The 63,779-nt window shown below is 36.2% G+C and overlaps 7 protein-coding genes and 1 pseudogene across 14 annotated transcripts; 5 read left to right on the top strand and 3 right to left on the bottom strand.

Annotated features, from left to right (window-relative positions):
• Window positions 1-8,939: 8,939 nt before the first annotated feature.
• On the top strand, window positions 8,940-13,419 carry LOC113736195 (transcription factor GTE6-like). 2 transcript variants are annotated; one of them, XM_027263046.2, is made up of 9 exons: window positions 8,940-9,120; window positions 9,611-9,749; window positions 10,198-10,419; window positions 11,229-11,306; window positions 11,636-11,860; window positions 12,049-12,147; window positions 12,268-12,344; window positions 12,618-12,768; window positions 12,867-13,419. In XM_027263046.2, the coding sequence occupies exons 2-9, from the start codon at window positions 9,624-9,626 to the stop codon at window positions 13,065-13,067; spliced, it is 1,179 nt and encodes a 392-aa protein (XP_027118847.2). In that variant the 5' UTR covers window positions 8,940-9,120; window positions 9,611-9,623; the 3' UTR covers window positions 13,068-13,419. The 2 variants fall into 2 exon arrangements, with proteins under 2 accessions (XP_027118847.2, XP_027118848.2); XM_027263047.2 differs by having other exon boundaries at window positions 8,948-9,120; window positions 12,286-12,344.
• A 146-nt stretch (window positions 13,420-13,565) lies between these two features.
• On the top strand, window positions 13,566-19,122 carry LOC113737232 (putative disease resistance protein At1g50180). The gene is made up of 3 exons (XM_027264491.2): window positions 13,566-13,851; window positions 15,232-16,267; window positions 17,113-19,122. The coding sequence occupies exons 1-3, from the start codon at window positions 13,846-13,848 to the stop codon at window positions 18,954-18,956; spliced, it is 2,886 nt and encodes a 961-aa protein (XP_027120292.2). The 5' UTR covers window positions 13,566-13,845; the 3' UTR covers window positions 18,957-19,122.
• A 2,963-nt stretch (window positions 19,123-22,085) lies between these two features.
• Window positions 22,086-22,514, bottom strand: LOC113737931 (uncharacterized). Its single transcript, XM_027265068.2, has one exon. It carries the CDS (start codon window positions 22,512-22,514, stop codon window positions 22,086-22,088), a length of 429 nt encoding a protein of 142 aa, XP_027120869.2.
• Window positions 22,515-22,872: 358 nt separating this feature from the next.
• Window positions 22,873-31,644, top strand: LOC113737932 (uncharacterized). The gene is made up of 2 exons (XM_072084056.1): window positions 22,873-22,959; window positions 30,198-31,644. Exons 1-2 carry the CDS (start codon window positions 22,873-22,875, stop codon window positions 31,482-31,484), a joined length of 1,374 nt encoding a protein of 457 aa, XP_071940157.1. The 3' UTR covers window positions 31,485-31,644.
• Window positions 31,645-33,143: 1,499 nt separating this feature from the next.
• On the top strand, window positions 33,144-38,620 carry LOC113736230 (protein NPGR2). Of its 4 annotated transcripts, none has more exons than XM_072084534.1 (6): window positions 33,144-33,280; window positions 34,188-34,462; window positions 35,136-35,388; window positions 35,770-36,986; window positions 37,420-37,573; window positions 37,986-38,620. In XM_072084534.1, exons 2-6 carry the CDS (start codon window positions 34,208-34,210, stop codon window positions 38,300-38,302), a joined length of 2,196 nt encoding a protein of 731 aa, XP_071940635.1. In that variant the 5' UTR covers window positions 33,144-33,280; window positions 34,188-34,207; the 3' UTR covers window positions 38,303-38,620. The 4 variants fall into 4 exon arrangements, with proteins under 4 accessions (XP_071940635.1, XP_027118908.1, XP_027118909.1 ...); XM_027263107.2 differs by lacking the exon at window positions 33,144-33,280 and adding an exon at window positions 33,313-33,549; XM_027263108.2 differs by lacking the exon at window positions 33,144-33,280 and adding an exon at window positions 33,596-33,878.
• A 107-nt stretch (window positions 38,621-38,727) lies between these two features.
• On the top strand, window positions 38,728-44,296 carry LOC113737933 (uncharacterized; annotated as a pseudogene).
• A 455-nt stretch (window positions 44,297-44,751) lies between these two features.
• Window positions 44,752-47,370, bottom strand: LOC113736534 (large ribosomal subunit protein bL28c). Its single transcript, XM_027263558.2, has 2 exons — window positions 46,976-47,370; window positions 44,752-45,088 (listed from the first exon to the last, which is right to left on the bottom strand). Exons 1-2 carry the CDS (start codon window positions 47,202-47,204, stop codon window positions 44,856-44,858), a joined length of 462 nt encoding a protein of 153 aa, XP_027119359.2. The 5' UTR covers window positions 47,205-47,370; the 3' UTR covers window positions 44,752-44,855.
• Window positions 47,371-48,501: 1,131 nt separating this feature from the next.
• On the bottom strand, window positions 48,502-58,860 carry LOC113736199 (uncharacterized). Of its 4 annotated transcripts, none has more exons than XM_027263050.2 (10): window positions 58,724-58,860; window positions 55,919-57,510; window positions 55,684-55,821; window positions 51,615-51,686; window positions 50,922-50,963; window positions 50,758-50,847; window positions 50,226-50,333; window positions 50,049-50,141; window positions 49,869-49,948; window positions 48,502-49,745 (listed from the first exon to the last, which is right to left on the bottom strand). In XM_027263050.2, the coding sequence occupies exons 2-10, from the start codon at window positions 57,449-57,451 to the stop codon at window positions 48,932-48,934; spliced, it is 2,970 nt and encodes a 989-aa protein (XP_027118851.2). In that variant the 5' UTR covers window positions 57,452-57,510; window positions 58,724-58,860; the 3' UTR covers window positions 48,502-48,931. The 4 variants fall into 4 exon arrangements, with proteins under 4 accessions (XP_027118851.2, XP_071940637.1, XP_027118852.2 ...); XM_072084536.1 differs by having other exon boundaries at window positions 55,919-57,500; window positions 58,724-58,852; XM_027263051.2 differs by having other exon boundaries at window positions 58,689-58,836.
• Between the last annotated feature and the right edge of the window lie 4,919 nt (window positions 58,861-63,779).

Here is a 63,779-nt window from a genome sequence, read left to right on the forward strand (position 1 = left end):
GTGTCACTTAATTAATTTAGATATTCTAGTTTGGGTTATCATAGTTTGGGTTATCAAACGCATCTAAACATATTAAAATTTGAATCAATTAAGTTTAAGTACTGAATTAGATTATCAAATGAGGCATTAAATTACATCTAACTTATAATTTTTGTATACGTAATCACAATTATTGCACCTCTATTTTTAGACACTTTTCCAAATTAATTAAACTTTTTTCAAAAAAAAAAAACTAACATATGATGGTCTAAGACTCCTATTAATGAGTGCCGATTGACCACCGGTTAGCCGAGCCATTAATTTAAACCTATTACTTACCTAAATTAAAATACTTGTAGAAACTTCTTTCTCATACTGTAAGGCTACTGGCTACCGATACTGTTAGAGCAGAAATTTTCGTAACAAATCTGCTAAAAATCCCAAAATACCCTCCACTAGTTAATGGTTAAAAGTCTCACTAAATTTCAAACCATTTATACCCATTTAAATAAATGTGTATAAATGGGCACCCATTTATATCCATTTAATAAATGGGTATGGGTATACCCAATTATCCATTATGAATCATTTAAAATGTCACTTATTTTTTTGAATATTTTTTGATAAGAAATAATGGTATTTTATTATTATTAGATTAGTAAGAAATTCAAATTTATTTGCTTAACACTTACTAAAAGTTGAATTTAAATGTATAATTATTTTTAAATTGGTATAAATGGGTGAGTCGAATCAACTCACTACCCACCAATTAAATGGGTTTAATTAACCAACAGCCTTTGGATTATTGGCCACCACCATAGCCTTAAAGGCTTGGTGGGGTGGGAGGTCAAGGATTCTAATCTTGCCTTCCACCATTTGCCACTATATGTGGCTTACCACTTTAAGTGGTTTAAATCCATACAGGTGCGTAGTGCACTCATCTGATCCGATGGTAGTTCAGTCCCCATCAATTCTCCAATAGGTCCAGTTGATGGTGGTATAATTGGGTACCTGTTTAAACCTATTCAAAATTGATAGGTAGGTTTTGATCAATGGGTTATTGATGGGCGGGTATGGATAGGTCAAGATAATTGAGTTGTGATTGACACATTTAATATACTCTAAGCAGAGTGTGGATTTTGGATTTAGGGAAAAAACACACAAGAAAATCCCAAAATAGCGTGTTTGGATAAAATATTATTTGAAATAATTACCGTAACACTTTTTGTGATATAAAGTATGTGAGATAAAAAGGTGGTTGAAAATATAAAAAGATGGGTTGGAAAATGTATTTATGATACAAGTGAAATATTATTTGAAAAAATGTAGCTATCCAAACACAATTTCTAGAATCTCTTCCAGCAATTTTGGTCTTCAAGCAACAAAATATCCAGTTTTTTAAGATTGGATCATAAGATTGGTTCGAAAATTGTCAAATTGATTGTGAGTATGAAGACGGAAATCTAAGAACGATCCTGTCAGTTAAGTTGTGATTGCGAAAATCACAAGGTGATGAGTTATCAATAAATTGACCTCAAATTGTGTGACGAAAATAGTCTATCCAAGTGTGTAAATTATTGCAACGAGAAAAGTATTTGACAATGAAAAATTAGTTCAGATTGATACTGGCAGAATTTGCAAGGGAGATGATTGATCATGATTGTTTGATCTGATCCAAGAAAGAGATTGATTTAAAGGAGGCAATACTGGCATATTAAATCAAAGCTCAAAAATAGAAATTTTCATATTGTTATTTAGTAGTGGTTTAGTCAAGTCAAATTTTTAGTAGTTTTATTGGATTTAAATTATGCTAGTTTTATTGTTTAGGAATTAACATCTTGTTAGGAAATTTCTTGTGGTCATAAAACTTGTTTATCGAGTCATATAGTCTTATATAAATAGGAAGTCTTATTATTGTATTAGTTGAAAAGAGTGAAATTTAATGGGCTTGTTATTTTAGTGTGTGATTAATATATTATTACACATATATTTGTATATGTGTAAATTGCCTCCCCATATATATTAGTTCCATTAAATTTTATCTTCTATAACTTTTTGGTGAAATTTTTTGAGTTCTACAGGAAAGAGGGAGGAGGAGTGGGAGGGGAAGAGGGAGAAAGATACAAAAAGTGGAATAAAGAGGCGGCAAAGATGGGGGTGCTGACCAATGGTGGTTGGAGTAGTAGTGATGGTAAGAAGAAGACAAGGAGAGGAATGAAAGAAAAAAATGGAAGAAAAAGAAAAGGAAAATAAAAATAAATTTTTTTTAAATTTCTCCACAAAATTTTTCTACAAATTTTACTATAAGTTACAGTAAAATTTTATACAAATATACGAAAAACACACCTTCCAAACGGACCCAATATTTTAAAGTTGTGTCAATAAAATCATAGAAAAAAAATTCTACAACTGTTAATAGTTAATTACGAGTAATTATTGCTCATGTGAATCAATTTAAATACATCTCAATCTTTTCTAAGTTTATACTTTATCGTCAAACAATGAAAACTTCATCAAATTAAACTCCGTAAATTTGCAAAAAAGGTCAAAGAAAAGAATTATTTTTGTCGAAAAAATACACTACTACATAGCATTTGATATAAATTGTGTTAGAGAAGGTAAAGACAGAAATGAATATATTCACAGAGGATAGAAAGAAATGGTGAAATGAAGTACTTAAATTTGTGTATATTAGTTAAGGAGACGAAGCATTCCTTGCCAAGGTGAAAAGTTAAACGTGGTCTTTAATTCATTGGAGTGAAGTGACCAAATTTTGTTCACGATTGCATTTGGATAATTTAACAGCCAATTCATTAGAACCCATCAAGATTTAATGGGATGACCATTGAACCGTCAGACTCTTCCATTTCTACATGAATGAAATGGTTTTTAGTCCCCCAACGAGCTTGGAAACTTAACCGGACCGGTTACTAGTTTAATCAACATGTCTAATCGGTCCAGTCCGAGTTAAAACTTTGGTCGTTAACTTAGTATTCCAAACCCTGCAAAGCTATTGTTTCACTTTTACTACAGTAGTTGTATTTAGGCCTGTCAATTAGGCTTTATAAGTTGAAATCTATTAAGCTCAAACTGATCAACTTGCATAAGGTATAATTCTTTTGAACCCAAATTTGAGTCCCTATTAGGTTTACAAATATGATAGCTCATACTCAAACTCATTAAAAAATTTAGGAATCAATCCTAGTTCAGGCGGGTCCAAACTCACTATTTTGAAAATGAACGTAATTACATGATATATAATTAGTCAACCCAAAAAATTCCATAATAGTTAGAGTAAGGTGCAAGAGCAACAAAAATTGAAGTTTCATGATCACGAAGAATAATACAACTTCTTACTAACAATGTTTGTAAAGATAAACAACTAATGCTAGAGCAAAGACAATTTGCAAAGAATTAACCATCGAAAAACATAACAATTGCTTCAATCTAGGTAAATAACTCTTAGCATCTATGGACAAAATACAAGAAAAGAGTAATTTTAGACACCAAAAGAAAAAAAGACAAGACACTGGAAGGTCCGGAAAAAGTAATAGCATATAGTTTCCTATAAATCACCCAACGTACGATTGGTATCTTAAGAAAGTTGGAGTTAAATCTTATGATCTTCTATGACTACTGATGCGACTGCCGAGAGCACGATCCGAGCTGAGCAGCAACGGGCTGAGCGAACTGAAGAGGAGCGAACTAGTGTGCAAGCGAGGTGAGCGAGCTGACCTGCAAAGGGATGAACAGCGGGGCTAGCTCTCCGTTGTGACTCCGATGGTCAAGTTAGTGACAGCTAGAGTAAAGTAACAGTAAAATGATTACTGTAGATGGCGTACCTTACTTTGTCTTATGGTGATGTATTTATAAGCTCCGGGGTAGTAGTTTTCTTATAGGATTAGGAGTCCTACTAGAGAGGGATTCCTCTTAGGGCTCCGTAGGTTGGCTCTGCAAGGTTCGGGAGCCGCGGTCCACCAGGCCCATCCAGTGGGGAGGCGGCGGCCACGCACGAACTGGCGCCCATTGTGCCCGAACTGGTCTGTCCGAACTGACAGGCGACTATGTTCGAACTAACACGTGGCTCCGGTGGATTGGCCCCACTACAACTACATTTTTGGAAGTTTCATGTTGATCACAGTAGTAAGAGAATCAAACACAAGCCAACAAAGTTAGCTTCAATTTCTTCTTCAAAATCACTTTCCTTTGGAAGGCCTCCAGGCCAAGCTTTAAGTTAACTGAATTAGTGCAGTCAGAGCTAGCTTAATCCTGTATGTAGGCTCAAACTTGGTTCAGTTCAAATTTAATGAGATTCAACCAGTGTATTTAGGGCCAAGCAGGTTGAGCTCCAGTTAATTAGGCCAATCTGTCTGGCCCTATTAACAATCCTAATATTGTTAGTTGACACAAATCAACCAAAGATTATAAGCGTCAGAGGCGGTAAACCCTCTTAATGTTTGGAATTGAGACTTGCCAAACGGGCCCAAATAATTCTTGAAAGTGATGCTATTAACGTTGTTCAGAAAATGAATTCTGATGAAGTGAATTTTTCTCATTTCTGACAAGTCTATGAGTTTTATGGTCGGAAGAAGATGTAGTGAAGGGATCAGAATGATCATCGCTATCATGAACTTCACTTTTGGAGGAATAGTTAATGATCCTCAAAAAACTCTCCTCTTCTGCCTTGCGCAAACACAAGTCCCGCTTCGGGTCATGAAGACGGCACGATTCAAATTTTCTGACAGTAAGCATCTCAGCTGTTTTAAGTAACCTTAACCATACCCCGTTCAGCTAATGCGCGCAAGTAACGCTCTGCCAAGTCCATCATGGATTCTTCCCCCAATCGATCCTCCATCAGTAACATGCCTTCAGCAATCCACATTTGGTACAAGGTTTCTGCCTTAATGTCAGTATCTTCTGAAAAGTAGCTCAAATATAGAAAACATGGTTTCAACTGGTATGGCAATTCATTGCAGCTCAAAGCTGGGATTTTTTGTACTTCTCCTTGATGTTGTCCAATGCTTTCACCTTTTCCTAAAATTGCTTTAATGTTCTGGTGCACGGCCTTCCACTCGCTTAGAGCATGCTTGGTTGCGAGAATTCCCCCCAGAACAACCACAGCTTATAATGGCAGATCCCCACATTGTTCAACCATTTTCTTCCCTAATTGTTCCATTTGATTTATGTCCTCATGCTCTATCAGAAATAGAAAAGAATTAGTTGCATCCATCTTACCTCCATGCTATTTCAATTGTGTATTATACCATATAAATTGAGTAAACAAAGGAAAACAAAAAGAAAAATATAAGACAGGTAGAATGAGTTTGGGAATTTCAAGAAGTTGGCAGGAAGAAAAAGATCAGTAAAAATCTTGATTTGAGGGTTAAACATTATGTGCAAATATAGAATGTGGTATGTTGCGCATTAAAAGCTGAATCAGTAAGGATTTCCAATTTAGAGAAGGAAGAAACAGTATTACATAAGATAATGCTTCTACAGTAGTTCTCAAAATGAAAAGGACTTGGGAATGCTAGAAATGAATATCAATCATTTCCTGAGGCATTTTTAATGAAGGATCAAATTATGATGGATAGAAGTCTTGTTCTCACCATCATGATGTAACACTGTATCGTGGATCTCAAATTATCAGAATTCTTGCTTTGGCTTCATGGTTAGTAGATTTTTCAATGGTTAACAGGAAATCCGCAAACAATGATCAAAAAGTTCTATCTTAAAAACTGTAAAAATTCCGGAAAGAATATGGTGAAGACAGAACCAAGCATTTTAAGAGCGAACGGAGTTGCCATTTATTCTTTTAGCCTAAGACCATTTCAAAAGTGTGTTATGATATTAATTGGTTTTCCAAACTAATTGCTTCTTATGAAAACTTGAAACACTTCCAATTTTTGAAGCAACTTTTTTCAATGAGCTTTCAATTTTAGCAACTCTGACCATCATTCTCGAAACAGAACAAACACTATATGCACATTGCATGTAATTCAAGAGCACTGTAATTTATTCTAAAAGCCAGTGAAATCAGACACAAGACCTGGACCAAATCCAGTTCTTATGTAGTTTACTGCTTCAATTCATTAGAATAAGTAGAGAAAATTAAGAACAATTTGAGAAAATTTCATACCTTCAATACGTCTTTCTCTTAGAGCTTTTCTCTGAAGCAACACCCAACTTTCATTCTCATTCAAAAGTCGGGGTTGATGGTGGAAGCCATTAGGACCAGTATGCAATGCCACTTCTCTATTGCGAATTGTAAGCAATATTTTGCTGCCTTTCTGTCTAGTCGGGAAGCCTTGTTTTATGCATTCCCATGCATCTGTCCCCCAAATGTCATCAAGAGCTATCAAGCATTCCTTTGTTGCTGGACGTTGTAAAGTTCCTTCACTAGCTCATCTTGTCTCCACTTCTCGATCTCTTCTCTTCTCTGAGGGACAAGTTTAATCAGCATCCTTACCAAAAGATCCTTTGTTTGCCATTGTTGGATACGCATATCCAAGCAAAGCCATCGAAATGGTGCTTTACATTTGGGTGGTTATAAACCTTGCCAGCAATAGTAGTCTTGCCCAACCCCCCCCCCCCCTTCCTGAAATCATGCTTACCAACATCAGTCGATTCCAATATGACTCGGCTGAATCGTAATCGGAACGGAGGGATCGGTATCGAATTGCGGATAATACCACATCCACGGCGACTCACTCTGACTTGGATGATATTAACCAATTCGAATCCATGATGCATGGTATTGGTCGATATATTCAAGTCCACTCGGATATTTTTTAAAATTGTGCATTTCTTGATATTTTCTAATTTTAGTAATTTTTTCAGATTTTTTGAAAATTTTTATGTTTTATAATGTGTGTATCATCCGATATTCAACCGATATGCCGCGATGGATGTGGAACAACCACGACCGCGATGCAACCACGACCTGCGACCGCGAACCATGCCTGAAATGGAATCAACTCTGTAATAGCCATGCTCATCATCTTCATTCACCAAGTGTTGCACGAGCATATCAACATCGCTCTCCAATCCAACAAAATCCTCCTCACCAATGAAGGAATATGTCTGCCTCAACTCTTGTTGCTTAGAACTTGAGCCTTCCTCCTCCATTATATCTCGGATCCCATACTCCAGCTGAATTTCTTTTGAGATTCAGGATCTTACTGTTAAGAGACTCTATTTCTGATCCAACTTGGTGATGAGATAGCAATCATTCAAGATACAAACACGTCGGTTGAGGACCTTCATCAAACCTCCTCCTCTCCATAATCCAACTCTGAAAGCGTAGCTCTCAAGGAGGTCTCCTGCTTGATAAGCAATGTCTTTAACTTCTGATACCCATTCTCGAATCCTCTCCTTGTCATCCTGTCTTGCATCTGCATCTCTTAAGAATCATTTCATCCGCCTTAGCTCTGACTGAAGTTGCTCCGCTTGGTCCGTGACACCAACAAGGAATTTTGCTTCTTCAATTAACAAACCAGCAATTGTTTCAATGGCAAAAGAAACAACTGCCTCTGCCATTTGGGAATCAGCTTGAACAATAGACTCTTAATCAGGATAACAATCTCGAATGTTGCATGTCTTTTTTGATGTTAAAGAATGAATACTAGGACATTTGATTTATATTGTCTTGGTCTTGTCTTTACTAGATAGCTCAAGCATTATACTTGGCGTACGACCTTGAAGTACTCGATTGCAAGGTTCTTTCTGCCTTATTATCAAAAAAAAAAAAAAAGGTTCTTTCTGCCTTGTCTCGTATAACAAATCTTCCAAGAATTGAAAAAGTAGTCCAGCCCTCTTAAGTTACCTAATTTTTGAATCAAATTATATTCCTTGGTTTTAAATGATCGATCTTGGCATCTTCAATGTCCTCAAATTGGTGCCATTTCCACCCCAGCTATCTGCCTTTGGTATGGTTTCTTTCCTTCTATATAGGGTAAGGAACTTCATTTCTATCACCTTTGACCTTCCAATTGGTTGTTAGCTTTTTGTTACTTTTCTTCCTCAATGAAAAGGATAAATACATATATAGGAAAAAGAGAGAAATCTTGTGCCTCGTTAACTTGCTGTCATCCCATGCGAATTTTGATCCCAAGGTTTCTAGTGAAATGCAAGAACATGCTTTTTTTTTTTTTTTTTTTTTTGTGATTTTGCTTCATTTTGATGAACGCTCATTTCACTAGAACTGCAGATTATCTCGAGACAAATACATGCAGCAAATTGCTAGTTTAAAAACTTAACACAAGAGGAAATATTAATTATATTATTTTTTATTTGTATATATTTTTTGAAAGATATCCCCCAGTTATTTTATCTTCTATATATATATATATATATATATATCCCTTAATTATGTTATTTTTATTTATATGTTTTTTAAAGCTATCTTATTAACTGAGGTGCGCTTCTAATTTAATGTAACAAGAGTTTATTTTGTGTTAATTGTTGTTATTGACCAAGCTACTCGACTTAAACTCGTGAGTAGTTCAGTCAAAAGTTTGACTCAAACCCGCTATTGACAGAGTTCGACTTGCTTGATAAGCTAATTGAGAAAAGTTCAAGTGAAAAAAAAACTCGAGTATTTATTGGATCTTATCGAATAATGTATTTATAATATTATTATTTATTATAAATTATGAAACTTACCAAAAAAAAGGAAGTGATCTCAATTATATTGGATTGAGCTTGATTTGGTTGATTTCGAGCTCGAACTCTAATAAGGTAAGATAAGCTCAAATTCAACTTTAGAATTTGATGGATTCGAACTCGATTCAACGATTTCTACTTAAGTAGAGCTCATCTTTTTTTTTTTTTTTTTTTTTGTGTCAAAAAAGTAGAGCTCATCTAGTGCGCTATTTAATTCAACTTTGATTCGAGTCGATAGCAGCCTTAAAATAATTATGGCGTCGTTAAATTGCCAACAAGGTATTAGTAGTAAACAATTAGTGGAAAGTTTTGCACTATTTGGCTTGGACAATTCTCCATAAAACGAGTATACGTCGTCGTTTTCCACCGGGTTGTGGAAACTAAGAAACCTCGTGCCTAAACCCCTTGTCAATCGTGGGCTTCAGTTTCTGAGAATTGCCTCCGGCCGGCAGCTTCTTCTTTAACTCTCCAACTAAGGTAACCAAAATCAAGAACCCAATCTCCTAATTTTCTTCCTTTAGCAGAATGCACTCATCTGATTCTCGTTAATCCATAAAATCTGTAAAATTCAGTGCTCGTATCCATTACGAAGATGAAAAAATTGTTGAACTTATCTGTTACCCTTTCTTTCTGCCTTTCCTTTTTCTTTTAAATTCTCTCTTGAACTAACTCCTTCTCGGTTATTCTCAAAATCCCTGCTTTGATCCTTCCATGTTTAAAAATCCAAACTTGCTATTCTCTTTGTAAATTTTTTGTAGACTAATTTAAGAAAGAAAAACCACGGCGTAAAAGCTTCAATTTTTATTTTGGGAATAATTCACCTTATCTTTGGTTGCGGATAATTACAACCCTGGTGCAAAGTAAACATTTTGGTGGCATTATGAATATTATTTTTTTAGGGGTTGCAATATTTATGGTTCATGTAGTTAAAGTAATTTTTTTTTCTATTTTTTTGGGATGATTAAAGGTGGGGACAACTGATGGAAATACCACGTAGCTTGGCCCCTGATGTCCAAATTCCAGAGCCTATAGAATACAAAGACGATGCTTCTGAAGTGGAGAACCTAAAAAATCAAGTTGATGAAATCTTTGTGAAGGTTGATCAGGTAAAGTAAGGCGGTAATTGGGATATTAATGTTGTTTGATTTAAGAAACTTCTATCCTGTTTGTGATGTTGGCTTGCTTGCATTTGTAAAACGAGACTGATGATTTTAACTATCTACTTATTTTTTGTCTTTTTTATGAACAATTTTAAACTTCATTTGTGTATACAAAGCTTGTCTTGATGTATACGCAGGAATCTTCTGTAGCTTATTTCAGAGCAGAGTCATTCTATTGAAGTTCTAGAAAAAGACAGGAATGTGATGCCAAATATTGTGTTTGTGATTCATCTGTTCTTTTGTTGTATCAGTCATCCTTCCAAGTGATAATTTAGGAGAATTGTAATAAGCGCTTATGACTGTTGGTGTTGTTGATGGATGATAACGTTCCTTTGGCATGTAATGAATATGATTTCAGCTTGAAGTTTTTGAGTTTTTTGATTTAATTTTGCAGCTTGAGCAAAGATTGAATGAAGTTGAGCAGTTCTATACAATTGCAAGTAGAAAGCAACGAAGTGCGAGTACCCCAAAAAGTTTGTCAGCTCTGAAGGATAAAGACAAGGAGAAGCAAGTTGCTAGCTTTAAGAAACGACAGCAAGATGCAGCACGTAGGGAAGCAGCTGCTGCCAAAAGAATGCAGGAACTTATGCGCCAATTCCACACAATATTACGTCAGGTGATAAAAGGTTTATTTGCATGTGTTCCTGTTGTTGGACAATATATTGGATCCGGCTTCATTCTGTGCTTATTGTTGTTGCCCCCCCCCCCCCCCCTTCTTCTCTCTTTTATTGAAATTTTCATGAAAAGTATGATGTACTTCCTTTTGCTTTTTGAAAGTTTTTCATATTATTTTTTCTTGACAAAGATTTTTACTCGGTCTTGGTAACACACAACTGAAGTGATACTGCAGCAAATAATTTAGAATGAATTGGTGGAGAGATTTTCTAACAGGCATTTCAAGGTTGTAGGAATATACTATGGTGTCCAGTTGTGATTTTTCATCTTCTTTTCTAATTTATGAATGATATTATTGCTGAGCTGAAAAATATTCTCTTAACTATTCACAAAGATGTTTGCAAAAGCTGCAAATAATTATTTCTCGTCAGTCGGATATTGCGCCTTCAAATGTTGGAGAAGATAAGGTGTTACTGAACATGGAATGCATTATGGTTTCAAATTTGTAGAGTTTTCTGTTTGAATTGGCCTTACTTAAATAAAGAAAAGAAATCTTATTTTTTTTTTCTAATATTGGTATCTATAGAACCTAAATTTTAATAAGATTAATATATATGCTTCAATCTTAATTTGAAAGAAACTATTGTTTCTTTTGTCATTTTTAGTTGTTAAGATTATTAAGAAGTTAGCTAAAAAACATGACATGAGCACACGAGCACCATTGTATTTGTTCTTACATGCTGCATATCATATTGTTGACTTTTGCAGGTTACAGTAAAGTATCACTAAGTTGATTTGTTGGCTTGTCAGATCACCCAGCACAAGTGGGCAGGACCTTTCATGCAGCCAGTGGATGTTGAAGGTCTTGGATTGCATGACTATTTTGATGTAATGGTTTTGATCTTTCTACATTTTACCATGATGTTATAAATGCAGCCTAGCCAACTCAATCTCTCTCTCAGCATTGTGTACAAATGCATGTGTGCAAATATGCGTACAGTCAGGCTCACTCCCATGCAGAAGAGACCCTTGATTTGAAACTTGTTTACCCTTTTTATTTCTGGGAGAAATAGTAGAAAAGGTGTTTTCTTTTGAAGTTTGGTCATCTGTTTCCCTTTGGATTAACTTGTTACAAATGCAATGGTTTCTTTAGTCCTTTGTGTTTATGTTGTAATTCAGTTATTTTGCTTCATTTTTTTGTCTTTCCAACATTCCAGGTAATTGAGAAGCCCATGGACTTCAGCACAGTTAAAAGTAAAATGGAGGCCAAGGATGGTAATGGATATAAAAATGTGCGGGAGATATGTGCTGACGTTCGATTAATATTTAAGAATGCAATGAAATATAATGAAGAAAGGGTTGATGAGCATGTAATGGCCAAAACTTTGTTGGGAAAATTTGAGGAGAAATGGCTGCAATTGTTGCCTAAAGTTCATGAAGAGGTATGAAACAAATCGAAAATTTAATTGCCTTACTCTATTAATCAGAAAAGTGTTTAGTGCTACAAAAGTCAAATACTTGTGGTTAACTTTTTGGGGTTATTGAATATCACATAATCAAGTTTCCACAGCAAACAATCATATCTCAATTTTGAGGCCTCAGGTCAATTTTCAAAATTGCAACCTTGTAGGAGAAGAGGCAGAAAGAGGAGGAAGCAGAGGCTCAATTCGATATACAGCTTGCTCAGGAGGCTGCACATGCCAAAATGGCTAAGGATTTGAGTATTGAGGTAAGTAGCATTCTATTGGGAAGCGTTCTAAGAAAGACTACTGAGTACTGCCTCAGTTTGATCTCAATTTTCTATTTTGCATTCTAATTAATTTGGAAAAGTACTGGAAATTTTTGACAGTTGTATTTTGATGTCCAGCTTGACGATGTGGATGCGCATCTTGAAGAACTCAGGGAACTTGTACTTCAGAATTGCAGGTTTGTTATTTATAACGCAGCTCTTTCAACAAAGCTTTTAACTTTCTTTCTTCTTTTTATAATAATAATAATAATAAAAACCTGCTTTTCGTGGCTTCTGTTTTGGTCTGCTTGTGATACATGGCATGATTTTTTAATAAAGGAGTTCATGAATGTTTGACCCAGCAATTTGTTATAGATTTGCAGGGTACTGACGTACTGTGCATATATTACTATTTTGAAATTCAATAACTTTGGGATATTTTGTTACTAAACTTTGGATGGCATTTCCAGAAAGATGACAACTGAAGAGAAGAGAAGACTGGGGGCTGCACTCACCCAATTATCTCCTGAAGATCTCAACAAAGCCTTGTTGATAGTTGCTCAAAATGATCCGAATTTTCAAGCAGCAGCTGACGAAGTGTTTCTTGACATGGATGCTCAGGTATTAAGTTCTGCTTTACTATTTTTGTCTGCTTTCATCTTTTTGTATCCCTGACAGTAGTTCTTCTAAGGTAACTTGGGTTTTGGCTTCTTTTGCAGAGTGAATCAACATTGTGGAAGCTGAAGTTATTTGTGAAAGATACTTTGCAGGTAGGAAAAAGTCCAGCATGTGTGGGAGGAACAACCAACAATATGAACAATACTAGCAACTACCAAAACAACAATAACAAACGTAAGAGAGAGATTTGTGTTGCCCTGGCTAAAACTTCCCATAAAAAGACCAAAAAACTCTCTATTTAGTGCAGGATAATGGTACAGATAGTTATACCCTAGGACTGGCTCCTTTTTTGCCTTTTTTTTTTCTAGTGTAAGTGGGAGGTCTCTACCCCGAGACCTCTCACTCACAGTCCCTCCCCCAGCTGGCTCTATTTAGTTGCAAGTCTTTATGAATATGGTTCTACTGTAGAGAGAGAATTATTTCCATTTGAAGTGACTGGTTTGTCTTCTCCAAGTAGACACGAAATTCAATTCTACTGTATAGTTTAGTTCTTTCGCAGAGATCATTGAGCAAGATTCTGCTAGACAACATGGTTTCACCAAATGCATCCATGTATTATATTTCATATGCTGATAATGACTATTGTGCTCTCAATTATGTCTTCTTCTACATTTCTCCTTGATTTTCCTTGAGATAAAGAACAGTGGTGCTTTTTAAACTAGAGTTATATTGTCAGTTCAATATTTAGTGGGTATGTGATATATAGCTTTTAGCAAAATAATTTGTGCACCTGATAGTAATATTTCCCTTTTCCAACAATGATGGAAAATGCCCTCATCGGCAGATTCCTGCTGCTGTGGAACTAACGACAATGAAGAGCCTTTAAGTTGTAACTACTACACTCTTTTGATGCTACATCCTGCATCCATCTTCTTGGCCTTAATTTCTTGATTTATGAGAATAACGAAGAATCTTGTAGCTGCTTTGCTGCAGGGTTTGCTCTGTTTACTGGTTTCTAGAATTTTTTTCTTGAAATGAAGTGGGTGGGAGCTTGAGGAAGAGTTTGAAAGAGAATATTGAATGCCGGTGATGATCTTGGATTCTTGATTCTTTATTTTAAAATGTTAAAGAAAGGAGGTACCAGAAACCGTTTGGTCCAGTTGCTAATCATAGAGGGAAATATAATGTGTACTAATATCGCATTCTTTGTAGTTTGTAGCTCCCTAGCTTTATCCCTCAAACAGGAGCAGTTAGTGAAAGACTGGCAAAACTTTGTCTCAAGAGTAATACTTGTAATCGTAGAGAGAAGGGTGGGCAAAGAGATAAACATGATACATTTTTAACCGTGCAGGAGTAATCATTATAAATAAACTTGAAGATCCAATTTCCACTAAAATTTTGGGGATGGAACCTTGCCTCTTAACGTACGGCAACACCTATTCAGCAAGTTAACACAATTATAAAATGTACTCTCTAATTTGTAATTAGGGCCGCAAACGAGCCGAGTCGAGTCGAGTTTTACTGTTTTGGCCTTATCGAGTCGAACCTTGACTTAATTTCATCGAGCTCGAGCTCGACGAGCTGGTAATTTTCAAGCTCGAGCTCGAGCTCAAAAAAAATAAAAAATAAAAATTTTATTTTTAAAAAAATAAAAAAATAATATTTTTTCTTAATAAATAATAAAATATTAAGGATATTTATGTAATTTTACTATTAAAAATAAAAATAAAAATAAATAAATATATATATATATATACTCGAGCTCGCGAGCCTGACGAACTTAATGTTTTGAACTCGAGCTCGAACTCGACTCTGGCTCGACCAGATCGAGTTCGGGTCGACTCCTATTTGTAATCTATATACAATCACTTTCCCATAATATTCTTCCATTTTCTGTTTTCATTCTTTTTTTTCTGTGGTTTAAACTGTTTTTTCCCCTCAAGAAGTACCAGAACCCTAGAGATTGGAAAGTGGTAGTCCTAGTAGAAACCTTCAAAATAAATTTGTGTTTGGATGGAAGATTATTTGAAATATTGTTTGGGATAATTATTATGACACTTCTATGATTTAATGTATGCGAGATAAAAAGATAGTTGTAACATAAAAAAAAAATTTGATTGAAAAGCGTGTTTCTGATGCAAGCAAATAATTTATTTTTGCAAATAATGCCCATCCAAGAGCAGAGAGCAGAGCAATATAAATATGCTCTTGGAGGAAGTTATGCACAACTGATAATGAACAAGAAAGATTAGATTCTGGACTTAATGCATGAGTTGAAGAAATACGAAAGGAATAAAGTTGATAGGAATTGGGATTGCTTAAACTCAAAGCAAAGGCTTAGAATCACGATTAACTTAATTAATTTTATAATCTATGTACCGAATGTCTATAGCCTATAAAGCTGTAGAGATGTATTTTTGCTGATCATGCCTAAACCTCTTTGAGCCTTAATTTCGACAATCACAGATGGCCGAGCCCATTGTATCATTTCTTTTGGAAACGATCGGGCATTTGTTGATTGAAGAGGGAAAGTTCTTAAGTGGGGTGACTGAAGAGGCTAAGCAGCTTCATTCAGAGCTAAAGATGATGCGGGCACTATTAAAAGATGCTGACGAAAAGCGACATGAGGCTGAAGTTGTTAAAGAGTGGGTTTCACAGAGCAAAGATCTAGCTTATGAAGCTGAAAACATGCTTGAAACTCACGCTTTCAGGCTTGCATCAAGACAGATGGCAAGAGGTACTAGGAATGTCATTCGTAGATACACTTGTATCGTGAATGAATGTTATATTCGTCATAAAGTTGGATTAGAGATTCAAAATCTCAATGCCAGAGTCTCTAATCAGAGAAGATCTTTTCAAGAATATGGAATAAGGGCTGCAACAGAAAGAGAAGAATCAAGCTCTCGGCAGCAACAATTGAGGATGACATATTCCTATGTTGCTGATGATGAAGATTTTGTTGGATTGGAACACGACATCGAGAAGCTAATGCAGGTCCTGGTGAATGAAGCTGAGTTCTCTGGCTCCTGTGGAGTTGTTTCCATTTGTGGCATGGGAGGTTCAGGAAAGACAACTCTTGCACGAAAGCTATACAACCATTCTAATGCAAAGCATCATTTTGATAGTTTTGCGTGGGTTTGTATATCCCAACAATGGCAAACAAGAGAGATCTTGCAAGGAATCTTGGTTAGCTTCTTCCCAGAAAGAAGAAGGGAGATTGAGAAGTGGAGAGATGATGAGATGGTTGGGGAACTTCTTCGATTCCAGCAGAACAGAAAATGCCTCGTAGTTCTTGATGACATCTGGTCGACTGATGCATGGGAATGCATCAAAGTTGCATTTCCAATCAGAAATAAGGGCAAGATATTGCTCACAAGTCGTAACAAAGATGTAGCAATGCGCATTGGTCCAAATGGTTTCCACCACGAATCAAGACTGTTAACCGATGCTGAAAGCTGGGAGCTGCTCCAAAGAAAGGCATTGAGAGACAGACCTATCCAAGGTTTGTTATATCCTGTTACTCCAACTATAAACTGTAAAGTTTGTTTACAATCCTGCATCATGCCATTAGGAGCATAAATTTCCTGACCTGTCTACACCACCATGTCCAGATAAAGGGATTCAGTGAAAATTATCATAATTTGGAAATAGTAGCCATACGGTTCATATTATTGAACAATGTATAATTGGTCAAACTTTGTGTGAACAACATAAGTATTCAATACGGTTCATGTTATTCAACAATCATGGACCAATTGACTGAAATGAATATCTACAACATTCATCTAATTCATGTTGCTGACCTTTAAGATCGAATATTGATCGCGTACATAGATTTACATATTGGAAGCACATTGAATCTTAACTTTGTTTTAAAATTCAGATGACAAGCAATTCCTTGAGTTTGCTTTTCCCTCTAGATTATTACCAGTTTTTGACCTTGCTGGTTTTCATCTCTGTATTACAGAGACCTTAGGTTCTCTGAAGTGTACAGTTTTGTTATGTCCCCATCAAATAGAAGTTCGGTTTAGGCAAAAATGAAAAAAAGAAATGCTATAGAAAATATCAATTAAGTTGTCCTTAAACCACAAAGCCCTTTTTAAATACATCCACTTATTAGAGAAATTATGTTTTCCCTGCCACTTCTTGAGCTGAAAAATATGAAGAGTGATAAAATCTAGTACATGGTCATAAGGACAAAAACATAGACAGGTTTCCATAATCTTTTAGAAAAATAGAATTGATTGCTCTATTTAATTGGCTAGATGAAATCTGGTTGAACGTTCCGAGGTATGCCTTCGAAAATGTAATCCATGACTAATTTACACTACAACCAATGCTTTACAGGAGATGGAGATGTTCACGACTTTGAAGTGTTAGGCCAACAAATGGTTAAATTTTGCGGAGGTCTTCCTTTAGCTGTGGTCGTTCTAGGAGGAATTCTTGCAACAAAACACAGCTTCAATGAGTGGAATGTAGTTTACAGAAATATCAAGTCCTTCCTAGCAAAAGGAGAAAGCATCGAACATCAAGGAAAAGTGCACAAGATTTTGGGTCTAAGTTACGATAACTTGCCATACAAATTAAAGCCTTGTTTCCTTTACTTAAGTGCATTCTATGAAGATGAAGAAGTGCCCATAGAGAGGTTATATCAGTTGTGGATGGCTGAAGGGATGGTCTCTGCAGAAGACCAAATGGGGGAGGAATCAATGATGGACATTGCTGAAAGCTACTTGGGAGAGTTGGCCAAACGATGTATAGTCCAGGTTCAACAGGTGACGGTAGCAGATGGGGAGACACTGCGAAGCCCTAGAAAGTTTTGGTCATGTCACCTTCATGACCTCATGAGAGACTTCTGCATAGCAAAGGCAAGAGAAGAAAATTTTTTGAAGGTCTTTGGTTATCAACATGGGAATGAAGTCGAGTTGGCCGGCTCCACTTCATCATCAACCGGTAACATTCACAGACACGTGATTTATTTGGGTGACCAGGATGCTTCCAAGTATGCTCAGGAAGGGGAAACAACGAAGCATCTTCGAACGCTTCTGTTTTGTGCCACGAAACATGGAAGTATGACAGCACAATTGGCAGAGTCCCAAATGAATATGTTCAAGATGCTAAGATCTTTGACAATTCAAGGCGTCAACAGTCCAGGCCTAGAAAACAGTAAAAATAGTCCCAAGTTACCGATAGGTCATCTCATTCACTTGAGATACCTGAGTTTGAGAAGTTCCAAATTTGTCATGTCGCCCTCGTCCATAAGCCGCCTGGAACACTTGGAAACTCTTGATTTATCTAATGCCAAAATAGTATGGACGAGAAATGTGCCATTAAGGATGCTGCGACTGAGGTACCTATATCTTCCTCATGATATCTCTGTGCAAATATATGCCTCAAGTAACCTTGAAATCTTAGAAGGCGCCAACCTTGGAAAAGTTGTAATAAATTTCTCTGAGTCTATTAATCTTCAGGAGCTACAAGAATATAGGGGAGAATTGGAAGGTATAGAAGAAATCATCAACTGCGTATCACATTCACACAAGCTAAATCATGCAAGTATCTGGACTCCAGTTATTCCTAAATTTTTCGGCCTAGAAAAGGGATTAGCACTTCTGAGGCAATTGTTCCGCAGCAATCTCCAATGTCTACGGCTAGAAGGACCTTTAGGAAAGTTACCTGAGTATGAATCCAACTTCTTCGGAAACCTATTGGAACTGCAGTTAAGAGAATCCAGGCTTGAAGAAGATCCCATGGCGATACTGGAGAAACTCCCAAACTTAAAAACACTCAAGTTCTGCAACCATTCCTTTAATGGAAAAGAAATGACTTGCCATTCGAGGGGATTTCCTCAGCTCAGGTTTCTTCTGCTCCATCATTTGCATCAGTTAGAGAAGTGGACGGTGGAGGAAGGAGGCATGGCTAATCTTTCTTGTCTCTATATTTGCGACTGTGAACGCTTACCAATGATTCCAGAGGGATTGAGGTTTATTAAACCACTCAAAGAATTGGTGATTCAAGGAATGCCTGGTGAATTTCTGAACAGGGTTCGATTGGTGGATGGTCAGAAAGGAGAGGATTTTGACAAAATTTGCCACATTCCTTCAATAAGGATCGATGAGCCTCCACTTCTTGAAGCAACATTCCTCGTTCTCCCGGTCGTAATGCTGTTTGCCTTTCATTCTGTGATGTAATATTTTTGCGTGCTCTTCTAGCTTTGATTGTTCTCATTTATCTCTATTTCAGCTTATTTTAAGGCTAGTACCAGGGCCTTCTACTGAGGGGACAGTGTTCTGCTTAATTATGTATTGCTGCATAGATTTAATTATATAATACGGGGGATATGATATTTGGTTGTTTTATTCCTCTAATCTTTGGACATTGGAGTTTGATATCTAATTTTTAAGCTCAATCTTTAACACAGTGTTAAATTGTCAACCTAATTTGATTCGAACGTGATTTGGTTCAAAATATTATGATAAATACATCAAGAAGACCTGGAACTAGTGAATTTAATAATTGAAACTGGGAAAAGGAATGAAAGCTAGAAAAAAAAGGTAAAATCTGTGATATTCATGTATTAAACAAAAAAGAAGGAAAATTTGTCAATTAGGTCCCTCACATTCTCAAAAAAAAAAAAAAATTAGTTTTTCACATTCAAAATCAGCTAAAATAATCCCTCAGGTATTAAAAAAAAATCAGCCAAATTTTCCTTTGAAAAGATTTTAACCACAAAGCCCTGGTTAATTTATTGACCTTTTTAGACGGATTAATGCTGTTCCTAGAACTTCCTAAACTGAAAAGTACGAATAGCCCAAGTCATAGTACTACAACCCGGGGCATAATGACAACAGTCTCGAAAGGCTTCCATATAGAGTCTTTCAGAAAAATGAAGAAGATAATAATAAGGTTTGTTTGAATTGTAAGTTATTTGGGATATTTCTATTTTAGCACTTTTTGTGATGTGATGTATGTGAGATAAAAAGGTGTATTGGAAATTGTAATGATGATGTAAGCAAATAAAATCGGGGAAATAATGCTCAATCCAAACAAACCTGAACCCATCTGGGATTTGATGATCTTTCTAGGTATGCCTTCTCAAATGTGAGCCATGAGTAATTATAGCAACTTTAACTATCCTTTTCTTCACAGGAAGGGAAGATATGCATTAACTGGAAATGTTAGGCAAAGAAATGACTGAATTTTGTAGAGGTCTTCCATTAGCTGTTGTCGTTCTTGGAGGAATTCTCGCAACTAAAGACAGCTTCAAAGAGTGGAATGTGGTGCACAGAAATATCAAGTCTTACTGACCAGCATCAAGGAGAAGTGCAAAAGATTTTGGCTTTAAGTTACAATGACTTCCCCTATAAACTGAAGCCATGTTTTCGTTACTTGGGTGGATTCTCTGAAGATGAAGATATAAAAGCAGCGATACTGCATCATTTGGAGATAGCCGAAGGAATGATTTTTGCTGAAGATCGAAATGGGGACGAATCGCTGATGGATGTTTGGATAACATCCACGTGAAGATAACATACAGTGAGTATCAATCCAAGGGAAAGTTTGGATCATGTCACCTTCACGACCTCATGAGAGACTTGTGTCTGGCGAAGGCAAGTGAAGAAAATTTCTTACAGGTCATAGATTATCACCATCGGAATGAAATTGCTGATTAATTTGCTAGGTTCCAGTTCTTCGTCAATAGCTAAAATTCATCGACGACTCTTTATTTATTTCGGTGATCAGGGTGCCCAAAAGTATGCTCCCCCTGCAAGGGAAGTAACTGAGCATCTACGAACACTTTCAATTCGTGCTATAGATACGGTATGGTCATTTGAGGACACAATTGGCAGAGTTCCAAATGGAAAGGTTCAAGATGCTTAGATCTTTTGACAATCCAAGGCCTGGAAAACATCAAAGTCAACAGTAGCATCCCGTATGATGTTTTTAAGTTACCAATAGGTAAGCTTATTCACATGAGATATATACCTGAGTTTGAGAGTTTCTAAATTGGTCATTGAGGATGCTGCGATTGATCTATCTATATCTTCCTTCCAGTGGCAAATCTATGCCTCAACAAATCTTGAGATATTAGAGGGTAGTGGCCCTGGAAAATTTGTTAGAGACATTTCTGAGTTAGTTAACTAATCTTGAGGAGGTGCATGCATGGATGGAAGACGTAAAAGCTGTAGAAGAAATGATCAACTGGCATATCACATTCCAACAAGCTAAATCATGTAGCTCCTGATGTTGAGATTCCCAAATTCTTCGGCCTAGGAAAGGGAACAGCACTTCTAAGTTCTAACTTGAGGCAATTATTCGACAGCAATCTCCAATGAGTATGATTCCCACTTCGTCAGAAACCTTTTGGACCTGAAAGGTTCTAACAATACTAGAGAAGCTTCCAAACTTACAAGGGCTCAGGTTTAAATGGGACAGTGTTTTCGTGGGAAAAGAAATGAAATGGTTTGCCATTCAACTGGTTTTCCATGGCTCAGCGATTTGCCTCTGTCCCGAGGGATTGAGGTTCATTGAACCACTCAAAAAAGTGTTGGCAATCCGCGGAATGCCTGAAGAAATTCAGAACAGGGTTCGAGGAGAGGATTTCGACAAAATCTGCCACAATATTCCTTCAGTAAGGATCCTTCCACCTCTAAATCGTATTTTGATGCAGATACGTCTTGAAGAAAAGCTTAAATTCTGGAAGCCTTTCATTCAGTGATGTAATTTTTCTCCGTCTTCTTCTCTATTTCCCATTTTATTCTTGTTTAACTCCATTTTTTAGCTTCATTTCAGAATAAATAGTGAGTACTAACTTTTTTATCATTTTCCTGCTCCTTCCTTCCTACTCGAATCCACAAAACCAAAATGTACTACGAAACGATCGCAGCATTCCTGTGATGAATGGTTGTTCTAGGTTGATTATTTTACTTGATTATAAATTATGATTTCCAATAATTAGTTTTTATGATATTCTCGAATTTCACGTGTTGGCAACGTATCCTGGGCTGTGACAAGAATTTTGGTCTATAATTGTGAATCCCTTCTTCAATACAGCCTTACTAGTATATTGTTGTGAATATCACAAACTTGAGCCAAAGGAGTAACATCACAGAAACTGCAATACAACTATGAAAACATTATTAATTCTACCGAGTTTAAAATTACAAACAAAAAATAATACTACATAAAAACTACAAAAGAAGAAAAAAAAAAAAAACAAAGAACATCCATAAAATCAATTCGTCTAGCCACCCAAAAAAAAAAAAAAAACAAAACTGAGAAAGGATAGCAGCTTAAATGAGATGGCATTATTAAACAATTCAGAGTTGAAACCATCGAGCCAGCTCCGTAGGATTGACTACACCAGGAATGTGGTTCCCATCACTCTTCAACAAGCTCGCCACCTCAGCGTAACTCTGGCTACGCAGCTTATTCGGCTCGGCTTCAGGTTTATTTCTCCAGCTCCTCTCCACCTTCCTCGAGTGAGAGCCAGCTGACTGAACAGGCGCGGCCTGGGCTCTAGCCGGGTCAAACTTCTGACCCAACAGAGTCCCTTCCGTTAGATACTCGTAAGCCATGTAACCAGCTAGAAGCCGATTATTATGCAAAGCTGATGATTCCGAACCTCCTAACGACGTCGTTGGATTTAAATTATTAACAGCCGTCGCTTCAGCTGACGATTTTCTGGTTGATGGGAAAGGGCTAGGATGCTCCCCCCTCTCTTTACGCTTTCGGTCGCTCAAACTCATCTCAGCCGTCCGGATTAATCAGAACACCAAAACAATTAGTCGGAGGACTATAAAAAGGCCACGTCAGCAAAAGATCCAAAAAATGGTGGTAATGGGATGGAACGAACAATTCAAAAAACCGGCAAGCAAGAACTGAGGAGTGTAAAATAGAATCGGACAGTTTAAAAAGCTATAAAAGGTAAATTTAGGAAATGAGGGTGAAATGGTAATTTCATATTAAACTCCTTTTTCTTTTTCTTTTTTTTTTTGGTAAAATGGATAATGAAGAAAGATTGGGAAATGTCAATAGGGCAGAACTTTGGACATAGAATAGAAGATGGGTTCTGATAAGGTGTGTGTGAGGTGACTTAAGATCGAGATGGAGGGTCACCGGAAACTGATAACTAAGATGAAGATTTGGGGGTATGGTGGCGGGTCACGGGGTGGCTCCGCCTGGGGAGATGGAGTAAGATGGGGTTGATCAAGGAAGGAGAAATTGGAGCTGAGAAGAGAGCTTTAGGAAGAAGAGAACGTAGAGACCTTTGGTCTTAAATCTATCTAGGAAGGTTATAATTACAGCCCTTGATTTAAGAAGCTATTTGCTAAATTGCCATTGCAATTTGTTGTCAAATCAGGTGAAGGGATGGCTGGCTCAATAGCTAATGGAAATTTTATGTGCAGATGGAGGAAAAAAATGCTGAAAATCATTAAAAAAAATTTGGGGTAATTAAGGGGCATATCTCTATTAATTTTAGAATCATCAATATGATGGCACTAATGCTTATTATGAGGTTGATGTGGATACTTTTAGGATGTCACTAGGAACATTCCGAGCGTATTTTAAATTCATATGGGACGAGTTAGAAGCTGTTCGTTGGATTAACTCTCTTAATTCCGTTGCTAAGTATTCATTTTTTTTCTCCCCTTCTTCATAATTGGTGTTGAACATAAGAGGTAAAATAAAGGTATTTAAATTGAAAATGAAAATTGATAATTAACACTTGCACGTACTCGCTAAGTATTAGTTTAGGACCAAAAGATGATCATAAGAGGTAAAATAAAGGTTTATATTGAAAATGGAAGTTCAATATTAACATTGCACATACTCGTTAAGTATTATTAGATATGCCCAATACTAATTCTACCATCAACTTATTGCTAATATTAGAAAAAATGAAAACAAATACTAATGTATGATTGATATATATATACATACTTGTGAATGATTAATTAGATATATGCAATAACCATATAAAATTTTTAAACATCATTATGCATTACTTATCATTACAATTCTAATATCATACACATTTTACAAGTGGACCGTTCAAACCTATCTTCTTAAAACGGTATCATTGTAATCTCAATTGTTTCAGTTATGATATTTTGAAACCCAAAATTGTAATTGGCAATATCTTTTTTTCCTTTTATTTGGGTTCAATCTTTGCACTCAATTCAACTAATTTATTGCGCTCAAAAGGAAATCTTATCTCTTGGCAACCAGATAAAAGAATATATTCCAGATACAGCTGCAAAATGCTCTGTGCAAGTTATATCTATATTAAATTCATATTTTAAAATATCACACAAAATCAAAATTATAGATACAAAAATCACATCCATGTGTTTAGCAAAAAATGTATGAAGAGTTCAACGGTTTAAACAAATAAAATTAGTTTCACTGCAAACCGACAGTCTCTTGCGTTAGCCACAGCAGCTCTTATCAAGATTTAGACCTACAAATAGAAGCTTTCCTTTTTGCAGGTTACTTTAGATTTATGATGGCAATGCAAGAAGAGATGACCAAATTACGAATTATCAGAATATGGTAGATGTCAATTGTCACTCTGGTTTGGTTCAATGAGGGATAATTTTAGAAACCTCCAAAGATTTGTAATTAATAATATCACTTAGTATTTGAAAAATAATATTTGTCTCCTCTATTTTTAATTTTTTAGCATTGTCAACATATTTCATAATATATTATTAAAAAAACTTGACTGATGTGGTTTTTAAACTAAGAACTACAAGACATTAACAAAGTTGGAAGACCGTTTAATAGTTTTCGCTTCATGAGTCTACACAAGAATGATAACAAATTTTACATTATTTTAAAAACTCATAAAAGTCACCTGAAATATTTTAGATGAAGAAAATAACATTTTGCACTTTAAAAACAACTCAAACAAGATTTTAAATTTATAGTTAAGAAATTTATCTTTTACTAAGTTTTCAAGCCATTGAATTGGACAAAAAAATTTAGAAATTCAAAAAACTTGTCAACAATTTATAAATCCTTAATTCATCCGTAAACATTTATTCGATAAAAATTAAATTTTTCATATTTTGAAAACACCATAAATGGGTTTGTAAACGTAATTTAAACATTTTGTCTTTTTCTATTTTTCAAGCCATCACAATCTAGACAAAAATTTAAAAATTTTCAAAATTTCTAAAAATTTTCAAAATTCTTAAATTGACCCAAAAAAACTGAATAATCTTTTCTGGCTTGAAAACACCTAAAATATACTCTTAAAAATAAATTATTTGTGCCATAAAACATATACTATTGTATTGTTTCCTATCGAATTTACACATTCACACAATTTGTCTATATTTTAAAGCTTTTATTAATATATTTTTAATTATAAAAGTAGGACAACAAAGGGCACTTTTGGAATGAAAACATCTTCTGTATCAAAAAATAAGTTATTTACTAATATAATTTGAAATAAGTTGATAACGTTATAAAAACTTAAAAGTAGAGGCAAACAATTTATGGACTCTAAATGATACACTGTAAGAAGACTCAAGGAATGTTTCTGAAATTATCCCTTTGCTTTTAAGGTAAATAAAATAAAACCCTCTTAGTGAGTGAACTTGGTTAGGCAATCACCATCAGCTGGCAGCAGCAGTAATGAAGAATCTGGACATCTACAATTCCTATTTGATTGATGCTTAAAGTGCCGATCCGACCCCATTGTTTAGACCTAAATGTGCCGACCTAGTCATCTTGCATTGAATCGACCCCGCTTTTAGTTTGTCATACTTGTCAATTTTATGGCAAGATTTCTGATACGTACTCGATCATTTTCACATGAAACTGGAAACCAATATTAATTTTGAGGCATCTTGAATGCCAAAGGGAGAAAAAGAATTAAAAAAAAAACTCGAAATGTATAAAAGGATTATTCAAGTAGAAAAGATAATCTAAAATTTGAGGGATCGGTTTCTATAACTTTTCATGCATACACTGAATGACCATACAAGAAAGTAAGTTGAGAAAAAGAGCAGTTCTGCTAGTTCAGTTTTCTTGAAATTGTTGTTTTTGATACTGTTTTCCCTTTCATTCCTTCTAGAAGTGGAAATGATGAAACGGCATAAATAGAGCCCATCATAGAGAAGTAAATACCCATCAAAATGGTATGTTTGCATTTCAAAACTCGGATGGGGAAAAACAAGATGAAAATAACTAGTGAACCCCTTGATTTTCATTATCAACTGGAAATACCTCTGTGTTATCATATGATTAATGCAGTTTAATCCGGTTAATTAGTTAAGCAATCAAATATGTCATAAGAACAAAAGAAAAACAGCTCAGTAATTAGTAGAGCTGTTAAACGAACCGAACTGTTCGGTAGCTCGGTTCGTTTCGACACATTCGTGTTCGTGAAAGACTCGTTCGAAACCTTAAACAAATCGAGTTCGAACGAATTTTTTTGTTCGACTAATAATCGAGCGAACACGAGCATGTTCACGAGTTTTAACGAACGTTCGCCAACATGGACATAATTATCATTTGACAAATTTCAGGGTTAATTTTATGGCTAGACTTTGATATTTGGAGGGTTTTATTTGTTATTTTTGTGTTAATGTTAGTTATATAGTTAATGAATAATAAAATTTAGTTACTTAGTGCTTTAATTATTTTTTAGAATGATTAATGATTTGTATGGTATATTTAAGGCTTAAAATAATTTGGATTCGAGCATGTTCGCGAACGGCTCGTTTATGTTAAACGAGTCGAATACGAACTCGAATTCAAACATGAACTTTGCTTAATGAACCGAACACGAATACAGGGTTGGAGTTCGAAAATTAACGAACGAACACGAACATTGTTCGAATCGTTTAACGAACAGAGCTCAAACATGAGTTACTCGACCCGATTCGACTCGTTTACAACTCTAGTAATTAGTTGTAATTGTTAATGAATTTTCAATAACAAACCAAATCAATTTTGCATTTATAACCCAAAACAAAGTCAATTTACATATGAATGCAGAAAATGGATTCTGCTGGAGAACCTGTCAAGTTGAGGCCTCGCACGTAAATCAAGGAAAATGGTTACTCTTTGCATGTTGATTCACTAACCCGCTATCGACATGTATTCAAGTCAACCTAATTAGCACGATTTCAAGAAATTTGCTTCTGTAATTAGCCAGTGTGAAATTCCTTTCCTTAGCGACGGAAAAAAATAATGTCACGTTCTTATGTTAACTTTCGAATTAACGTTAACCCCTTTCGATGAAAACATCCATAACCATTACAATAGTTCAGAAAGAGAGAAAACAGTTGAAAATGACTCTCCCTGAGTTTGCTGTTCAAGAAGCTTAATATATGATGGCTAAGCGCATCTGTTTCCATACGTTCAATCACACTCATTTGCGAGTTTAGACAAACACATAAATGGAAGTCATTTTCGCTCGCCGCCTATTATCAAGTAAGTTTGTCTGTCATCTTTGTAGATGCATTTAGTTTTCGTCAGATACCAAACAATTCTGATCAACCACAATGGCTAGTAAAACTAGTTGTGTCTAGAAGAAAAGCAATGTTGCCAAGAACTTGTAGCAGGAGTACCAAATTTGGAAAATTTGATAACTTTGTTTGTATTTTATCACTTTTTTGAGGGTTTAAAATTTGGCATGAAATCCATGTCGGTGAATAGTTCTGTCTTACATTGACCCTCATACAAGTTTCCAAGGAATAAGTATATAACATCTGAATGTAAATTGAGGATGGAACCCATGTAGTTGTAGTACCAAAACAAAAGTAGTTCGTGTTCTGAGAAAACGTGGAAGTTGTGCAGTTTTAGGGGAACTAAATTGTAAATTGAGGAAACATTGAAGCATTGATGTTTAATGCAGAAGGGAACAAACAAAAATGCGATTGGCTGAGATGATAAAATTCCACCACAGCATTGAACCGACGAATGGCATACTATTTCATGACCAGAACAAAACCATCCAGCCAGATCCAAGAAGGATATGATAAATGATACCAGCACTGGAATTAGATGGAAGTTGAAAATACTACTACTAGTATAAACAAAATTTCAACCAAGCATTAATTTCTTTGGTTTCTTCCATTTTCAATTGCATGTGCGTGCGTACCATATTGCTTAGGAAGGTCCCAATGTATTTCCTTTACAAAACTTTGGACTTTTGTGTCATATCTCTTTAAGTTTCCCATGGTAATTAGGTGCTAGCTGTTTTCTTTTCACGATGTTCCTGGAAAAAAAAAAAAAAAAAAGAAGCCCCAGTGTGTGATTACCAAATTCTAGGTAAGATGACATTTATGATGCCACAGGGCTCATTCTCAACCAACCTGTTTCATTAGAGATAATTTTGTTTTCACAGCACAGATATTGAAAGTGGTGCACAGTTTTGTATTTGTGGATAACATAAATGGTGGTATAGTAAAGAAATTGCTGTTAAATGTGCCCAACCCAGTCCAAGAAGGCTCCATTTCATTCTTATGCATCAGTTGCTTTATAACCTAAGGCTAAGATACCTCTATCAATCATCAAACAATAGTGAATGGAGAGTAATAGTGGTTTGCCATAGATTTGGGCTTGGAGATCCATAGAACAAATCTATTTGTGGCTAAGATAAGGATCATCTACCATGTGATATACCACATTTGTGGTATCTCATGATTTTTTTTCTTTTCTTTTCTTTTTTTAATCACACTTTTGTTTGTATAATGTGATTTATCATAATGCGATATGGCACATTGTAGAATTTCCCCCATAACAAATACGAATACATAGTCAAAAGGCAAAAAATGTATGTGATTGACATTGGATTACTTCAAAAGAATTTGTGTGAAATCTTGAATAAAGCCTCACAGTCAATAGTAAATTTCTGGTAGAATTCATGGTAGCTATGCTGTCACTTCCGTTTGGATTAGCTGTTTTTGGAGATATTTTTGAAAAATTTTACTATAGCAGTGTATATGAAAAATTTTTACTATAAATATTTTTTGAAAATTTTGATATACTGTATGGATAAGATGTTTTTTGAGTTATTGTGTATTAATGTAACATTATATTTGAAAAACTTATTTTTGAAAAAAGGTCAATCCAAACGCTATAGAATACCCGCAGGAAAATATAAGGGACTTATTAGTCGATACTGGCATACATCAGAATCATTCATGTTTCTGCATTTCCACTTGGTCTGGATGCACATACATGCATGCAACTCTCGAAGGGTATAGGCCAAATTTCAACTCTATGCATGCAGCTGATATCTGCCATCTGCATCGTCAAAACAGCCAACCAAAAGTTAAAGCATATGGTTGACTAAGAACATAGAGCATTTTTTTTCATTAAGCTTTTACTCAGAATCGACCTGCAAACCGGAACACCATTGCAACTGAGTCATTCGTGCATTTATTATGCTATGTTACGACATTTTGATCATCAGCACTTGGGTTGCAGTGGTCAGAATGGCCCGACGAATGTGCAGAGGAGAGAATACTATCTACTTATCTCGAGAGTACTACAGAACAAAGAATTTGGTTATACTCTCGAACAACAAAGAATAATGCAGTAACTAAATTCACTTGTAGTCGGTAAAAAGTTGTAATACAGACAAAGTTTGGCCCCAAAAAAAAAAAAAAAGAATTGCATTTTCTTTTTGGCAAAACCACCCCATGCAACAAATGAAATTTACCAAAAAGCTCGTCAAGAATTTTGATAGAGCACGTTAGTTTTTCTTTTTTTTTTTTCAATTAAAGGTTATAATTATGGACAACGGTCCTTAATCCTTATCAATCCTATTCACTCTCTCAATTTGGTAAAATACGGCCTTATACTTGAAGATTTTATAATATGGTCCAATATAGTATCAAATCTTGAACTTTCGGTTAATTACGAAAGACAAACCATGTATACTTCTGCAGAAATAGTAAAGAACAGAGGAAAATTTATGGTCCTTCAACGCTATTCCATATAAGTCAGTGAATAATTTAATGAATTAACTATCCAGCAAGAAGTTACTTCTGACTTTCTGTACATTTCAGCCTCAGAATTCAAAAAACACTACTGATTCCTGTAACCTGTTTTTCCAATGACGCGTATTCCTATATATGAACCAGATGCTACAATCCAACAAAAACTACAGCTATGTAACCATGTAACAGCAAAATTTTGTGTCAGCTCGTCCCAAGATGACCAGGGAAATTTTCTTTACTTGGAAGATTTAAGAAAATCATTAATGATGCTTTTACCAAACACCCTTTTTGTAAATGTAGACATTGAATTTCAAATTTCTGGCAAACAGTTAGTTGTTGGGCTTTCAATTAATGCATAGGAAGACTGAGAGCATGGGAGTGTTTGGAGAACAAGTATAAATAAATCCTCGGTCGGCTTACTGAGTGAAGTGTAAGTTCAGTGATAGAGCACTAATATCTAAGTAGATTCTTCTGATAAAAATGATGAGTGGGGCAATGAGAGTTGCGGTTCTATTGCTTTTTTGTTTTCATTTTTTTGTAGTTAGTCGGGTTGTAGGGAGAGATGTGAATTTTGTTAAGGATGAGAAGTTTTTGACTGGTGTTGGTAAGGGAGGTGGGTTTGGATTTGGAGCTGGGGGTGGTTTTGGGACTGGTGCAGCAGGAGGAGGATGGGGAGGTGGAGGTGGAGGTGGGGGTGGAATAGGAGGCGGCGGCATTGGAGGAGGTGCAGGTGGGGGATTTGGTGGCGGTGGTGGATTTGGAAAAGCTGGTGGTATAGGAGGAGGCGCCGGTGGTGGCTTTGGAGGAGGTGGAGGCGGAGGAGCTGGTGGAGTAGGCGGTGGTGCCGGAGGTGGCGTTGGAGGAGGTGCCGGTGGAGGAGCAGGTGGTGGTGGTGCTGCTGGAGGTGGCATTGGAGGAGGTGCTGGTGGAGGAGCCGGTGGTGGTGCTGGAGTTGGAGGAGGTGCAGGTAGTGGTGGTGGTGCTGGTGGTGGCGTTGGAGGAGGTGCTGGTGGAGGAGCAGGTGGTGGTGCTGGAATTGGAGGAGGTGCAGGTGGTGGTGGTGGTGCTGGAGGCGGCGCTGGTGGAGGAGCTGGAGTTGGAGGAGGTGCAGGGGGTGGTGGTGCTGGAATTGGAGGGGGTGCAGGTGGTGGTGGTGGTGCTGGAGGTGGCGTTGGAGGAGGTGCCGGTGGAGGAGCTGGAGTTGGAGGAGGTGCAGGGGGTGGTGGTGCTGCTGGAGGTGGCGTTGGAGGAGGCGCTGGAGGAGGTGCGGGTGGTGGTGCTGGTGCTGGAGGTGGCGTTGGAGGAGGTGCCGGTGGAGGAGCAGGTGGTGGTGGTGGAGTTGGAGGCGGTGCAGGGGGTGGTGCTGGTACTGGAGGTGGCATTGGAGGAGGTGCAGGGGGTGGAGCTGGTGGAGGAGTAGGTGGTGGTGCAGGAGGTGGGGCTGGTGGTGGAGGTGGGGCTGGAGCAGGCGGGGGAGTAGGAGGAGGGGCTGGTGGAGGCATCGGTGGTGGTGCCGGAGGTGGAGCAGGTGGAGGCGTAGGAGGAGGGGCTGGAGGAGGCCTTGGCGGAGGTGGCGGAGTAGGGGGTGGAGCAGGTGGTGGCTTTGGGAAAGGTGGAGGTATAGGAGGTGGTGCAGGTGGTGGTTTTGGGGCTGGAGGAGGCTTTGGTGGAGGGCATGGGGGATTTGGTAAGGGTGGAGGAGTTGGTTTTGGAGGCGGGACTGGTCCTGGAATTGGACGTCGCAAAATGTGATCTCACTGACGCGGTTGGAAACAAAGCAAAACTGGGAAATTTTTAAGCAAGGTTATAGAAATTTTATAGCAATGGAAATTTCACATGCATCATTTTTCATTTTCATTCTGTCCGTTCAAGTCTGTAATCAGAATATATGAAAGCAAAGTTTTATTTATTATTACGTCTTCTAAATCCTTAGAATGGCTGAACGACGAAAACCAAAATCCACAGGAATACACACTCATACACCCAGATTGCTGCTTCAACCCAGATTCTCAAATAGCCCCAGATTGCTTCAACCCAGAAATTCAAATTGTTCAAAGATTCTCAAATAGTCTCAAATAGTCTCAAATTGTTCATGGTATCATCGTCGTGTTACTTGGTCTACTTTCAGTCGGATCAAGTCAAGGTTTTGTGGTGGATCCGACGACTATCATAAGCATTAAAAAAGTTCAGTTGACAACAAAAGTCGACCGTGACAAACTTTTATTGTTTGTTTCTTTCAGATGAAATGAACAAAGGAGTTGGTTCTCTTTGCTGTATTAGCAGATTTTTTCACATTTATTCATATCCACACCTGTCTTTTCCCATTTGATGCTGAATGTCAATCCCACCCGAGCTAGTTTAGCGGTAAAGCAAGTTCTTAGATTGAATGAGGTTTTGGGTTCGAATATTTTCCTAAACTTCTCAGTCTAACTTGAGTGCCCTCGTGTGAGGCTGCGACGTATCCCCTGATTTGGTGTGTCGATTCGAGTCTTAAATGGCTCGGATCCGCATCACCAAAAAATAATCTAAAAGCCAAAACAGTACCTCTTATTTTCTCCGAAACAAATGGAGTTAATTATTCCAAGTCGATGGAGCCAATTCAATTCATCCCATTTTATCTTTCCCCAGGCCCAATGGTTAAGAAATCAATTTGGGCATTCTTACTTTCAGTCCAGCCCAATAGTTTAAACTTAGCTGAAACATGGTCGACTGCCTGCCAAATGCAAGCACAATCATCCAAGCAAGTTCCTGTTGAGTTTTACCATTTTCTCTCAACTTATTCCTTCTCGTAGCATGTATTATTGTTTGAATTAAATCAAATTCGGTTGAAAATATGAAATAACATATGGTTCTTGTAGCTTATTAAATCAAATTCTGTTTAAGAAGGAAAAGATGACTAACATATGGTTCTTGTAACTTATTTTGAATTAATTATTATATTACTCTTTTGCAATGTAATATATATATTAGATACAAAAGGTGATAACGAATCTAAAAAAATTGATGGAACACGTGGTTATAATCTAAAAAAGCCCATACGAATGCAAGTGCTGGAACAAAAAAAAAAAGAGTATGTTTAGAGTTCATTTGAATTGTTATTTCTTAAAATTTTTATTAAAAAAAGTAGTGTATTGACTCGTAAATTAATGTACGTGACATAAAAAATTGATTAAAAAATGTATCAAGGATAAAAGTAAGAATCTTTGTGCAAAATCCAACAAACAAACAGTCTTTCAATCCACTCGCTCGGATGATATAAAATGGATCAACTCCATCATGGAGGCCCTGGCCTAGCCTTTTAAGCTGGCAATCAAGCAGTCAAGCAAGCATGCAGTTGACTATGGCAACATGGCATCCAAATTCAACAATTAATGTAGGGCGTCATCATTCCTTCAAACGACCATCCAATAAACTAATAGGTTTAACATACTTTAATAATCTAGAATTAATAAAATTAATATATCTTAGTCTTATACAGTTATTACCTAAATCCGATTTTTGTTCACACCCGTGGTGAGGAAGATTCAGTTCAGGTGTCGTACTGCCAGGTACCAAAATTAATGCAGCCCCAGCAACTTTCTGACATATGAATGTTCACTTCAACACTTCCCCAAACAGCACCACTAAAAGCCAAAGAAAATAATTTCGAAACAAGGAAAAAGAAAAATGCAGAAAAGCTCAAAAGATCATCTTTAAGTAAACTTTGGATTCTTGGTAATTAGTCCACAAATTCAAGCACCCTTTTGGGTGAAAGAAAATGGGTTGTCGTGTATTTGATGTTTTGTGGGCTCAGTCAATGACTTTTACAATAAAAAAGGTAACTTTTTTTTTTTCTTAAACTGTAATGTGGAATTCTGTTCTGTTTTACTATCAAGTGTTTCTTCGCTGTGGTACTATGAGTGGACTGCTTTTCTTGAACTTTTAACTGATAAAGTTGGTTTCTTTGGTCATTTTGCTATCTCTCCTGATGAATGCATCTGGGTTTTGCTGAATTATTCTGGAAATTCTGAGCTTTTAAGTTTATACTTGGATATAATATCAGATTTCTAAACTGGGATAATATATGGGTATTGAGGTACTACGAAACTTTCGGTTTAAAAATTTTCTATCTCAACGCTGGTTTTGATGTTATTAGGCGACCTTGAGGTCAGTGTATAGATATATGTGTAGAATCGTTCTTTTTGTTCATTATACTTATTAAATTGTGTTCTTCAGAGAAATTTTGTAGTTCTGATTGCATTAAAGACTTCATACATGAGTTTAGGGTCTCATGTGGAAGCGACAAGGCAGGGATTTGATCAAAAGCTTCTTGCTCTATTGGAAATTTAGGAATTCGGCACTTAGTTCACTATCAAAAGATTTTCACAAACTATTTCCTTTTTCCTTTCAACGCCACCATCTTATCATTAGTTTGGGTATTCACTAATAACTACCCTGTGATTCCGTGGTGATCAGAAAGTCTGCAGTGAGGCGGAATGAGAATTAAATACTGGCTTCACAAAAGAAAAAGTAGATTTAGTGGGAGATTGCGGAAGATGATGAAATGCATTTGTTCTGGGGAGCAGCTAAGAGTTGATGAAATAATTCCTTCATCAGAGTCTTTGGCAACCAGGGACTACTCAGCAAGCGGATTTTCTTCTCGAACTGGTGAAGCTGATACAAAGGTTGATACTAGCAACATTGAAGAAGCCGAATCTTCACTACGTGAGAGTGGCTATTTGAATTATGAGGTTGGTGAAGTTGGCTTGTTGCATATTTTATTGACATAAAGCATTAGTTATGCATCATAACTCAAGATCAACTGCTTCTTATTCTGCTTTAATAAGAAAAGTTGTTGCGATTGCAATCACTTCAGCAGAGGTAAATTAGTTGTTTATTCTAAATATAACTTCTGAAATTTATTCAACAATTGCCGTTTTATTGACAATTAAAAAATATTGCTGAATTTGATAGACTTCCAAAACACGAGAGTTATCTTTCATGCTTATAAAATACAGAGAATTCATTTTGGACTGGACATTCAGCACTATAGAAAGTGGATGATGATCATATCCTTAAACAGTCAAAGCCTGTTCTAAATGGGGGTCAAGGTAAATGATGATTTGCCACCCTCGGTACTGTCTTGAGTTGTTGTAGTATAGAAGTTCTTGAGAAAAACTTCTCACTACTGAAATCAACTTCTATTTTAGTTTTTCAGAGTTTTTCTGACCTTCTATCTCAACTTGAGAAAAACTGAGACTTCTAACTGATTCCGCATGTTTAATGACACTACTGTAATGATAATAAGTATCATATTATGTGGTTTGTCTTAAAAGCGTTTTTTGTATGTGTAATGTGTTCTACTTTAGGTTCAGTTGCCTTCATATTATAGTGGCAAGATTTGAAAACTTCTCAAATCTGCAGGAAGCGAGAGCTTTATTGGGGCGACTTGAGTTTCAAAAAGGAAACTTAGAGGCTGCTCTTCATGTTTTTGAAGGCATAGACATTGCTGCTGTGACTCCCAAGATAAAACTTTCAATTGCTAGAAGATGTGAGCTCCCCAGACGTCTTTCACAAAGTGATCCAGGTCCACCTATGTCGATGCATGCTGTAAGTTTGCTCATTGAGGCAATTTTTATGAAAGCAAAATCACTTCTGGCCCTCAGAAGATTCACAGGTACTCCCTCTAGCTTTATTTGTGTGAAGTATCCAACCTTTTTATCAGTTCATTCCATTCCATCAGAAGATTTTGACCATTATGTCTATGCATACTTATGAAGTCAATTAAATCCCATATGCTGCAGAATGATTGTACTAGAAACCATGTGTACTTTTACCTGTCATATTATCTGAACAGGCTGAATTGAATTTAGGTTTGGATGAATTTGGGTATAACCCGTATTTCGGGAGTTACAATAGGTTTTGAGCACACTCTTTCTTTGTTCGTTTCATTATATCTTTGAGCATACTCTTTCTTTGTTCGTTTCATTATATCTATCTGTTTAGTTGGATCTCTTTGAACTGAAGCAGCTGTATTTCTGTCCATGTAATGTCGCAGAAGCTGCTCAATCATGTAAAATAATTTTGGACACTGTTGAAGCTGCAGCCCCGGAAGGCCTGCCTGAAAGTTTTGTTTCTGACTGTAAATTATTGGATACATTAAACAAGGCTGTTGAGTTGCTTCCAGAGTTGTGGAAACTTGCCGATGTTCCTCAAGAAGCAATTTTATCATATAGGCGTGCTCTTCTGTATCAGTGGAATCTTGACATGGAAACCAGAACCAAATTAGAAAAGGAGTTTGCAACCTTTCTTCTCTATAGCGGCACTGATGCAGCCCCTCCAAATCTCCGCTCCCAGACAGAGGGGTCATTCATTCCACGAAACAATATTGAAGAGGCTGTACTCCTCCTATTAATTCTGCTAAGAAAGTTTGTTACGAAGAGAATTGGATGGGATCCATCAGTTATTGATCATCTGTGTTTTGCATTATCGATCGCGGATGAATTTAGTACTGCTGCACACCAGATTGAGGAGTTGCCTCCTGGAATAATTGAAGACAGAGAAAAATATACTACTCTAGCACTCTGCTATTGTGGGGAAGGGGAAAGCTTGGTGGCTTTAAACTTATTAAGGAACATACTGAATAACAAAGAGAACCATAATTGCATATTTGAGCTCTTACTTGCATCAAAGATCTGTGGAGAGAATTCTGAATATCTTGAAGAAGGTGAAGCATATGCTCACAAAGTGGTTTCCAAGTTTCAGGGAAGATGTGACCATTTGGCAAGCATTGCTCATTACTTAATTGGAGTTTCACTCTCGGCTCAATCAAAAAAGGTTTGCTCAGATTCTCAGAAAATCTCCAGACAGTCTGAAGCAATTGAGGCACTTGAAACTGCCCAAAGACTGACAGATGACACTAATCCTAATGTGCTTTATTATCTTAGTCTTGAAAATGCTGAACAGAGAAAATTGGGGGCCGCTCTTTATTATGCGAAGAAAGTATTGAAAATTGAGGCAGGATCTGGTCTAAAGGGATGGATTCTTCTAGCCCGCATACTGTCTGCTCAGAAAAGGTATGGAGATGCTGAAAGCATAATAAATGCTGCTTTAGATGAGACAGGAAAGTGGGATCAGGGAGAATTGCTAAGAACCAAGGCTAAACTGCAGATTGCGCAGGGTCGTCTGAAGGATGCCATTGCGACATATACTCATCTTCTTGCTGTTCTTCAAGTTCAGAAAAAAAGTTTTGGTGTCCATAAGAAGCTCTTGAGGGTATGTGCTTCACAATTCACAACTTACATCTGCTTTAAAATGATTTCCTTCTTGGTAAGAGCTCATGACGTTTCTGAGGAAGGTCTCAACATATTCCTGAAATTTCTTTTTGGTACTTTTCTTGTGAAATGATTTTCTGGCCTTTCACCTTGTGTCTCTATTTTGAGTTTGTTTTTGTGAAAATGATGAACACATGTAGCGTATACATTAGAGATCAACACAGGGTAAAGAAAATCAAATGCATGAACCGATGTAGCTTGAGGGGCTAAGATAATCTCCCTCACTATATTTACATTTTTGTACTACTGTTACGCATCGTGCTTTGGGGGAAGACATGATTGAGGGGGAGGAAGCACTAGTGCAGTATGCTTCTGCTGCATTACCGTCTCAAAATTCCTTTAATTCTTTTTATTTTTTATTTTTTGATTCACAGAACAGGAGGAACATTAACAGAAGTTTAGAATTGGAGACATGGCATGACCTTGCAAACGTATACACAAGCTTGTCACAGTGGCGGGATGCTGAGGCTTGTCTTGTGAAGTCGGAGGCTATTAATCCTCATTCTGCTTCTAGACTGCACTCAACAGGTATGAATGCCTCCTTCAGTTCCCAACTTAAAATCTGTGCCATAAATCATCTTCAAATTTGGATCATTCTCCGCCTACAAGTGCTCAATTAACCACACAAACTGCATGAAGTGACCATGATTTTGCTTCTAACTTTTGAAACTTCCTAAGCATATTAGCCAGATGAAGAAATCATCCACTCGGCTAGCTATTTGCATCAAAGAATAATCCTCATGGAATTCAAAGTTTGAAATGAAATTCCTGCTGCTCTATCTTTGCCCTTCTAAGCTGCCAAAATCATCATTGCCTATTATAAATCTGTAGTGCTAACTGTTAAGCATGTAATTCTACTAGGACATTTTCACTCTTTTTAGGTTTTAAGTCAATTACTGAGATTCTGTTAAAGATTTAAATATGATGGCGACTTTTGTAGGTGTACTTTATGAAGCAAGGGGCATGAAGAATGAAGCCCTGAAATTTTTTGAGGCGGCATTGAACATCGAACCAGACCATGTTCCGAGTTTGATATCTGTTGCAACTGTTTTACGACAACTGAGTAACCAATCACTGCCAGTTGTGAAGAGCTTTCTTTCTGATGCATTGCGCCTTGATAGAACAAACCCTTCTGCATGGTACAACCTTGGTCTGCTCTACAAAAGTGAAATTGGAACGTCAATACTAGAAGCTGCTGAATGTTTTGAGGCAGCTGCTCTTCTCCAGGAGTCTGCACCAGTGGAACCTTTCAGATGATACCAATCAAAATCTTGATCTCAAACGTGTATATACCATACCACCAGTTGAGGGCAGAGAGAAGATTGGCATGCCATCGATTTACAGGTGTATAAACTTCTGGAGAATGTGTAATCAAGATCACATTTTGGTGTAACCACTTCAAACACTTTGTAGTGTACATAATTTTGTTGTCGGTGAATTTCTTTGCTTTTGCTTTTTCGTTTTTCTTCGCTGACTTTAATTTTGTTTTTGTTATGGATTCAAGATGAAATTTTGTTCTTGGTACTAGCACTTGAATATATTCTCTTTACTAGCAACTTGCTAAAGTAAAGGAAATAGCCCCTAGCAAATTCTCATTCCTTCTATAGTTTCATTGTTTTTGGGAGTAACATTTAATTATTTCCTTGCAGACAGTATACTTAAATAAAGTTAATACTTGCAATTGACATTTTTTTTTTACTTTTCTTCTTTTTGGCAACTTACCAATTGAGTCCTTATATTTCGATACAAGAAAAGAAAACGAAAAATACCATATTAAAAGAGAATACTTCTAATAGTTCTAAAACACTATAGAGAGCCTTATACAATTTCCACATCTCATTGTTCAAAACCTTCATACAGTTTCTGGTTTTGCATAAAGGTAAGAGAAAAACACAGAAGAAAATGTCTGTTCTAGTACTTTATGATCATATAAAATTATTAAGAAAAGAAGCCTCTTCTTTATTTAAAAAAATTGCTGAATGATTTCTTGCAATGATCAATTTTCAAACATGACAATCCTTTTTGAGAAAAACCTGAAATCAAGCTTTAGGTGTAATAATTGATATTTATCATTTTTATATTTTTTGAAAATTAAAATTTATGGTATCTTGAATTAGGCTAGAGAATGCCGGACATGCAGGGGCTTGTGAATGAGTTGATTGACAAGCTTAAAAAACGGCGAGTAGTAGAAAAATATTCTGAAGCTTCCTCTGTTTTATAGTTTTTGCCATTTTTTTTTTGAATTCTTTGCCTGTTAGTGATGGATTGATTAATGGGCTGTCTTTCGTTTTGGTTTTAATGTTAATACGTTGGCAGAAAGGTGAAGGGATCACTGGAAACTCCTTTGCAGACTGCAGAGCTGCTGAGGTCTGTGATTTCTGTACAAAAACTTCCTCCTACAAATAAGGCTGCAGCATTGATTAACGCTGTGAGGGATGTAGGGGAGAAGTTGATTGCTGCAAACCCTGTTGGTGAGCCTCTTGCTAGCTTCTGTCGTAAATGAGCTTCTTCTTAGTGGTTGATTGGATATGTAAGCAAGAATTCAGTTGAACTCAACGTGACAGCACTAAATTAGCGTTGAACTATAGTTACCAATAATAGTTTTTGGTTGATTGTTGCGTAGGAAATGTTCAAATGAATGTAATTTAATTGGACACAAAGAACTGAATTTAGTGATGGATTGTTGTTACTCGTTGGTAACTTTTGCTTCATTGATTTTTATTAGTAACATGTCATTGTTGCAGAATGCTTGTTGAAAATTCATTTCTTTGGCTAGTATTGCATCTGGGACTTCTGCTTGTAGATTAGTTGCTTTTCTTTAGAAGTTTGCAAGCGTTTGAAAAGGGATCTCCAGCCTCTGTATCGTACCCTGTTAGAAGGCAGATATATAAGACGTGTAACGTTCTGCTTGCTGTGTAAAACTGGAAACATTTTGTAAACATAGAAATCAACCTCAAAATTGGATTTTCGATCCTTTCCTTTCAAGTGCCTTGCTCGTTGACCACCTAATCGCTCAGTACCTCTTTTCTTCTTCAATTTCAGAAGTATACAGAATTTTCAATGTGAATTTGTGCAATTTCTGGTTTGCTGGTTAGAAGTCAAACTTTTGTGTTTGCCCCGCGGCAAGTATCATGTTTTAAGAACTTTGAATTGAATTGCAGAACTTTCTGTTGGGAATGTTATTAGACGCGTCCTTCATATTATTAGAGAGGAGGATTTATCCCCATCAAGTGATGAAGCTGGGGATAATGAGGAGGAAATCACTTGGCTCAGAGACAATACTGCTCCATATGTTGCTGAAATTATACGCCCTCCATTACTGCACATGCTTCATACCTTTTCATCTGCCGAGGAAAAATCCAAATGTTAGGCTTGCAACCCTTTACATTTGAGTGTTTTTTATCAAGTGTAGGAAACTTGATTTGGATTACACATAATAATCCCTTTTTTTTTTTCCTGTTTTTCATCTCAGTTTATATATTTGGAAGGAGCAGGAAGCTAAAGCATGATGTCATTGAGGCAATTAATATGTTAATCGAAGATATTAATATCTGTTATGAACTAATTGCAGAACAGGCAGTTGAGCATATTCATCACAAGTAGTTATCGTTGAATCTTTGCTCAAGTTGATATGTTGATTTGCTTTGCTTGTTCTGCTCTACTTATCTTTGCGTATGTTATTCGTTCCTGTTTAGTAATCGTCCCGGAACATCAATGTGAGGTGACAAAATTCTAGTTCTTAAGAATTGCCAAGTCAATGAAATTCCAAGCTCTTTCTTTCTGTTGCTTATATCTGGGGCTGACTAACAAACTGATCCTTCTTGGATTCATGAATGTCATAAATGATCATAGGAAAGTTATGGCGTTTCTTTTCCATTGTAGATAGGGTTTAGGATTTGTATGTCGAAAGCATCTATCATCTTGCTAGATTACATTTTTACATGAACTAGGCGATTCTGCTACCGATCATGGATAAGAAACTTCCTAACCAGAGTATGTTTGCCAACTTGATGAAGGAAATGTTTCTTGAATTATTAGTAATTTCAGCAGTTTGAACCTATGTTTTCAGAACCGGACCGGATATCGACTCGGCCGAGGTCAGGGGTCAGGGGTCAATGGGTTCGACCGGGGGTCGATAGGGGTCGAACCGGATGACGTCATAAATAAAAATTATTTAAAAATTAAATTATTGTATATAAAATATCCAATAACATATTGATATTAATAAAGGTATATTCATATATATTTGATGTTTCAAATATATTTAACAAGAAAATACAAAGAAATTAGAACAATCAAGTAACAATTTATATTATTTAATAAACATTAACAAGTTTAAAATTAAAATTATGGATTTAATTGAAAAATAACATCAAATTTTAGGACAATATTTATAAAGTATGAAATATTTGAGGTATATTAATAAGTTTTCACAATTTAGGGGGCTAAAATATAATATTAAAAAAGTTTGAACTTTTTTTACAAAAGCTCCTGTTGGACCGGTTTTTCCGGTTCTGTACCGGTCAAATCCGGTCAAACCCGGGCTTTGACCGTAGTTGACCGGGTTTTGAATCTTCCGGTTTTGATGAGCAACTCGGACCGGACACTCGACCGGTTTCCGGTTTAACCGGTCGGACCGGCCGGTCCGGTCCGAGTTTGAAAACACAGGTTTGAACTGAGTTGAGAACATGGTTCAAAGACTCGGCCGAGTCATCACTAGAACGGAGCTTTCCGATCCAATACCGGGACGAGATAACGAATCGCCGAGAACTCGTTCGAGACGTCTCTGCGACAGATAAAAACGGCCGAGTCGTCCCGACTCATCTCGAGTCAACTCAAAATTTTATTTATTTTTTGCTATTTTTAAATTATTTTTATTTATCATATTTTTTGTAATTTTTAAAATATTAAATATTTTAAAATTTTGCGTCTCGCCGAGACCACGACCAATATACCGAGACCGATATAGAACGGTCTGAGCCGCAACCGCGACCACGACTTTGAACCATGGTTGAGAATGTTTCAAATCTTCTAAATTTTGTAGGCAGATACATGTCTAGAAATTCGGTCCCATAAAGAAATTTTTTTTTTTTTCATATATTGTGAATTAGGAGCATTAGTTTTTAACCATTTCCTCTGATTCCAGTGAAACGATATTGACCCTGGGTTGGTCTAGAACTGTATTGGAATTCTTACTTGCTGCGAAGGACAAAAAACGTTCATTTCATGTTTTTGTAGCTGAAGGTGCCCCAAGGTCTGTGAATTTTAAGCTCATCTTATCTGTAAAGTGGCAGACAATGGATGATACTCTTAATCTTCATAACATTATGTGCATATGTTATGCATCAGGTGCCATGGCCATGCTCTTGCACAAGAGCTTGTTGGAAGAGGTTTAAAAACTACAGTAATTGCAGATGCTGCAGTTTTTGCAATGATTTCTTGTGTAAACATGGTAACTTTTGGGTTGTCATTTCTTTTAAGTTTTAGTGTAGATAATAGTCGTGTGGCATTATATACTCTTAACCACTAGTTTTATGAAGGTTATAGTTGGAGTTCATGCGGTGATGGCCAATGGCGGTGTCATTGCTCCTGTTGGCATGGATATGGTCGCACTTGCTGCTCAGAAGTTTGCTGTTCCAGTTGTTGTCGTTGCTGGCATTCACAAGGTACATCATGCAAAAGCATTAGTGTGGTGCTTCCAAACTTCTTGATCATTAGATCTCCGTAATCAATGAGAACAATTTGCCAATTTTTTTCCCATAAAACCTTGCTCATTGTGATCTTTTATGAAGTATCTATTAGAGCATCCACAGCGCAGTGCAATAGGGGGTATAATGGCTCCCCATAACACCGTGCCATGGAGATTACACGCATAATATCCATTATGCGTGTAATTCATGATGCCGTGGGACTCATAATCATTTTTAAAATAATTCTAACCAACAACGTTCATATCCAATTTTAGCTCTAACGGTAAATTTGCCAGCAACGTTCATAGAAAAAGATATATTATTCAAACTTAAAAATTAATAATATCATTTTTAGAAAATAAAAAATTCAAAAGGTAAAAAATTTAATGAAAGTTAGTACTTTATTTTTTAAAAATAACAAAATTATTTTTAAAAATTACTTTATTTATTTATGGGATATGAGTTATGCATTATTGAAATAAATATTTGATTTAATTGTGGATCTATGCTATTACACCTTATGGAGTGTAATTCATTGTGAGTGAAAGTGTAATAAAAGAGGAAAAAGTGAAATACTGATGTGACATGTGGATTACACTCCACGAGATGTAATAACATTGTGGATGCCGTTACGGAGAATCCCTTGTTCAATTTCAGCTCCATAGCTACGTTTTGTGTGTGCTTTTCTGAAAGACCTGCTTAGTGTAGACCATCTTTTGTCACATCATTGCAGTAGTGCCCACTGTATCCGGAAAATCCTGAGGTATCATTAAACGACATGAGATCGCCATCAGAACTGCTGGAGTTGGGAAAGTTCTCCGATTGCATGGATTTTGGAAGCGTAGATGGTGCTCCTCTCGTTCATGTGGCCAATCCTGTGTTCGATTATGTGCCGCCAGAACTTGTCAGTCTAGTTATTACTGACATGTAAGCCTGCCATGCTTTACCATGTTTCAGTTCATCTAGTCCTTGCTGAACTGATCAGACCTGATACATACAAACTTTGACATCTGATTCTAGTTTGGAAAACCTATAACAAGTTTTACCCTTTATTAGCTTCTTGTCACCCATCTTTTAATCAAATGATCTAACTGATGCACTCTAATGATCATATCTTGATTTCAGAGGAGGGCATAAGCCATCATATATATACAGGCTAATTGCTGACTACTACTCCAGCCAAGATTATGTACGTTATGGGAGGGATGCTTTATTGTAAGTTTCTTCTATTTTGGTGTCTTTAAGCTTCATATATATCCTTCTGAATTGGAAGAATGCCTTTTGGTCACGACACATACCTTCTTGGTTTTTTTTTTATTTTCAGCAAACTCTGAAATATTGGCATCATCATTTCCAAAATGAAGCTTCAATTATTCCAATTCGGGGAAAGATGGCAAGGGATTTTCTGTTTTCATCAATGTACTTCAGTGGCTGTTCGTGAAATGACAAACTCACTTGCAGGGAGTTCTTTTAATGAGTTAATGCTTCAATTCTCAAACTATTGAATGTACGGTTTTGTGTAGAATAGAAATTAGTCATTGTAAGATAGGTTGAATGTGGCTTCAGCGGCCAAGAAGGGAACCAAACAACCTCTGCTAATTTGCCTTGACCTCATGCACCTCATGACTCTAGCACGAGGCTCTAATATCTTCTCAACATTGCATGGTGGAGGCAAAAGGCACATTCTTGACTCTTGAGAAGGGCTCAAAACCAAGGTTGTGGATGTAATTCGGAAAATTATTGGGCAGAAGGTCCTCTTCTATCTTGCAGTTTCATGCGAAGAGCTTCAAGTCCAACTCAAGAGTGAAATAACCAATTCTCAAGCTGAAGTATGTGCACCGTAGGCTGATTTTACCAATTGAAAGTAATGAAAATACAAGTTGGCCTGAAATTTATTGCGTGAGCATCCGCAGGGCAGACACAGGATCTAAAACTTGTATCGACTTTTGTCATGAGCCATACTGCACTCTCCAAATTTGGCAAACATTTTCTTTGGTCATGTGGGGAAGCAAAACATGTCAAAAAAATGCAATAAGTTGGATTGGATTTTCCACTGCTTCACGGAATATCAATGTTTAGCACTGAAAATGCTAGGACAACATTACAATCCTGTTTTAACCTTATTCCTTGCTAAGATTGATCCCCGCCTTCTTGGCAACAGCATCCAATCCATTTTTCTCTATTGTCTTCATAGCTTTAGTTGACAAGCGAAGTTTAACATAGCGTTTCCCAGCCTCCCACCAAACTCTTTTGTACTGCAGATTCACGAACTGTAATCTCTTTGTCTTGTGGTTTGAATGAGATACCTTGTTTGCCTTGTTGGATTTCTTTCCTGTTAAGGGACACACTCTCTCTGCAAATACAATAAATACCAACATTTCAACTTTTTTTTTGAGGAAGCTATGCACGAACCTTTCAGGCAAGAGTCCAGAATTCTCTAAGTAATAATTAAAACAAATGAAGCATGCAGTGTCATATATAGCAGTGACCCCAAGAACTTATTTGTATAGACAGGAATAACAGGAGTCTGGACCATTTTGTTTCCTTGCATTTTCACTAGAATTAGCAAAAGGATAGTGCAATCAAGCAATATGTGTTGACTAATGCTGTTCAAGTATATTAATCTAACTCCCTGAACTGAGTTTCTTCTGCTATTTAACAATATTATGCAAGCATCATGAAGCCGAACGCTAAAGAAGATGAGCATAGAGAAAGCTTAAGTCTTGATTGTATAGAGTAATCATCCATAAAGCTACTAGCCAACTAGGTACTACAAGCTAAACAAGCATCTTGATTCCTTGACAAGTTTAATCTCCATATTCATATAATTTACATCTTAACACGACAGCAAAATGATGCTAACATAAAATCCAAAAGAACTGACAAGATAAAGAATTCAGCATCTCCCTAACCACTTGGTTTCCCACAAAACTAGATACAAGCTACCATACACCTCAGTTTCCGCAGATTTTATGATCATGGATATTATAATATCTCCACAGACTGTTAAAATTTCCTTCTTCAATTAGAAGGCAAATGCTTCTCCTTATGACAAACATCAACCACCCTGTTTCCACAAATTAATGGTCGCATAATGCACATTTGAGTGACAGTTGTTGGCAACAAGGTCCTCTAAAAAAGCTACTTAGAAGTTCAGCATCCATAGTTTAATTCATTGATGCAAAAAAGTTTGCAGAGATTAGTCTCCTGTGTTTGTACTATTAGCGTAAGTTAAAATAATCTGATGTACAATGCACATGGATTCCTTGATTGCATATCATCAAATCATTGGCTCTCTGAAAATACAAAACTTAGCCCAAATAGTCGAGTCAAACATGCCAATGCAGAATGTGGTTATCCAAAGACAACGAACAATATTCACCAGTCATTTTCACAAGCAGTTTTGCTTCTTTGTCACGCTCATGTGAATCACTCTCGTAACTCCTAACACTAATTTGTTCACTTTTGAATGTTAAACCCGCTAGGAATTCCCCTCCTAAACCCACCTGAATCACCTTCCCCAACTGTCTTTTACATTTAAAGCTTAAACTCTGAAATGAAGAAGAGTTTTTGCATCAACCCAACCAGAATCTTCCGTGATATCTAAACCACATATAATCCCAAATTGCTCATAATATTGCACTTCTCTCATGAAGCACTCGTTAACTGAAGCTTCTTGTATCATCAAATAGTATTCGTCTCACAAAAAACTTGTATCAACAATTCTGAACAATGTCAACCATCCTAATAATTTACATACACCATCCGCAGTCAAGGACAGAGGATATTTGTCGTCTTCACCCCATCTATCAAACAGATAGATATACAGCAAAACATTCTCCAATTTACATCGCAGTAGTCTAAATGCAAAAAAAAACTAGTAGTCATACTACTGCAATTGTCCAGTACTACAATATAAGCATGTTTAAGCTTTCCTTCTAATATAAATTTTACCAAAAAGGTTCCATATTTAATATTATCTTAACAGGGGCTATAATTACGAAGTAAATCTTCTACATTCCCCCAAACCTACCTTACCACATAGAACATTAACCTAAGCACTAAGCAAACAAGCAATTATTGATCAAAAAATGACACAAAAAATTAACAAGAGCCCAACAGCAGAAATCAAGCAAATACCCAAAAATGTAAAAAGAGGAAAAACGAAAATAAAAACAATAATCCACAAGAAAAAATGCTTAAAAGACACAAGAGCCACAAGAGGAAGCGTGAAATTTACTTGCCACAGGCTGAAGAGAAGGCCTAAAAGGAACAGAAAGGGCTGTTGAAGGCAGCTTAAACTGATTGGGATCGCAAGAAATCTTGATGCCATTCAACTGGGAAGTTACAAAGCCCAGCTCTGAACCCACTGCTTTCATGGAAGCCTTGAGGAGTGGCCTATTTGCAGCCATGACTGCCTGTGAGCCCACTGCCAGTCCTCCTATCGTTGCTGTAATAGTTGTAGCCATTTTTGGGGGATTCTTGAAACTCTGTATCTCTGAGTTTATCTTCCACTCTTCTCTGATTCTTGAATATACTTTTATGCTGCAAGAAACTCTCTGCTTTGCTATTACTGCTATTTTACTGGGAGGATAATGTTAGTCATTTGTGGGTGTTTTGTTTGGGTACTGCAACTTTTTGTTTTCTGGCCTCTGGTTTTGTAAACAAGGTATTTACAATTCAGACTTCAATTATTGGTGAATGTGATATAGACCCTCGAGTATTTTCTGATAGCCCCAAAAAAAAAAGGGAATTAAAAATATTTCTTTTAAAATAATTCTTTTTCAAAGACTGGGCAAATGACTAAAATTCAAAAAAAAAAAAAAAAGCATTGAGAATATAATTAGATTCCTTAACAAAATTTGCTTCAAAAGTGGCATATGGATTTATGAGTAAGGATCTATTCTCACAAATGCTTAATTCAAAAATTGCCTCAATTATCTATTTTTGTGTAAATCCAATTCCACCTTATTACTTGCTTACATTTCTATGTTTGGCTGTCATATTATTGCTCCTTTTTGCTCCAATTTGCTAGTGGAAAAAAAAAAAAAAGAGAACATATTATGAAATCTTGTTCCTTGGAGTACCTTATTTTCCTTAATTTGCTGGCATCTTTGGATGAATAGGAATATAATATTGTCTGAAAGTCACAACAGGCCGTTGAATTCACCTGATTTTTGTATTAATGTTTGCTGAATTTTTGATCTGAGGCCCTGGGATGATTAATCTGTTATGATACATGAGACTCAGGTTGGGAACCATCTCTTCACTGCAGTGATACGGCTCCGTTTGAATTCATCATTTTTTGAAAAATAAGTTTTGTTAGGTACAATATCACAGTAATACACAAATAAAAACAATCTTAAAAATACCAAAAATAACCTCAAAAAAATAACTTCATCTACAGTAAAAAGTTTTCACCTGCAGTGCTATAGTAAAATATTTCAAAAACACCCCCTATAAACAGTTAATCCGAACGAAAATTTTTCCAGACTGAGCAGTAGAGATGAGAATTGGAAAATGTGATGAACTCCATGGGTAAACACCACATATACGTGCAACGATGGTATTAATGTGTGAATATGCACGTATTTTTGTGTGTGTGTGTGTGTCTGAAATTTATGCCCATGTTCAGAGAAAAAAGACACCCTTTTTCTGGTGAGGGGTAATGGTCTCGGTCTACTAGAGTTGCATAATATAATCCTTTAGCCGACTTGCATCACTACCAAACTTCACCAAAGAACCTAAGTACAAAAGAACAGATGGTAAGCCAAACGAAATATAACAGGAACCTATATACCGTTCGATAAACTTGAATCAGTAATCCTATTACATGTATTTCCCCTCAGTTGAGCACTGGTGACCTACAACATTACTTCCATTCTGCTCAAAATGGAATGGAATGGAATGGCATGCTAAATAGCTCCAATCTACAAAGGGAAGGGCAAGGGTCATGAGGGCGATCTTTAGCTGCATGCTTCAAGCCCCATTACACTCTTTTTTTGTTTTTTTTTTCTGGGTAACTTTACATGAGAGGCATGAGAAGAAGACAGCGATACAGACTAAAGCTGGAAAGACCAAAATCCCAGAGGCTGTGCAAGACTTACTCCATGGTTTACCACCAAATTTGCATACAAAAAGAGTTACAAAGAACAAAAAACAGATCCGGTCATCCGATGATAACATGCAAGCCTACTCATTTAGGAAATCTCTTGTGGTAAAGATCAGGATCGACATACTCCACAGTCACAATACGGTCATCAAAAAGTCGTCCATGCAGACAATGTGCAGCCATGCTAGAAGCTTCAATTCTTTTAAACTCCACTAGAACACAACCAGCCTCAAAACAATCAGAAACATTGGGCATCTCTTCCTTGTTTTCACCTTTCTCAAGAATGTCCGATCCCATTTTCCCACAGGAGTCTGGTTCTGAGGCACTCGATCTTCCAACATTGTCCAAAAATGATTTCTCCATGACACGCACTTCATTTTTCATCTCACAGGCCCCAACTGTAGCATCAGAAATGCTGTCATTGCTCATCAACTGGTTTGTTGAGGTGTTCAGGTTTCTAGTGCATTCTGTAGAACTGATATCCAGAATCTCCTGGCGGGCTGAGCCAGTATCAGTCCGATTGCCATCGTTAATAATTCGTTCATGACTCTCATCATTCAATATATCGCCGACAGGTTTGTAATGAGAATGGCCATCATGGAAATTGATGTTGCTAGTATCACCAGGTTCTTTTAAATTGCTAAAATGGATGTTTTCAGCAGAGATGGCATCACCATTAACAGTTTCATCAGCACTCACAGATTCTATGCAGCTTTTAGGGGGCTTTGACGTGATATTATTTGCTAACACTTTATCAGTGATACTCTCTCCACTTGCTTCTTCTGAATTGTCCTTGTAATCCATAGCAGAACCACTCCCATCCACTGCTGTAAATGCTGCACCAGTAGTATAATTATCAATGTGCTTGACAACATTGATGGCTTTGACAGTACCAAACCTGCAGTATTGGATGACACATAGAGGTGCATTTAGACACACATTACATTTAAAAGGCCGGCAAGGAGATTGGAAGCAAGTGCAGACTAGAATAATTCAGTTATGAACTTATATTATCATCAACCTGGCACACTCCAGTCTTATGTCTTCCAATATCTCTTCCAGTTCGGCTTCAGACAATGATAAGGGTCCTACTGGATCCAACTGTACATGAGATGCATTGGGAAATAAATTTTATTATGATACTGATTCCATAACAACTGACAAGAAAGAAAAGCAACAAAAGAATGCTTATTAACCATACCACATTTTTTAGCTTCAAAACTCCAGTGGGTTTCTTCAGAAGTGGCTTTGCATGCTCAGGGATCCCATAGAGTGGCAACTGATTAGCATTTCCCTAAAAATTAGCATAACAAGGTTAAGCATAGGACTACAACAGACTAAAATTAAGACGAGAAATAAGGAAATCAGAGATAACAACCAATGTTGGAGTATCTGGAGTAGCTTGTACCACAGTGAGCACTTGTCCTCCCAACTTCATACCATTAAGACCAGCACACGCTTTTTGAGTTACCAGATGATCAACATACTGAACAGTCCAGACCAGTTTTAGATTCTTGAATGAGAAGCAACAGACATATTTGGCTAAATTTAAAAGGACATAAATCACAGAAGGTCAAGGAATATAATGCAGCATGAGAAATAGATTTCATATAATATGGCAGGAGAATTTTCAATCACCCAGTGACAAAAAATGTATTTTTACAAGTTACCATAAAAAATATTCATGTCAAAAAGGATAAGATTAAAGATCCATAATTTCATCATCCAAACGCAACCAGCACTGTCAGAAGTTTTATAGAATTAAACGCCCACACCAAAAACTTACTGCTTCTTTCTTTATTAAAACCAAACTAGTGGATTGAAATTTAGAATAATTATAAAAAAAAAGTAATTTTCTTATGATTCAGAAGAATTTGATCAATTAGGAAACTAATGAAAATAGGTGGTACCTCAAGAAAAGCACATTGTCCAACACCTTCCACATTATGCTCAAAGTGAAATGCCTTTAGAGATCCAAAAGCCTCAACAATCTCCATAAGCTGAAAGCAGTACAGGAACTTTAAGCACAAGAAAGATGGCAACAATAAAAAGTGACATTTGTCAATCATCTTACCATTTCAGCTGAGATAACCTTTGATATTCCACCAATAAAAATCTAAAAGAATTCGAGAAATCCGTTAGCATAAGAAAACATGCCTTCACAAACATAAAATTTGAAGAACCAAAAAAAAAAAAAGGATATCCATAAATATTTTGTAACAAATGAAAGATAACAAGGTGAGCAGGAGGAGCAGATGCCATACAAATTGGATGACACATGAAGATATACATAAAAGGCCCTTATCACATTGATACAGGAAGTATGTTCATATCCCAATTTATAATTGATCAAGTACAAAAAACATAATAAACTGGTATCGCATGCAGAAAAAAAGAAAGAAATAAACCGGTATCGCATGCAGAAAAAAAAAAGAAATAAAAAAAGAACTACAAATCACAATGAAATCACTTCTGAAAGAAAAAGCCTGTTTGAGGTATAAATTTAAGACAGTAAGTCACACTATATAAGGATTGTAGCCCAAAAATATTCACAGCCTTAGGATTAAGGAATCAAACATGTCATAGACAAACAGTTTAGGATTAACAAAAATGAATTACCATTCAAATGATGAGCAGATTATTCATGTTAAAAAGGAATCAAAATATAAAGTCACTACATGCTTGACTAGAGCATCATGAACGAGGATGCAGAAGAACAGACAAAGTTAAACAAAGTTATAACACTCCTCATCCTTAAAATGCATACCTTATGGCTTGAGTCCTCGACATCGTCACTTATTGAAGTAGTTGCATCTACTGATTTGTCATCAACACCAGTCTGCACGAAAATAGCAACTGTCTGAAAACCTGCTACATAAATAGTAACCACAATGTACCTCAGAAACAGAATTTCAGACAAAAAACAACTGTTGCATGATAAACAACTTGGAGACTTCATATGCTAATCAAGCACAAAAGCCTTGATTGAGTTGCCCAAAGAAAAACTATGAAACAGTATTTACGAATACAGGGAACCTGTTGCACAGACTTCATATACGCGAATAAATCACTTGTACAATCAAACATCACAACAATTTCCAGTCCACATTTAAGAATCACAGACCTCTTACTTAAGAGCCAATACATAATCCGGATCAGGAAACCTTAACCTATTTGGGCTAGTGCCGAAAACAGAGGCAAAGTTAGACACAATGCTCAGGAAAGACACAAAACTCCAAATACTGATTGAACAATTACTTAATTCTAGAAACCATAATTCTAGAAACCTCCCGTAAAGTACCTGATAATATCAGACTGTATCCCTTTTCAAAACTTAGACATACCTCCCCTTGGTACTGCAAAATGTTTACAATAATCATGACTTAATCAATCACCAATAATTATGCCTCTTTATATGAAATGAAGAAAAAACTACAAAGAAAAACTTAACAAAGAAATACTAAAACCACGGTTTCCCTCCTTACCAACTCTTTCTTGCTTACCCTCTTGTTCATCATTTTTCTAAACAAATACCTTCCAGTTCCTCCCCAAAGCCATGAGCCCAATGGCCCTTTACCTCCTCCCTTCTCCTATTTTCTCTGCCTCTCAATTTCTGCAATAAATGCATAGTTCACCGGGACGATATATAACTCTTTTGGTAGATAAGGAAAAGGAGGAGGATGCTGAGTTTGACTGGAGTAGTTGATAATAAATTAATGGATTATATGCACAAAAAAGCTCCTTGTGGTTAAGCAAATGTACACTTTAGCTACCTATGGTTTGTAAACCTCACTTTAACCCCCTATGGTTTTAACTAAATTGAAAACGTTAATTTTCCAGTTAATTTTAACAGTCAAAGAGAATAGTCAAGCTATTTAAAATAATGATGTAATTATTAAACTGCTCTTTAGAATGATGTTAAAATGATATTGCAAACAAGAAATGGGGTCAAAGTGCAAATTACACTTTCTTCCATCTTATCCAGGAAGCTCCTTTTGCTTTCTAGCACCTCTTTGCCTTTCTTCCTACCACTCTCCGCCCTTTGTCATCATCCTCTTCACCACTTCTCTTTTATCTTCTCCAAATCCTAACAGTTCCTCCACCGCCCCCCTAATCTCCTCCTCCTCCCTCTCGTCTCATCAGGTTCAAAGTGGAGGCTTAGACCAAGTGGTAGTGCAGACGGAAGGCGCTTAGATAGTGGCAATGGAGAAATCAGCGCTGAAAGAGGGAGACAAGGAAGAATGGGGTAATTCGGTTTTACTAGAGGTGGTTTCAATTGAAAACTTAATATTTTCTTTGTAGAGGATGAGCTGCAATTTTTCAATTGCTATTGTGGCTATCACACTAAGGCCAACTGTATGAGGGTACAGATGTAGAGTGAACCTTGGACAGCTATTATTCTCTGGTTTGATGTCCACATTATTATTTCTGTTTTGTGGGCAATTTGTTGTCGATGTTAGATTGAAAGGAAAAGAAATTGTAGGAGTAATTGGATTAGTTTATTATTCCAAAGCAAAAAGGAGAGACGATGTTGAAGAGGAGGTAGTGCCTAAGAAGGAAGCAGAGGACTAAGGCCTGATAAGAGGCCACGGTTTGGCTTTGGAGAGACATTTTTTTTAAACAATTTGGTGTGTCTAAATAAACAAATGTCTAATTTAATCTTTACGAGTGTTTAATGTAACAGAAAACATAACAGTTCACTTTGGTTCAAACCATGGAGTGTTAAAATGTGGGTTTCCAAACCATAAGTCGTTAACTGGTACATTTGCTCAATCACAAGGGACTTTTTGCATTTAACCCTAAATTAAGAGATTGGCCTTCAGTTGGATTTAAGGTAATTACGTTTTCGGCATATGGGCATTACAACAAATTTTGAGGTTTTCCTTCGGATAGGATGGTATTGAAACTCAATTAGAATGCTATGCTAATTGTGAAGGCTTTGACAGAATACTACCAGTTCAGAAGCAAAGGGGTTGGGAATGGTGGTGGTGGAGGTTCTTGATAGGCTCTTTGGAGAGGCATAAGGGATGGTGGAAGTGCTAGACAGGCTTTTTTGGAGAAGAACAAGGGATGGTAGTGTAGAAGGTTCTTGGTTTTCTATAAGGCATGAGGAATAGCTAAGTGGTGGATGGTGGTGATTGGTCAAAGCAACCAATTTTTATTAACCATAAGGGTAGTTTTGTATAAACGTGTTATTCGTGGGCTGACATGACCATTTTGCTACCTAAACCAACTCAATAAGGGAGGTATGTGTAATTTTTGAAGGATGAAGCATATTGTCTGCAATTATCAGACAGCTCGGGGGGAATACCTGAAATTTTGCCTAAAAAATTTATAGACTGCTCAAGGAACTAAATTCATATAGCAGGAAGAGTGGATAATCTAACCTTATATACCATTACAATATAGTAATTAAGATGCCTTGTAAGGTATTTGCTTCACATCCCAAAACCGCCATCTATAATAATTTAGCTTCCCAGCTAAAGCAATAAAAAATGCAACAGTAAACACTAAAAACTGGCCAAAGAATGAAAAGCTTGTGCTTGGTTTAACAAAATAAACAGTCAAATCACACAACATTCTCCAAACAAGTAAAAACCAAAATCAACCAATAATTACTTATTCATCAAGAGACACAACATAATAAGATTCCCAACCATCTTTGAGTGTAATCAGTTCAAACAAGATGCCAAAAAGCTCTTTTTTTTCTTGGATGACAAGTACCACTTCTGCACACATCTACTTGAGTTTTTAAAGGGGCATCCACACAAAAATAAATAATACCAAATCATGAAATATTAAGAAAGTTACAGTTTTGCTTACCACTTTTTTCACATGAATAGAAATATTATACATTGAAAGTCCAATTAAAGACCACAAGCCCAACCCCCACTCGTAAGAATTTAAATATTTATTCTTCCAGCATTACATTCAAGCTGCTTTGAACATCTATCCCTTAAACCATGCAGCCATAGAGCAAGGGAATGTTTGAGCTCAAGAAATTCGAGGCATCTAGATACCAAGCAGCAATGATCATTAACAAATAGCAGGTCCACAATTAATAGAAAACTTAAAATAAATGAAGGCCATTTTTATTAGGAGTCTTATTAACATCTGAACCAATTAATTTCTTAATTCCAAAGAATGACCGAAAAATCTACCAACATGTTCTTATGGTTCCTCCAAGTAGGAGCTGTACTCCCCACCATTGAAACATGTGGTGCCAACTAGCTCCTCCTCTTTCTGCAACCCCTGCCCCCAACCAGAAAAATAGCAATAATGAAGCCAGAAACTAAAGATGCAGCAAAACTGAGCTTCTTGAAGGAATCCATAGAAGAAACTGTTTCTCTAACCTAATTTTGTTTGTAGCAGATACTAAATTTTGATGCAAATGACACGAACACTTACCCTCTCTCCTCCTCGGATCCTCCATCACGTTACATCTCCTAGTCTTAGTTCTACCAAAAAAAATGAACAACAGCCAGACAGCACTAGGAAAAAGTATGACAAACCAATCTTAGATATAAAATTCTCTATGTACAAAATTGAGGACTGATAAGGAAAATCAAAAATAATTCCCACTTACAAGCACTCAAATATTGCATTAGAAGGCAAATTTAGGAAGACCAAATCATACATCCAGACAAGAAAAAATACTGAAAAGACAGATTGAAGAAAAACCAAGAAGTCCACATCTTAATCAATACGCGATAAGGTGAAGCATATCATCAATCCCTACACGGATTTAGTTATATAACTGCCATAGAAAGAAGCAAGGCTCAAAAAGGGTAATTGAATGCCAATAGCATAAAGCTTAATGGATTCATTGTTCTTACAGTCACTTCAACAAAATCCTTGGGCCGTCTGATTTTAAGAACAGACCCAAAGAAGGATCTGCCATCAAAGAAAAGTGCAGCTGAAGCATCTTCTGGTGTCAAAAATTCAAGAAGAGCTTGACCCTTCTCCTTGTGTATCTGCAGTACAGATACAGCAGAGCAAGTTTAATCTGGTACATTAACATGCATGACAACCAAAAGATTTCTAGTTTAAGAAAAGTAGCTAAATGCCTACCATACAACTGATGCACGGAGAAGTTCCTTTAATATGGTTAACACCCGAAGACAGCAGGAAATCATTAATACATTCCACAACAGCTTTCTCAGAAGCTGTAGGCGGTAAATTCTCCACATAAAGCCTCCTCATTGGCCGTGTTGCTTGTGTTAACTGGATGGAGTCAATGGCATGTATCTGAGAAAATGAAGTATATTGAGAAATACCAACAGGCTTTATTGCAGCTGAAATAGTAGGAATCACGCTCAAAGGCTTGGGTCCATTCTCTGATGCAATTTGGCTTGAGAACTGCACATTAGAGGCAAGAGAACTGCTAGTGTCACTTTCCTTTCCTACAGGTTGATGGTCCCAGCCAGCAGTTTTGCGCTCTGGAGAGCGAGTAGTTGGGGAAGGAGTCTTTGCTGCAGCATCAGTTTTTCTCTTTCTTGGTGAATAGCCACCAAGCCCACTTGAAGATCCAGAATAGCGCCTGTGATTACTATTAGGACCATCAGTTGATACCCTCTTCCTCTCAGTATCGACATGTGATCTTTGAGATTTATCTTTATAAGAGTAGTCCTGGTCATCCACCAACTTCCACCTGTGGGCCGTTGGTGAAACTGAAGAAGACCTCCTACTTCTTTCTTGATCACGCTCTCTGCTCACAGACCTTTTCCTTTTGGGCCTCAAGTCTTCATAATAGCTTCTTGATGGCTCTTTTTCCTTCATTTTGGAAAATTCTGAATTCTTTGATTTACGCTTATCATGTTTTCTTGGAGCATCCTGGTCTCCAGTTCTCTCCTTGTCTTCATCTTGATGTTTCCTTCTGCTTTGCTTCTCTGGTATTACTCTACTTTCTTCGGCATATTTATCTCTCCCAGTCAAAGCTCTTGAATGTCTCTTCTGTGGTTCATTTTTATAATCATGCCTCGTTTGGTCAACATCTCTGCTCCTGCCGTAAACCTGTTTGTGGTCATTATCTATAGCTTTTCTGTGTTCCCTCTCTGTTACAGATAACCCAAAAACCTTTTCTCCAGACCTCTCCTTTCTGCTCAAATCCCTTGAATGTCTCTCACCAGATCCATTTTTAGAATCTTTATTAGAACGATCACTTCTCTTGCTATTGTAAGTATGTCTATCAGATTTGCCTCCACTGGCATCATTACAACCTAAAGTTGTTATTACTGAGCTCAATTTGGCGCCCCGCTCTCGGCTTTCTCCAGATCTGTCCTTTGTTGAATATGTATTATCTTCTTTTCTCCGAGCATGGATCCTCACAGAATCCTCTGAAATAGATATAAAACCACCATGAATAGAACAATGTTGTCCGTCTCCATCACTTTTTGGACCATCAGAAACATTCTCCATATTGTGTTTGCCATTACGTTCTCCAAGAGCAGATTGAATTCCCCCTGTTTTCTTGTTTTTCCTTCTAAGCATTATGTCTTCAAAGCTCAAAGGTCTCGTCCGAGCTGAAGTGCCCTCGTCGCAAGAAACCAGGGATAGCTCTTTATTATTTCGATGCTTCTCTTTATGGTGACTGGATCTGCTCATGCTTCCCACTATTACTTTTCAAACAAGAGAGTTCCAATCTTCCAGCATGCTGAAAGAACCTAAAGCAACAAACAGCTTCAAACACAATACCCATCGAAAACTTGACTACCTCAAAACCTAAAGAGATCAATATAAAACCTACCATAGATAAGTCAACTATCTAGAATTCCTCAAGAAAAGCACAAGTTCACTGTCTGGTACAAAGAAGTCACTACATATACCCATATAAGCACATGCATAAGGCCTTGTGTGATGGCAAACAAAGTCAAAAATCAAACTATTGCTCAACATCTAACGACTAAAGACCACATTATCTCATCAGCAAACAACAAGCAAAATCCAAGTGGGAAACCAAGACAATTTGCAGGCCAACTACTATTGTATGCAGATGTCATCTTCCCCATGTCAAAATGAAGCATAGGTTGGAATGTACATTGCAACTATAAGGACTCAAAATTTATGAAAGCTGCCCAAATGGCAGCACCTAAAACAGTTGAATTATCCATTACATGCATTTATCCATCAACAGAAATCCACAATCAACAAGAAATACACTAACAACCAAAGGTCAAAATTCTAAACAAAAGTAAAGCAAAAATACAACCACCCTCCCTGCTCTCGTCCTTACTATTAACCAATTAATTTTGATCCTTTATTTCGCCTTCAATTCTTTTCACAAGTACGACAAAACTCGATTAGAACATATCGATACAGCCACAGAAACACCTTTTCACCGCAGTCAATCCAATATAAAACATTTCCAATTACACCTCATACATTAATTGCAAAACAAGAATAAACAATGCAAAACACCAAATATTAATTCTTGTTTTCCTCATAAAAGTTAAAACTTTTCATCCCTAGTTAAATTCTAACTTCAAACCCACAAGAGTTTCCCAATTCATCAAGTGGGCCCACTAAATATCCCTCAAATCTTGCCCTCCAACCCCTACACTTCACTCCAAGACATGAACTGTAAATTTATCTATGCCAACCGAAAATCTTAATAAAGGTATACTTTTGCTTCCCTCTTTCCTTTTTTTTTTTTTTAATTTTAATTTTCCAAGAATTGCAATAGCAAGAAAAAGTTAGTAAATAAACTTCCAAATGTTTAAATTAAATGAATTAAAGAATAAAATCAATAAGCATTTGTAATCTGAATACTAAGCAACTAACCAGTGTGCATTTGCGAACAAGAACAATTAAAGGATATAATAAAGAGGGAAATCAACAAAACCTGCTGGAGGGAATTGCAGAGGACGGAGAACTCACCGGAGACACGCCGGAGAAGATGATAGAAAGAATTGATAAAATGAGACGACTGTAATGTTCGGGGCAGCGACAGTTTAATTGAGGGAGAACCGGTGGCATAAAACCTAGACGACAGCTGAAGATATTATAGCCTGTTAAATGACCTTTCTACCCTTATTATGATAGTTTTGCTTTAGGGGAAAGTTTTGAGATTCAATATATATTAAATTGATGAACATTTTTTTTTTTTAAAGATTAGATTGATGAACAGTTGTACTACTATAATATAAGATCTTATTCTTGAATTAAAATTGGCTTGCAAAAGGAAGTCGAGTGCAATTGTGGTAAAAAAAATGATGGTTTTATGATCACATTGTTTGGATTGCTCTTTATTTCCCTAAATATATTTGCTTACATCATCATTACAATTTCCAATACACCTTTTTACATTTCCAATTACCTTTTCATCTTACATACATCACATCACAAAAAGTGTTACAGTAAAAATATCTCAAATAACTTACAATCCAAACAAACTGTTTATTATAGTTTTAGAGTAAATCTTTCCTACACTGACGGTGTATACACTATCATCGTTGGATTCATGACATGTGTACAAAAGTTGAATTTCAAATTCAAATTTTGCATAGTTGTCAATCATCCAACGTTGATAGTGTATACACTGTCAGTGTAGGAAAGATTAATCCATAGTTTTATACGTCATACATATCGTAATCTATTAACTCTAATATTGTGAGTTAATATGTATGATCTATCGTAAAGATCTTGTTCTTGAATTAAAATTGGCTCACAAAAGGAAGTCGAGTGCAATTATGGTAAGAAAAATGATGGTTTTACAATGTTGTTTATGGCATTTTTGTGCATTAATATATATGATTTATCGTAATCCATTAACTCTAATGTTGTGCTTTAATATGTATGATTTACCGTAGTCTATTAACTCTTATATTCAATGAGAATATAAAGCACAAAGTGATGAAACGATTGATTTCTCAAAATCTAAATCATGTGAAAACTTGGTATAAAGGTAATAAACGAATGTTGAACTATAAATACTTGCTAATTGACTTCACCTAATGACATGCAATGTAAGTGCTGATTCCATAAAAACTATTGGCTTTGTAGTATATAAACAAAAATATTTTGATCATTTTGAATAAAATCGAAAATGTGTTGAATAGTATCTAACTTTGTGTAGTGTTCAACAATTACGGTAACATTAGACATAAGATGAGCTTAACATGCGGACCTATAACATAATCATTGCGTTCTATTGCAAATTACAAAATAGATGGAGGATTAATTAATATGTCTAATAGACATATAAGAATAAAATGATAAATCTAATAAACTAAGACGTGCAGGACTTCCACCTGTGTCGCATTTCATTTGCTTTCAAGTGAATTTTTAACTCTGATGTATATTATTCTTAGTGTTCAGTGAAATTATGGTGACTAACGAATGCTTTTAATGGTGGACAATTTCATTCTTGTGCAGATCAAAGTGAAAGGTCTTGGCCACTGCAATTCAGAATCAGGTGGCATATATATCAGATGCTTTTTGTAATTTTGGAGCTGAAGTTCAGTTTCTGCTTTTTTGTAAATTTTAGAAGGTAGATGTTCTAACATGGTGTAGTTGGTGTTTGGTCACTTCATTTCTGATTGGGATAAACAAGATCACCATGAAAAATTCTGGTGGGCATGATCTGGTGGATGACCAACAAAAATTCTGAACATTGATAGCTCCTTCCATTTGTGTAACTTCACATAGCAGTCGAACTCTTTTGATGTCCTGAAATTGACTTCATGTACAGATAGGTTCATGTTCCTGATTACATGTAGAAAGTCCTTTGCATTGCTGTTCTTCAGACCTATTAGTGCAAGATTCTCCAAGAATTTGCAGCTACGGAGGAGTTGGACGGGAAAGTGATGTAATGCATGGATGTGAGATAGGGCAAGAGCCCTGAGTTCAACCAGAATTTCAATTCCAATAGGTAGCTTTGTAATCATAGGTGAACAGGAGAGTTCTAAAATTTTTAGCCTATTAAGTTCCAACATCCACACAAATCAGTGCATAGAGATTCTGCAATTTTGGAATCCTAAATCAAGTCTACATAGTAGAAGTTTCTAAATTGTTATTTCGCAGTGTTTCAATCAAGTCAAATTTTTAGTAGTTTTGTTGGTGTCAAATTATAGTAGTTTTATTATTTAGAAATTAGTATGTTATTAGAAAATTTCTTGTCTGTTTGCAAGACTTGTTTATCAAGTCATTAGTTTACAAATAAAGAGTCATATTACTGTGATTAGTTGAGAAGAGTAAAATTTGAGAGGTAATGATATTATTGATATTTATTCCTCTTTCTTCCACACAATTTTTTATGTGTGTAATTATCTCCCATATACATTGGTTCTATGAAATTTAGCTCTTCTCCTATAGCTTTTTGTTAGAATATTTTTGGATTTTACATATGATATCAAAGATCTTGATTCAAGAAATTGATCTGGGGTACTTGTGAATATTAAAGAATTGACCCGACCACAAGGTTAGTTGTGGGTGTTTTGCGTTATTACACTCAAGAGCATATGAAAAAGTCAGTTGATCAAAACCACAAGGTTGTGTCATGGAGTATCTAGTTGGTGAGGATTGGATCATAGAATTGGTCTCAGAATTGTCATATTGATTGGAGTTATGAACACAGAGATCGAAGAAGAATTCTGACTGTCTATTAAATTGTGATGAAATGAGTTGTCAATGTGTAACATCAAATTGTGCAACGAAAACAATCTATCTAGGTGCACGGATTATTGCAATAAGAAAAGTGTTTGATTTTTAGCAATGTCAAGTCTCAAAAAAGTTTTCCGCCCTTAATTCCAAACTCCTAATTAACGTAGGCTCTATATACGAAGTAACTTGCTAAATATTGTAATTTTGTACTGATCAATGGGGTAATATCTATTGAGAGTACTATTACCAAAAATTCATAACTACAAAATGACAAAAATGATCATTAAATTATTTAACATTCTTTATTTTTGGTCGCCGCACTTTTTATTTAGCCAAAATAGTCATCCAATTATTTAAACATGCAATTTGGGACCGACAAGTATACATTTTCATTAGTTGAATGATGAAAAAAAAGTAGATTTTTACTAGTTGAGTGACCCGAAATATACTTATTCATTAATTAAGTGACTATTTTATCTAAATAAAAAAGTTTAACAACCAAAACATGAAATGTGAAATAGTTTGGTGACGTGCGTGTGCATAGTTGACAACAAATTTTTATTAACCAAAATAGTCATATCCAACTATCTATTCTTGCATGTGCATAATTGACCAAATTTTGGCTATACGTAATCTATACTCACTCCATTTCTTTTTTTTTTTTTTTTAATGTAGTCTTTTCAAGTTGCAGATTATGTTGTTTTTGTATCGTAATCCAATAAAGAAAACTAATTTAGTTGCTTCCGAAAAATAAAAAAAAAGGGAAAAAAAAAAAACAACAACTCGACAGCAATAGCCTAAGTTTATAGGATTGATTGACCGATTAAAATAATAACACAATTACATATACTATATGCTTGATTGACCGACTAAAACAAAGATGCTAAATACATGTATATATAATATACAGGTCAATGGGTAGGGTTTGGATTGGATCACTTTGATCCAAATTTAGAACCATTAAATCTAATTAGATCCAGACCGAAACCCAGACTCATACCCTTATGGGTTTGAAAAAATAAGTCCAAATCCAGATTCTCTTGAATTTGGATATTCAATGGATATCCGTTGTATTTTTGTAAACACACTAAATAAAAATGTATTAAAAATACATACATTTTAAAAAATATAAACACCATCCAGTTTTTATTTTCAAATAATAAATTTAATATTCAAGAAGTTGAATGCAATATTATGAACTAAAAAAATAACTACTATCGACTGCTTCTATTTATTTTTAAAACTTTAACTGTATCTACGTCAAATCTTTCATTTATTTGCCTTTACTTTTTCTCCTTTTTCTGAAAAAGTTTGTACTAATTACAATGACAATTAGAATTAGGATTAAAAACGAAAACAATCATGAAGTCTTACTGTATTCGATCCAATAACCATAGAATATTATAATATTTTATAAATTTACTAATATATATACATACACACACACACATATATAATTTAATTATATATACATGGGTCTGGGTAGGATCTAGTATAGATTTGTATTTGAACATGGATCATAAAAAATTAGACCCTACTTAGACCCATAACTCTTTTATAAGGATGGCAATCGGATAAAAAATAGATTGACGGATCAGATCAAGACCTGGGTATAATAAAAGACCCGCTGATTTGAACACGACCCGCCAACCCACAGTGAATCAACATATTTGACCTGAATACGAAATTTTCAAATTCAACTGATTCGATATGACCCGAAATATAATTTCAATTTACTAATCTACCGCTGTAATTTCTAATAGAACTAATTCCACACAAAACTAATTACATAATCAAATAATAAATACCCTAATAAAACAATCCCAAGTTAGATCTAGAGTAAATAAAGACACCATAAGAATAGAAAATAATGTAATATTTCATTTGTCCAAACATAACAACTCCAACTTCACACAAGCCAAACAAATTCAATTAGAACAATTAGACAAACGGCTACTAGCCAAATACAAGTTTAAAGTCAATACATTACAATGCACATGAAACAGATAAAAATACCTGTTTAGATAATTTTTTTATATTTATTAACTTATTTTTATTTACTCAACGGGTCAACCTGTTTCTGATTTGAATTTGACTTGTTTTTTTTTCAGGCTCATTAGGTTCAACCCGATTTTGACTCGAACTCAGAAAACCTAAACCCAAACCCATTAATTTCGTGTTAGATGTGTTCTATTTTCAAATCATGTAAAAAATTGTTACCCCTGCTCTTTTACAGAGTTTGGGTCTAAGTAGGGGAAAATGCCGGTTTTCATCCCCAAACTTTGGGGTAAGGACACATTTCGTCCCTCAACTTTTGGGCACGACACATTTG

This window comes from Coffea arabica, chromosome 3e, assembly GCF_036785885.1.
Source record: "Coffea arabica cultivar ET-39 chromosome 3e, Coffea Arabica ET-39 HiFi, whole genome shotgun sequence".
NCBI classification, from domain to species: Eukaryota; Viridiplantae; Streptophyta; class Magnoliopsida; order Gentianales; family Rubiaceae; genus Coffea; species Coffea arabica.

Excerpts from the sequence above, each read along its gene's own strand:
- LOC113736195 (XM_027263046.2), top strand. The coding sequence starts at position 9,624 with ATGGAAATACCACGTAGCTTGGCCCCTGATGTCCAAATTCCAGAGCCT. Across the intron at positions 11,861-12,048 it reads TGCCTAAAGTTCATGAAGAG|GAGAAGAGGCAGAAAGAGGA; the intron begins GTATGAAACAAA and ends GCAACCTTGTAG. Across the intron at positions 12,345-12,617 it reads CTTGTACTTCAGAATTGCAG|AAAGATGACAACTGAAGAGA; the intron begins GTTTGTTATTTA and ends TGGCATTTCCAG.
- LOC113737232 (XM_027264491.2), top strand. Across the intron at positions 16,268-17,112 it reads GAGAGACAGACCTATCCAAG|GAGATGGAGATGTTCACGAC; the intron begins GTTTGTTATATC and ends AATGCTTTACAG.
- LOC113737931 (XM_027265068.2), bottom strand. The coding sequence starts at position 22,514 with ATGAGTTTGAGCGACCGAAAGCGTAAAGAGAGGGGGGAGCATCCTAGC.
- LOC113737932 (XM_072084056.1), top strand. The coding sequence starts at position 22,873 with ATGGAGGGTCACCGGAAACTGATAACTAAGATGAAGATTTGGGGGTAT. Across the intron at positions 22,960-30,197 it reads GCTCCGCCTGGGGAGATGGA|ATTCTTCTGATAAAAATGAT; the intron begins GTAAGATGGGGT and ends ATATCTAAGTAG.
- LOC113736230 (XM_072084534.1), top strand. The coding sequence starts at position 34,208 with ATGAGAATTAAATACTGGCTTCACAAAAGAAAAAGTAGATTTAGTGGG. Across the intron at positions 36,987-37,419 it reads TCCATAAGAAGCTCTTGAGG|AACAGGAGGAACATTAACAG; the intron begins GTATGTGCTTCA and ends TTTGATTCACAG. Across the intron at positions 37,574-37,985 it reads TTCTAGACTGCACTCAACAG|GTGTACTTTATGAAGCAAGG; the intron begins GTATGAATGCCT and ends CGACTTTTGTAG.
- LOC113736534 (XM_027263558.2), bottom strand. The coding sequence starts at position 47,204 with ATGGCTACAACTATTACAGCAACGATAGGAGGACTGGCAGTGGGCTCA. Across the intron at positions 45,089-46,975 it reads TTCTCTTCAGCCTGTGGCAA|AGAGAGTGTGTCCCTTAACA; the intron begins GTAAATTTCACG and ends TTGTATTTGCAG.
- LOC113736199 (XM_027263050.2), bottom strand. The coding sequence starts at position 57,451 with ATGAGCAGATCCAGTCACCATAAAGAGAAGCATCGAAATAATAAAGAG. Across the intron at positions 55,822-55,918 it reads CTCCGTGCATCAGTTGTATG|ATACACAAGGAGAAGGGTCA; the intron begins GTAGGCATTTAG and ends TCTGTACTGCAG. Across the intron at positions 50,334-50,757 it reads GACAATGTGCTTTTCTTGAG|TATGTTGATCATCTGGTAAC; the intron begins GTACCACCTATT and ends TGGACTGTTCAG.